The following is a 71,102-nucleotide window of genomic DNA, read 5'->3' on the forward strand; positions in this document are numbered from 1 at the left end:
ATAACAATTTAACGAAGGAGAAACTTCGCCATGAATACTATGAGTAGAAACCAAGGACATACTTGTCCATATGCTACAGCGGAGCGTGTATCTCTCCCATAAAGTGAATGCTAGGATCCATTTTATTCAAACAAAACAAAAAACAAACCGACGCTCCAAGAAAAAGCACATAAGATGTGATGGAATAAAAATATAGTTTCAGGGGAGGAACCTGATAATGTTGTCGATGAAGAAGGGGATGCCTTAGGCATCCCCAAGCTTAGACGCTTGAGTCTTCTTGATATATGCAGGGGTGAACCACCGGGTGCATCCCCAAGCTTAGAGCTTTCACTCTCCTTGATCATGTTGCATCATACTCCTCTCTTGATCCTTGAAAACTTCCTCCACACCAAACTCGAAACAACTCATTAGAGGGTTAGTGCACATTATAAATTGACATATTCAGAGGTGACACAATCATTCTTAACACTTCTGGACATTGCATAATGCTACTGGACATTAGTGGATCAAAGAAATTCATCCAACATAGCGAAAGAGGCAATGCGAAATAAAAGGCAGAATCTGTCAAAACAGAACAGTTCGTATTGACGAATTTTAAATGGCACCAGACTTGCTCAAATGAAAATGCTCAAATTGAATGAAAGTTGCGTACATATCTGAGGATCATGCACGTAAATTGGCTTAATTTTCTGAGTTACCTACAGGGAGGTGGACCCAGATTCGTGACAGCAAAGAAATCTGGAACTGTGCAGTAATCCAAATCTAGTACTTACTTTTCTATCAACGGCTTAACTTGGCACAACAAAACACAAAACTAAGATAAGGAGAGGTTGCTACAGTAGTAAACAACTTCCAAGACACAAAATAAAAACAAAGTACTGTAGGTAAAAACATGGGTTGTCTCCCATAAGCGCTTTTCTTTAACGCCTTTCAGCTAGGCGCAGAAAGTGTGTATCAAGTATTATCGAAGGGTGATGCATTCTCAGCGGGGTGTGGAGTTTTCTCAACTAGGCATAGTATATTGGATACATAAGTTTCAGCATCTCCCTTTTCATTAGTCTTAGGCGTGCTACTCTCATCAAACAAATTTTCAGGAACTAGCCAAGCATAGTTATTTTCTAATGCATCATTCATAGCCAGGAGCTTACATGGTATTGGTGCTTTTATCTCCCCTCCATCATCAATATTATTAGTGTATCTTATTCTATCCATATCCATCCTTTCAAGGAGACTAACAAAATTAGTAGGAGAACCAAGCATATTAAATTTAGCAAACACCTTTCTAGCTTCTCTTGCTAGACCACCAAATTCTCTAAGAAGGGTTTCTAATACAAAATCTTTCTTTTCCCCCTCTTCCATATCACCAAGTGTGAAAAACATGTGTTGGATTATAGGATTAAGATTAACAAATTTAGTTTCCAACAAAGCGAACTAAATGCGCAGCAGCAATTTCATAAGTAGGCGCAAGGTCTACCAAGTGTCTATCTTCAAAATTTTCAATAGTACTAACATGATTGAAAAATTCTTCTATATTATTTCTCCCAACTATAGACCCACGTCCTACCGGTATATCTTTTGTGGTAAAATTAAAAGGAAACATGATGAAATAAGTAAAGTAAATGCAAGTAAACTAATTTTTTTGTGTTTTTGATATAGCAAACAAGATAGCAAGTAAAGTAAAACTAGCAACTAATTTTTTTGTATTTTGATTTAGTGCAGCAAACAAAGTAGTAAATAAAACTAAGCAAGACAAAAACAAAGTAAAGAGATTGAGAAGTGGAGACTCCCCTTGCAGCGTGTCTTGATCTCCCGGCAACGGCGCCGTAAAAATATGCTTGATGGCGTGTAACTCACACGTTCGTTGGGAACCCCAAGAGGAAGGTATGATGCGCACAGCAGCAAGTTTTCCCTCAGAAAGAAACCAAGGTTTATCGAACCAGGAGGAGCCAAGAAGCACGTTGAAGGTTGATGGCGGCGGGATGTAGTGCGGCGCAACACCAGAGATTCCGGCGCCAACGTGGAACCTGCACAACACAACCAAAGTACTTTGCCCCAACGAAACAGTGAGGTTGTCAATCTCACCGGCTTGCTGTAACAAAGGATTAACCGTATTGTGTGGAAGATGATTGTTTGCTGAAAAACAGTAGAACAAGATTGCAAGAGATTGTATTTCAAGAAAGAGAATTGGACCGGGGTCCACAGTTCACTAGAGGTGTCTCTCCCATAAGACGAACAGCATGTTGGGTGAACAAATTACAGTTGGGCAATTGACAAATAAAGAGAGCATGACCATGCACATACATATCATGATGAGTATAGTGAGATTTAATTGGGCATTACGACAAAGTACATAGACCGTCATCCAACTGCATCTATGCCTAAAAAGTCCACCTTCAGGTTATCATCCGAACCCCCTCCAGTATTAAGTTGCTAACAACAGACAATTGCATTAAGTATTGCGCGTAATGTAACTAGTGACTACATCCTTGAACATAGCACTAATGTTTTATCCCTAGTGGCAACAGCACATCCATAACCTTAGTGGTTCTTGTCACTCCTCCAGATTCACAGAGGCATGAACCCACTATCGAGCATAAATACTCCCTCTTGGAGTTACTAGCATCAACTTGGCCAGAACATCTACTAATAACGGAGAGCATGCAAGATCATAAACAACACATAAGCATAGCTTTGATAATCAACATAACAAGTATTCTCTATTCATCGGATCCCAACAAACGCAACATATAGAATTACAGATAGATGATCTTGATCATGTTAGGCAGCTCACAAGATCCGACAATGATAGCACAATGGGGAGAAGACAACCATCTAGCTACTGCTATGGACCCATAGTCCAGGGGTAGACTACTCACACATCACACCGGAGGCGACCATGGCGGCGTAGAGTCCTCCGGGAGATGATTCCCCTCTCCGGCAGGGTGCCGGAGGCGATCTCCTGGATCCCCCGAGATGGGATCGGCGGCGGCGGCGTCTCTGGAAGGTTTTCCGTATCGTGGTTCTCGATGCGGGGGTTTTGTCACGGAGACTTTTTATAGGCGAAAGGGCAGGTCAAGAGGCGGCACGGGGGCCCCACACCACAGGGCCGCGCGGCCAAGGGGGGGGGCCGCGCCGCCCTATAGTGTGGCCCCTCCGTGGCCCCTCTTCGTCTCTCCTTCGGACTTCTGGAAGCTTCGTGAGAAAATAGGCCCCTGGGCTTTGATTTCGTCCAATTCCGAGAATATTTCCTTACTAGGATTTCTGAAACCAAAAACAGCAGAACAAAGAATCGGCACTTCCGCAAGATCTTGTTAATAGGTTAGTTCCAGAAAATGCACGAATATGACATAAAGTGTGCATAAAACATGTAGATAACATCAATAATGTGGCATGGAACATAAGAAATTATCGATACGTCGGAGACGTATCACCGGCAGGTCGCCGTGGCAAGTCTGCTCCACCCCCGCTCCCATCCACGGGAGAACCGCCCCACAGCTTCTCGACATCACGCTCGCCGGCGGCAAGGCGGATTTCTGGAGATATATGAGCGGGTGGAAGGACGAACAGAGGATTTTGGGTTGCACTAGGATATTCCCACTACATGGTTGCACTATAAACATGGTAAATAGACACGACTAGACGCTCTCAAGGCGATCTAGGGTTTCTGACCTCGGCACGGAATTTTTTTCCGACGAGGGTTCGTTTCTCAGCCTCGTACGACTGAAGCGCCCCTGCATCCCACGGTGGCCGCCACAGCTTGGTTTCCTCTCACTCCCGACGGTAGCAAGGTTTCCCAGGGCGGCTAGGGTTCTGGCCAGGAAGATCTTTTCCGTCCAAGGAAAGATGGGCAGTACAGCGAAATCAAACAATCAGGCTAGCGGATCTGGAGGAAAGAAAGAAGAAGCGATTGGGGATATGCTGACCCGGTTAGGTATTGAAGATGATGAGCTGGATGATCTGATTTTTGAAGAGGAGGAGTCTGCTCCAAAGCAGGGGATCAAGTGGATGGCTCTAGCGAGGATACACACAACGAACAACTTCAGTCCTATAACTTTTGAACAACATATGCTAAACGCATGGTCCCCAGCTCAGAGGATAGAATTCAACCATCTTGAAGGGAATCTGTTCACGGTGCAGTGTTTTTGTCTGGGGGATTGGTTGAAGGTAACTGAAGGCGGGCCGTGGCTGTTTCGCCAGAATATTGTCTGTATAGAGGAATATGATGGTCTGGTAGATCCTGATACTATTGATCTCCATTGTTTTGATACATGGCTTCAAATTCATAAATTGCCGGTTGGATACCGTAATGTTGCTCTGATCAAGAACCTCACAGAAAAGAAAGTTGGGAAGGTGATCAAGATTGAAACAGATGTGCAAGGGATGAGCAATTTTGTTCGTGTCAAAATAAGATTGGATGTGAGGAACGTTCTGGCCAGATTTGTTTCCATTGTGCGAGAAGGTCAACGTGAATTCTATAAAATACAATATGAGAAGGTTCCTCGATTTTGTGGGGCATGTGGTCTGTTTGGCCATAGCCACTTGGAATGTGGCACTGGAGAGCATGATGAGGACAATCTTAAGTGGGGGGATTTTCTGAAAGCTGATTGGGAGACCTGGTACGGGCGTAGTTTCTCCAACTCTCGTGGAGGAGGACGTGGTGGTGGCCGCCCGGGCAGGTTTGGAGGAGGGTTTGCAGCCAGGGGAGGGCGTGACCCAGGGGGACGTGGTCAAGCTCTGGTTCCTTGGCGACACAATGCTTTGGGAGCCACGGCTGCTAATCCGGAGGCTGATTTGGAGGATACGGCTTCTAGCCCGGGTAAAGTGAAGGATATGGATCTAGATAAAAAGGATTTGAATAACCCAGCTGCTAAGAGATCACTTGAGATGGGAGAATTACATGATACTGAAAAGGGTATTCTGCCTGATATTGATATTCCAAGTGGTACTGCGATGTTGGTTAAGGACGGAAATAACGATGTTGATCTTCCAAAGGGAGAGGTAGAGAAGGACAGATCGAAACGCACAAAGAAGGATGGAGCTAACTCCCCTTCACTAGGATCGGCGGAGTCCCGTGAGGGCTCTGTCCGGTCGCAATGAGGATATTAGGCCTGAACTGTCAAGGTCTTGGCAACGACCCGACAGTTCGTACGCTTGTGGACCTTCACAAGCGATGTTGCCCGGATGTGATGTTTTTGTCGGAGACACATCTGGATGTTTACCCAGCTGAATGTTTAAGGAAAAGATTGAAGATGGATTCTAAAATCTGTAATCCGAGTGATGGCAGGAGTGGTGGTTTACTAATGCTGTATAAGAAAGATATAAAAGTGGAGTTGATCTTCTCGGCACCCATGTATATAGATGTGAAGATTATCGAGAGAGATGATAAAGTCTGGAGGTTAACTGGCATCTATGGGGAGTCTCGTTGGGAGCACAAATACAAAACTTGGGATAAGATTAGGGAACTCAAAAATAACTCTCAGCTTCCCTGGGTCATTTTAGGAGATTTCAACGGACTTTTGTATTCTCATGAGAAGGAGGGAGGTAACCCCAGACCGCAGAGGTGTATGCAGGCTTTTAGAGATTGTCTGGTGGATTGTTCTCTTGAAGATATGGGGTTTTCGGGTGACAGTTTTACTTGGAAGAGAGGGAAAATTCGTGAACGGTTGGACAGAGTTGTATCAAATGGAAGCTGGACTGCCATGCACCCTGGAGCAGTTGTGCAGCATCTAGGATATATTAAATCTGATCATAGACCAATTCTTCTTGACACTGATTTTCAGAATGTGCAGGTTCATCCTAAATCGGGACCCCAACGGTTTGAGGCAAAGTGGTTGATGGAAAGTGAGTTTAGAGAGGAAGTGAGACGCGCATGGGACACAGCAGCGTCGGTAGATGACGGTGTGATGGGCCGACTGGGCCGTATGCATTCGGCCTTGCATGCATGGGATAGCCAAATTCTCAGGAAGCCGAAAAGACGGCTACGCAAAGCTCAGCGCGAATTGGAAAAAGCTATGAATGGCCCATTATCAGATGAGAATGAAGCAAAAGCTAAGGAAATGGCTAATATTATTGAGCTCCTTTTAGAACAGGATGAAGTATATTGGGCGCAGCGAATCGAGGTCAAATTGGTTGCATCAGGGGGATCGAAATACCACTTTTTTCCATAATTATGCTTCGGCCAGACGCAAAAAGAACTTCATCTCCAGGCTGAAAAACGAAAACAATGAATGGGTTGATGGTACTGACTCTCTTAAGCCCCTTATTCTTGATTATTTCTCCAATTTGTTTTCTTCTGAGATTAATCATATAGACCCGGATATGATGGAGAAGGTTTTGCCGAGAGTGGATGCAGATATGAATGAGGTTCTGTTGGCTCCTTTTGTTGAAGATGATGTGAAGAAAGCAATTTTTAGTATCGGAGACCTGAAAGCTCCTGGACCGGATGGACTTCATGCTGTCTTTTATAAAAAATTCTGGGATATTTGTGGTACTGAAATAACAACGGAAGTCCTACAGGCGCTGAATTCTGGAGTCATCCCGGAGGGATGGAATGATACTACAGTGGTTCTTATCCCAAAGATTGACGATCCAGAAAATATCTCCCAATTCCGTCCTATCAGTTTATGTAACGTTATTTACAAAATTATTTCGAAGATCCTTGCTCATAACTACTATATTAAAGGGCAACACACTTCTTTTTTCTCATAATTTTGAGCCTATTTCTGAATTACTGTGCTGTTGACACGTAAGTGCTTAGATAGTTTGATTACCCAAGGGATTTTTCTGTGTGTACTTTGGTGCTCCGTAGGATTTTTTTTGGAAGGCTGAGATAGGCTACATACTTTGGTGGTCTGCAGTTTTTCCCCTCCATGTGTGCCCGTAGCTTTGCATAGTAGTCAAAGCGGTGCCACGCCGCTTAATGGCGCGTCGGCTCCCGAGCTGGCCAATCAATTTGCCCACCATCTCTCTCACTTGCTCTTTTTTCGGTCGGCAACTCGCCATGGTGCTCTCCGCCATCTACCTCGACCCGGACAACCACCTCATGGCAGCCCGTCTTGACCACCTCGTGGCGCTTCTTGGGCGACGATGTAGAGGAACGGCGCCGCTGTCGAGGTCGGCCGAAATTTGGACGGGGCAAGCTGCTTTTGGGATGGGCATGGGCTGGGGCGGATGCGTCCAGCGGCGGCTGCCGCGGAAGTCAGCAGGTCGCACGTCGCCTCTTCTTTCCAAAACGAGGGCCTCCTCTCTCAGCTGGCCGTCTCCCCCTTCCCTGTATAAGTTGCTCCCTGCCGTCGTTGTCGCCATGGCGGTACCATCAAATCATCAAGATGTGCCGCTAGGGCCAGAGCCCAATTCTCTCCCTCTCTGCTGTCGTGCTGCCGTCTGCGCAGCTATCACCTTGCTGCGCCCTCCTCTCTCTCTCCCGAGACGGCTGATGGCGTGGATAAAGATCTCTCGAGGTGGCTGGCGGCGTGGTTGAGGAATGAGGGCCCGGCGCCCTCCTCTTCTTATTGACCTATGCGGCCATCCTCTCTCAAGTGGAGGACGTGTGGGTGGTCGCCGGCAGAGCGGACGGACTGGAGTGGGGGTGGCGTACAAGCCTCCTCCTCTCACCGGCATGGGCGCCCTCCCCCTGGCTGTTGTGGGAGCTCCTGCCTCAGTTCCTCCCTGTCAGCTCAGGACCGGAAGCGGGAAGGAGGTAGGTGCCGATGGGAATTCTCTGATGAAAGTGCTCTACTCGTGATTTTGGTGCCTACAAGTGTTTGTTGGTATGTCTACAAGAACTCAATCAGTGTATTTTCAGATTTCTCACTTGGTCTGTGTGGGCTAAAGCAATTTATCCAAGAATTTTCTGATGATTATGTGCTCTACTCTGTGATTTTGGTGCCTACAAGTGTTTGTTGGTATGTCTACAAGAAATCAACCAGTGTATTTTCAGATTTCTCACTTGGTCTGTGTGGGCCAAAGCAATTTATCCAACTGACAATCCATATGCTTAGCATGCAGTGCATCTGGGATATCTTCTTGCTACCCTTGATATCTTCTGTACATCTCCCTGAATTTTTTTGGCTGTTGGGAGTGGTCTGATGCTCTGAATTTATCCAACAGAATTATGGCAGTTGGGAGTGGTCTGATGCTCTGAATTTTTTTTCGTTGTGAAAATCCGCAATTACATATTGGAGCTCATTGTATAGTCAACCATGGACACACTGGAATGATTCATCCGTGTCATCTTAAACTGTGATTTTTCTTGATGACAACGGTTGGCATTTTGCATTGCAGATTTAGGCCTCAAGACTGAACTGGGTGTTCAAGGTACGGTGTCTTAGATTTTTCTCCATATGTTTTTTTTTCTCACTGCACTATTTAGGTGATTTGCAACAAATGCTTGGCAATATATACAGTGGGTTTATTCCTCTAGATTTTGCTCACTGCACTATTCAGCACATACTATAGAATTGTAATGGTTAATTTCGATGATGATTGATGGTTGATATTTTCTGTTGCTTTGCCAGGAACTGAACATTCAAAATTAACGTCCATTTGCTTAAGGTACTGACATTAGTGCAGCACGGTTGACCCATAGATTCTTTCAGTTTCAAGGCGTTTCTTTGAAGGTATTACAATTTCTCCTTGCTCTTAGCTCGAGGATGAGGCCAGAAACGACAAGCTTTGCATAGTATTTTTATCATGGCCAATGTCACAGCCTTGCAACTATTTAGAACTTGGCGCTGATGCTTAGTACTCTGCTATGGATAATTTTGTGGGTCATTTAGTTCTGAATTATGTGCCACAGAGTGACCCCTCATGTGCTTAATGATTCAATTTTTCTATAATGTGAGAATTACTATCTATGAAAAAATGACGCTGTTGCACGTGACAACAATCGTATTTAATCAGCTTTGTTTTATTAGCATCAAGAAGGCTCATGATAGAAGAAATTGTATGACGGGAGGACGCTAAAGTAGATACTTTATCAGCAATAAAGTGAAATCTGTTCACCTGGTTTTATCCAATCATGTTAGGTTTCCAGATTATATCAGATTTCAAAGCTACCAACTGATAAGTGATATTTTTACTCTCTGGTATAATTTTGGTGAACTGTGATTATGAAAATGTTTGGCCTTTATGGACCTTTTCTTTATTCAGCTCCACTATATGTGAATTGAGAAGTATATTGATTCCTTCCTGCAGTTGGGGTATTGTTTTTATGCATGACATTCATGTAAAGCAATACTTAATGATCTGCCTAGATGAACTAGGAGTATTTAGTACCTTCAGTCCACTAAGGGTGTTTCCATGAACATGCAAGCATGCAACATCAACCACAAATATTTTTTGTCTGATTCAAGTGTTGATCTGATGCGTTCATGATTTTTCGCTAGCAAATAGTTTTCAGCAATGTTACTGATGTATAATGGCATGATCTTCACCAAGTGTATGTCAAAATGACAATGAGGGTGTGTTATCTTAAACAGTAGTGCATCTCCCTGAACATAGATTCATGTTGGCAGTAGCCATAATTCTGTTTCCTCTTCCATTAACCCTCTGTACTTTCTTATCAATTTGCTTCCGTGTTGATTCTGCAGTGTATTCATTTGGTCCTTTTGTCTGAATTATGAACTATGCCATATGCAAGTAAATTATTAGTGTTTGAGGAATCATGAAAAGATTCTATGCTGGACGGTTTCCATTTGATACATATGCTACAAACCAGTGGACGTTGGACTGGACATATTTTGGCTGCCTTCAATATTGATATGATTTTACGGACTAGATCTTAGAAATGCTACAGCTCATGGAGTAGCAGTTCTTGGTCTCCCTATCAAAGACACTGTAAAAGAGGTGAGTGTTTTTTTATATGTTCATATGATCGTCAATATGATGAGCTTGCAGACATCTTTATAAAGAAACTTTTGATCCTATGCATCGTACTTTATCAATAATCACTTGTACTATGTGTCATAACTCATAACCGATTCTACTTTTATACAAGAAAGAATTTTGTTTTCTGCTTCTGAAATTTTTGTATCTAAATTGATTCGGATAAGCAATCCATATATTTGATGAATTCCCCAATATTTGTATTTCCATCTTTAATCTGTATTTTCGGTACTGTTGTACTATTCAGCAAGAATTTAGCCCTTTCTTCGAATCCAAGATTAAATTGTACAGCAAAATATCTCTCTGGGGTGTTATTTTAATGCACTAGCTATATATTTTGTTGTGCATTTAAATTTGCTTCTGAATCCAAATGTGCTATGCATTTTGGTATTAATGGATGAATATGTTAGTTTTGTTGGAATCTTCAATGATTTTTAGCCATTGCCGGTTATTAAGCTGCAGTGGTTGACAGATGGATATTTTAGTTGCACAATCCACCCATTTAGTGATTAATTCTCTATTATCACAGAAAAGCGCAAATGCATGGCAAGCTCCCAGTCATGCTCTTCTATATATCATGTACCATGTATCTGAAATGGTCAATTAGGGTCAAGATTTAGATGGTACCAAAGTCTTTCTGGGCTTATACCTTGGCTCCTTTCTTTTTGTTGATTCTGTATTTGAGGATATGTTCATGCTTTCTGAATGGAATTAGATCTAGATTATTCAATTGGTCATGTTTGATATCGGAGTGAAGAGAGCTGGTATCAGCTTATGCATCTTTAATATTATGTCGGGTCAACTACATATTAGGCCGCCATAGTTTGAAGTTCTTTCATTTTCTGTTTCAGCGAGATAGCATCTAATTCATGTTCTAACAACTACATACCGACATTGAACATTAGTTGTTCTCAGAGGAAGTTCTTTTTAATGCTTTATCTTCACAGGGTAACTATATACACTCAACTGCATATGCGTTGTTCTTTTCGGCTAAGATATACTAGAGAGTTCATCAACTAATCTTTCCATGTCAAGACATGTGTTATTCTAGAGATAATGCATTTATAAGCAGAAGATAGACCTTTTCATAGTTAAGGACGTACGGGATTGTATCTTGCACTAAAATTCAGTTTATAAGATTCTCTAGACAGTTGATGAAGCATGTTTAATTCGTATGTGGTGTCGGAAACTAATGCTTGTTGAAAAATAGTTATTCTAGACTTAACATGAGATGGGAATGTATCTTCAATAGTTTTGCATGTTAAGATCCAGGTGAGAGAGCATCTGGAGGAGACACAGCATCTCTTTGTACCATTCATTTCAGCTCTACATGCTATAGGATATTGCTATGGGTAATGAAGTTTTAAGAATAGTGTAGTTTGAAAGTATGTATTATCGTTATTGATTTAACATGTATAAATCAATTTTGATTTGCTAAATGTCTTCATAGATAATAATTATAAGCAATATCAGTGTTAGACCTATATTTATTTGCCGGTTATAAAGGATTTGGTCGGATCAGTTTTAGCTCTACCATGATCAGTTGAAATAGATCATGAAAGAACCTTTCTTTTGCCTTTTTTATGCATTTTGATTACGAATTATATATTAGGTTAGCTGTACACATGTTACGTTCTTGGTTTTAGTTGCCCCCTGCTCCACTGATATGTTTAGGCTTCATATTTTTGTAGCTTTCTACAGATCGTACATACGTGCTATCAAAATATTGCTTTGCTCTGCAAGGTCTCTTCTCTTTTGTTTTTTTCTTTGAGATCAGATGTACGTGTCACCTGTTATATTGACGTACTACATTATTCATAGCAAACGACCTATTAGGATTTTTTTGGGCTAAACTGAAATTGATCTAGGGTGAAAAGAGATAGTTCAAACAAGGAGTACACACCTCATGTTGATTTATGATGCCCATTATCTACATGCAATAGCTGAACTAGAGATACAATCATGCCAGAGTTATATTTCTGCATGAGCAAGAACTCTACGCGCCCTGATTTGATGCACACATATATCTAGATGGTGCTTAAAATTATGTGGGTAAGTTAGTAGAGAAGACATGCTCTCCAAAAATACTTCTATTTCTGCTGGTGGGCTTAAAAGAAATACATGGGGTACACTAGATGTTCTTTCGTTCATACAGTATATGGTTTGTTTCTACATTTTTTAGTGAAATGCTTAGTGTACACGCTTCGTCACTGCATAATCGTCTTATATTTTTCTATTGTGATTCCCTATTTCTTTATAAATAAAATTTAGGTTGAATTTGTATGTAGAGGAAGTGTTTTTGTTGATACACTGAATCTAGGACCTGTGTCTTACCATGAGAAGTGTGACAAATTTTCCTCACCTCTTTTTATATTGTCAAATATTTTCATCTCTACATGATAGTTTTTTTTCATAGAATGACTCCTAAACTAGCAGACTATCCATATGAGTTCATTGGAATACCATATGAACGAAGCATGTTTCTATGAAGCACATTTAATTATGTGAGTTTTCTTTCCTACTTACAAAGTTATGCAAAAGTTTTGTCCAACATATTGCTAAGACCTTAGTCATATAGGATACTTGGTTCTAATTTTCCTTCACCTGAGTTAGCTTTGTACTCAGATATTAATGCCATTTTGTAATAACAGATTGGAAAAGCTATGCGTGAATCCTAAACATACGGAACCAAACTATAATTTAATCTACTCTGATGTTGATGAATGGAATTATATTTTGGGTGGTAACTATTCTTTTAGAAAACATTATAAGTATATTACTTCAGAAATACTGACCCAACCCTTTTATATGGATGTGGAAGTCTAATTTATGGCATAAACTTAACGTATTTGCATGGTTATTATTCTCTGATAGATTAAACACCAGAAACATGCTTAAAAGGAGGCACTGTAACTTCGAAAATAATTTTTCATGCCCATTGTGCAATTCTGGTGAAGAGGAAACACTGGAACGCCTATTCTTCATTGCTCCTTTGCTACTTAGTGCTGTAACATACTGCATATAAACTGATTTGAGGCTATTACTGAATCTTCAGGTCAACTGATTTGAGGCTATTACTGAATCAAATAATTCTTTTGTTCGAAAATTTTATAATTGCAGCCTGTGGTATCTAGAAAGAAAGGAGTAATTATATCTTAAAGGGTGTAAGGCCTACCGGGGCTGTTTGGGAGCTAGAGTGGCAGCTGATCTGCACCTTACATACAAAGTTTCTCAAGGCTCCACTTTTTTACACTTTCTGTTGTCGGTAGCATATAAACTTTGTAATCCTGGGATTCCAGAGGGTGTTATACCCAACGATGTAAATATCTTTCTCCACTAATATATATACATATACACACTACAGTAGGAGCCTCTCCCGCTGTTTCACTGTAAAAAAAAAACTACTCTTCCTTTTCTACTGCTTTGCTATACCATCAGTTTTAACCTCCTCTTTTATTTAGTCTGGCCGTCTGGCACCACGAAAGGATTCAGAGTTAGCACATCCTAGCATCTTATTCTCTTTTCACACCGTTCCATATTTTCATTGGAAGCAGGCTGCGATGATCTCAAAGTTTCATGATGGTCTAGCAGTGTTGAATGACTGAACATTTATTATTTGCAAGAGATATGGAGATCCAGCTGCTATGGTGAAATAATGTCTCGGTAGAGAGTCCAGTATGTATCTGAAATTTCAAAACTGATCTTTTATGTTGCATTTTGGGGGAAAGTATATGACGATAATATCAACCAAAATTAATGTAAAGTACCCATGTATTATTGATCCTATCGATGGAAGGTACTGCAATGCTGTTCACCATCAAGTAATATAGTTCAATGTATGATGGTGTGCTCTTCAGATAAACTAATGTATGCATAGCACATATTGAATATAATCATCTCCCTCTGGGTATAATTTTTTTTTGAAGCTCTCTGGGTATAATATTTTGGTTTTCCGCTGCTCTTAGTTCAAAGAAGAAGTTCATAACTGGTCTATGTTGGGAGCTCCCGTGACGAACAAAGAGAGCCCTCGACAGTGGAAGGAGCATACATTTCATCCATCAATTCCCTAGACAAATACATGGACAGCGCCCGGTGATAGCGCCAGAAGCGAAAAGGACTGCACTCCCCGCCCCCCCTAGGGTATTAGTCTATTATGTCTTATGTTGTGGTTCCTGCGCACTTGTCTTGCTCTCGAGAATCGGCGGTTCAATATGTTCCGTTCCTGTCATAAGATCTCCAAACATTCTCAGTATCATGGTCTTACCATGCTCTTACCATGCTTAAGCATACTTGTGCGTACCATATTCTCTTATCCCACCGTGGATTCCCCTCATAGTACACGACTAGCCTACCTATTTTAGTTGATCCAGTTCATTATATATTACAGTTCTTTTGCGACATACATGGTACAATCTAAATGGTGTATTCATGTTACTAATATTTCACATACTTTTTCATCACACTGGAGCGGCGTGCCGCCGCGCCGATTATTTGCTAGTAGGCTTAAAGGAATTCTTCCGGAGGTAATCTCGCCAACCCAGAGTGCATTTGTTCCTGGTCGTTTGATAACTGATAATGTGCTGGTGGCCTATGAGTGTGTTCATGCTATTAAAAATAAGAGAAGTGGTTCCAATGGTACTTGTGCAGTAAAACTGGATATGCACAAGGCGTATGACCGTGTAGAGTGGGTTTTTTTGGAAAATATGATGAGAAGAATGGGGTTCGCTGAGAGATGGATTGGACTGATGATGGCTTGTGTGTCCTCTGTGAGATACCAAGTCAGGTTTAATTCGGAGGAAACGGAGATGTTTGTCCCTACCAGGGGGCTAAGACAAGGGGATCCACTATCTCCTTATTTGTTCCTGTTATGTGCGGAAGGATTATCTAGTCTCTTATTGCATGAAGAAGAAGTTGGTGGCATCGATGGGGTAAGGGTGTGCAGGAATGCACCATCAGTCTCACATTTACTTTTTGCTGATGATTCTCTTATTCTTATGAAGGCAGATATGAATAATGCAACTTCCCTGCAATATGTTCTTGATACCTACTGTGCTAATTCTGGACAATTGGTGAGTGTGGCCAAGTCAAGTATTTTTTTCTCTCCGAATACCAATGTGTTGGTTAGGGCAGAGATGTGTGTTGCTCTACATATTGATACTGAGGCGATTTCTGATAAGTATTTGGGGCTACCAGCTCTTGTTGGTGCTGATAAAAGTGATTGTTTCCTCCACCTAGTGGAGAGGATTATAGAACGTATTAATGGATGGAAAGAAAAATTGCTGTCTATGGGTGGAAAGGAAATTTTGTTGAAATCAGTGGCCCAAGCTATTTCAGTTTATGCTATGTCTGTCTTTGAAATTCCGAAAGGTGTCTGCAAACGAATGATGGATGCTATCTCTAGTTTCTGGTGGGGAGATGATGAAAATAGTAATCATATGCACTGGTTTGCCTGGTGGAAACTTTGTTATCCAAAGAAGGAGGGCGGCATGGGCTTTAGAGACTTTCACTCCTTTAATCTTGCAATGCTCGCCAAACAAATTTGGAGGCTGATCTCATACCCAGAATCACTATGTGCAAGGGTACTGAGAGCAAAGTATTTCCCAGATGGAGATATTCTGAAAGCAGGACCAAAGGCAGGGGCTTCTTATACTTGGCGCAGTATTCTTGCGGCCTTGCCAACTTTCAAAAGAGGATACATATGGCGTGTTGGGACTGGTGAGGCAATTAACATCTGGAATGATCCGTGGATCCCCTCGAGCCCGGATAGGAAAATTGTCTCTCCTAGAGCTGGAGCAGTCTACACAAAGGTGAGTGAGCTTATTTCCCCGGTTACTGGTAGATGGGATGAACAATTGCTAGGGGAGCTTTTTAATGAAGTTGATGCTGGACGAATCGCTCGAATTCCTTTAAATGTACATGGTTTCGATGATTTTATTGCTTGGAATGCAAACTCCCATGGACGTTTTACGGTGCAATCAGCCTATTACTTACAATGGAAGCACCAATTTGGGCCTAGAGCACATCAGCTTGCTCTACCGGGCTCTTCCTCTTTAAACCCGGTATGGAAAAACATTTGGAGTTTGAAGCTACCAAGTAAAATTAAAATTTTTGTTTGGAGGAGTTTACATGGCATCATTCCTCTGAAGAGTATTTTAACAAACCGTCATGTTGGGACTAGTGGTGAGTGCCCGATATGTCACTTGGAGGCTGAAGATGTGCGGCATCTCCTTTTCAAATGTCCGGCGTCAATCCAGATTTGGGAGGCGTTGGAGTTACATAATGTTATTCAAGATTCTATGTCTGTGGACAGAGATGGCTCGGAAATTTTGGAGCATCTCATGTGTAGAACAGAAAATGAATTTGAAGGATTTACAGAGATTCAACTGAAGGAGGTTGTGGCGACGACATGTTGGTATTTGTGGTGGCTACGTCGGCGGAGAACTCATGATGAGCCGACTCCACCACCAAATAGATGCAAGTTCTCCATCCTTTCTATAGTGACAAACTCTGGTAATGTATATGGGAAAAAGAAGTTCACAAATGTTAAGTGGGTCAGACCTGAGGTTCGACATGTGAAGCTTAATGTTGATGCCTCCTTCCATGAAGATGCTAAAGCCGGATCAATGGGTGCTATTCTTCGGGATTATAGGGGAGAATGCATTGCAGCATCATCCTCTTATATCGAAAATGTGAATTCGGCAACAATGGCTGAGGCTTATGCTATGAAGGAGGGTCTTGACCTGGCTTGTCGTATGGGGTGCAATAATATTATTGCGGAATCGGATTCCCTGGAAGTGATCGTAGCTATGAATGATTCTGAGACTTGGTGGTGTGAGGCGGCTGCTGTGTTTGCAGAATGTGTGGACAAAGTGACTACTATCGGCGCTGTTTCTTTTATGCATATTGGGAGGGAAGCCAATCAAGTTGCTCATGAACTAGCTAGGGACTCTTATTCTTCTAAATTATCTTGTACTTGGGTCGATGAGCCCCCTAGATTTATTATAGAGAAACTCCTAAACGATGTAATCATGTGATTTGGCGGCAGCAGGTTCCAGACGCACTCTTTTCCTTCCAGGGTACCGAAGGGGGCTGGAAGGTTTTTAATGAGGCGGCCTGCTGTTTGCGTAATATAGTGCTTTAAAGTTTCAAAAAAAAAAAACAGAGGATTTGGGTTTGACCTGAGGCCGATGAAAGGGGAAACCACTCATACGTATCGTTTTTTGGAGGCTTGTGCGATCTGACGGCCACGAGGTGGGGGCACCGCCTAAGACTACCGCGTGCCCAGGCACTAATTAGAAATTGGGATATATATAGACCCAAACAACCATTTTTAGTAACCGAAATACTTAGAACCGCTAGATATTCCCTCACGGCATAGCAGAAGGACTATGTGTAGCCCAGGATCCAAACAAAATGGATACATATCCTGTTCAAAAAAAAAAGATGGATACATATGTCCATGTAGGCCTCGGCTTACCAACGTACGTAAACCTGCCCCCACGGCTAGACGGCTAGTACTAGCTTCAAGGATACGTTCACACGTCGTAGCAGGACCGACCGGGGCCGCCTATAATATATTCTTGCCCAAAAAGTAATTGCTCAATTGGCAATTGCAGGTGAAAGCTACGCTTACCGGAACTAGCTTGAATGGTGACGGCGACCAATTGCAGCGAGCTTCTTGTACTTAGCTCAGCGGAACTAGCTTGAATGGTGATCAGTGATCACATCGTACTTCCTTCGAAAGCAAGGGTTCGAAATGACACGAAATTGATAAATTTGCACCTTTCCATTCTAATAAACCATACACAATCCGTATGCCCAACACTATAAAACTGTTGCGCTTATGCAGTATACTATTACTAGTATTGAGTTGCACGAAGCCAAGAGCTTCGAACTGATGGAGAATAAACATTACACTTATACTTGTACGTCGGCAGTTAAGAAGTCGTTTGGTATCCATCATTTGGGTCTGGAATCCTGGAATTCATTTTGGAATTCCATAGGTGCGCTGTTTGGTTGCCACATAATTGGACCGTCATTTTATTTAGGAGATCCAGTAAAATGACGTCATGAGTAAACACAATTCCAAGCTGAGACCTGTCATTTACGTTTCTCTATGAAAACCATTTACAAATTCAATATTGAATTCTGCTGTCATTTGCAATTCCTATGGCAACCAAACAAGTATCCATTTATGGAATTACAATGTAAATAAAATGAATACATGTATTCATTTCAAAATGTTACAAACGAAATGAAAGCCTGGCTTCCAAACGACTTCTAAGTGTTATTGTGTTAACCTCATGCGTGTGATACTTGTGTGCTTAAACGTAAACCGAAATTGATTGTATGCATTTCTTATTTGGACATGGGTATTCCTGAACCCGATATTACTTAGTATGGTATTAAGTTACATAGTGTACTGATCTCTAAGTTGCACGAAGGTCGGGAGGGAGAGTTTCCTTCAGACCGTTCATTCAAAACTTGTCATTTTTAGCTAAGCTACATATTTTTGCATTTGGGCATGTAATGTATGTAACATATATACATCCTCTATGTACAAAATTTTTATTTAGAATTTTTAGAGGCATGGAAATACATATTTAATTTGGACCTTTATCAGGTACTCCTAAACCTGAGTGTCGGCGTGTATTTATAATTGGATGCCGATGATTTTGTCCTTGTATGCAGTTCAACGGTTCATACATGGTTATATAGCTTTCCGAAAAATACAAGACAAACACATGCTACTAATTCTTTCTAAACGAGACAAGGACAATTGCAATTGCACATGCAAAATAAAAATATTATGTCTTGATGATACCAACAACCTCGAGGATCAGGACTATTAGACTCCCTCAAAGTGCACAAAGAATTAGAATAACAGAGAAGACTAAGGCATAACCTTGCGGTGGAGAGAGGCTGATGTCTTTTCACCCATGTGAGTTTGAGTTCTCTTGCTTGCAATTTCTATTAAATGATGTTGCACCATTTTTCTTAATTAAATGCCACTAGTTCCTCCCCTCGTTGGTCTTGTTCTTTCTTTTTTGAATTAGGACAAAGGAAGAGTGGAGGAGGCGTGAAGAAAGGTTCTGTGACAAGGCGCGGATGAGCCGGAGTGAGTCCAAGCCTTGTGGCCTTCATATTTTCTGATGGGGAACATTCAACGTATGTGAAGGTGATATAATTCCAAAATCGATGCAAGTATATCAAGAATAAGGGGAAGAAATACGATTGAGGTGCGCCGTCCAAATTATGGTCATGAAGTAGGGAATCATGCGGAATTTCTATACAATCCTACAATCAAAAGATGTTTTTATTTCATTTCGACAAAACAAAAGTAAAGGCAGAACCTAAAAATAGCGAGGATCGAGCATCAACGACACGCTTTCCAAAGAAAAAGAAAAAGAAAATTCTAGGCTTTATCCATCAAGTTTAGATCAGGATGCATGTTCCCGTCATCGGGTACATGGTTCATACTTTGCCCCTCCATCCTTGGAGCTTTACCCACCACCATGGATGAAACGTGTGGCCTGGCTGCCGTGCTGTATGGCTGGAACTCGCTCTTCACGTCATTTTTCTTTACCAGAGATTCTCACCAAAATGTCAACTTTATTCCAAACATAACCATTATATTTTTATTGGAGAAGTACTTGTCAACTCGCACTGTGGAGAATCACGTGACATCTTCAAAGCGGAACCATGATACGAAAGCTAGCTTTGGGTCCTTTTCTATGGTTTGTTCCTAGCGGGCCGTGAGTGACCTTGTGGTGCCAATCTAGCCATGAATATTAGCCACTTGTTAACAAGGATGAATCATTCAGCACACCCCTTTACTCCTTGGTAGAGCCCCTTTGCCAATAATTATTCCCCGAGTCGTCGTGGTCGTCCTTGATGAAAATGAAGGCGCCCTCTAAGGCTACTCTCAGTTTTCTTTCTTTCTTTTTTGTGCGGGGAAAGCTATTCTCCTCCCTAGTGGATGTTAAGTATTTTTCATGCATAGTCTAATCAAATAAGCACCGAGAAATTCTGTTAGTTCCATAGAAACTTTTTTCTACCCCCCCCCCCCCCCCCCCCCACCCCCATCGTAAAATAAGCTGGTTATATTTGTCTATATATGGTTATATGTAGACATATTTTTAGTGTGAGATACATCCGTATCTAGAAAACATTGAGCAGTTTTTGTAGCGAGGGAGTATAAATAAGTTGCTCAAATTTGTCTAAATACTGTTGTATCTAGATATATTTTTAGTATGTAGATGCATCCGTGACTAGAACATTTTTTTTAGAAATGGAGGGAATATAAATAAAATATTTTTGGAGAGTTTAGATTAATTTGTATTTGGAGAGCATTTTGATTTTTTTCCTTCAGAAAAGCTGGTCGGATTCTACTCGAATCTATTCCCAAATCACCATGGATAAGCTCACACGCGATTGGACCAGCTCATTTGACACCCGGGCCCGCCTGCAGATACCGTTTCTTTACCCTCGCTGACACCCTGGGCCCACTGAAGATCCCCTTCCTCGTTTATAAGGCGCGCCCGCACAAACAAACGCCCATCGCCTTGGCCACACAACGCAAGGCTTCCTCCTCTCCTGATGCCGCCTTAATTAGCCTCCTCGCGCTCCAATCCTCCATTCTGCACGGCGGTTCTCGGCGCGCGGCGGCGGCGGGCGGACGATGGCGTCGGAGCCGGTGGCGCGCGCGGTGGCGGAGGAGGTGGGGCGGTGGGGGAGCATGAAGCAGACCGGGGTGAGCCTGCGGTACATGATGGAGTTCGGGTCCGTCCCCACGGACCGCAACCTGCTGCTCTCCGCGCAGTTCCTGCACAAGGAGCTCCCCATCCGCATCGCCCGGCGCGCGCTCGAGCTCGACTCCCTCCCCTTCGGCCTCTCCGCCAAGCCCGCCATCCTCAAGGTCTCCGTCGCCGGTTAATTTTGATTTCATATTCATATGCTCGGTTGGAATTGCGGATGGTCGCTGTCCTAATTAGTGTCACCACTTGTTTTATCCTTCTACCCGCCTAGAGGATTTTGACATGTTTCGTTCTGCTAGCTAGTACCTTTGCTGATTTTTTTCGCTCAGCTTTCTTGGGGATAATCTCGGTCATTTTTATATCTTATTATGTTTTGCCGGAATCATATTGAAATAGACTAGCGGGCGAAGGATTTGGTTTTTTACTTTTGTCGGGAGCCGGGAAATGGAAATATGGAATATGAAGAAGATACTTGTCAGTGTTTCTCGAACACACCCCTGTTTCAGTATTTAACATGTTTATTCTCTACTGATTAAAAGTGATACTACTATACCTTGGTGCTCTCGAGTCTCGAGGGGCCACATGTTGTATTGTTCACTCTTATTCTTCTTTTTCCCCACTTTGATTTATATTCAGCGTGTAAACTTACTGTATGATAAGGAGGAATGTTTGGAGATTCCTGGTTGCCAACTTGTTTACACTTTTCTACAGGAGTTGGGGTGGGATTAGCTCACTTTTGTTCTTAGAGTATGCTTAAAGGTTTTGTTGCGCTGTCTCCTTGATCTTATCACGATCTATGCTAGAGTTTGGGAGGGAGAGAGAGGGCTGCGAGGGCGCGAGAAGGCCGGCCGGGGGCCTTTTGCCCACGGCCGGGCAAGAGGGAAGGGATTTCCTTCTTAATTCTTGCTTCCTTAGATTGATACGTCTCCTCTCCTTATATAGAGAGGTTTACTTGACCCCTAAGAAAGCGACCCTTATCTCTAATTAACCCTAAGACTAATGAGCTATAGCGCCAGCCCAAGCCCATTACGTACTCTAACAAGTCTCGAGGGGCCACCTGTTGTATTGTTCACTCTTATTCTTCTTTTTCCCACTTTGATTTATATTCAGCGTGTAAACTTACTGTATGATAAGGAGGAATGTTTGGAGATTCCTGGTTGCCAACTTGTTTACACTTTTCTACAGGAGTTGGGGTGGGATTAACTCACTTTTGTTCTTAGAGTATGCTTAAAGGTTTTGTTGCGCTGTCTCCTTGATCTTATCACGATCTATACTAGAAGAATCTGAACCCATGGAAGAGTATATAGTTTACTGAATAAATCTCAGAGCTGAAACTATTCTTGGATACCACAGCTGGGCTTCTAAATTCCTGCAGATTTTGAGCTTATTTTTGGGAGACTAATGGTTGGTCTGTTCACTATTAATTGTGAAGGTGAGGGACTGGTATATGGACTCCTTCCGCGACATCCGATATTTTCCAGAGGTGAAGAACCGGGACGACGAGCTTGCTTTCACGCAGATGATTAAGATGATTAAAGTGCGGCACAATAACGTGGTTCCGACAATGGCTTTGGGAGTGCAGCAGCTGAAAAACGAGCAGTTCAGCTCAAGGAAGCTTCCCCCAGGATTCGATGAGATCCACGAGTTCCTTGATCGGTTTTACATGTCAAGGATTGGTATTCGCATGCTGATAGGTTTGTGAGCTTGGTACTACTCTTCTCTCTGGAGCTATATTTTTTTATATTGATGTACTAAAAGATAGCTTTTGCTGTCTCAATTCTTGTCATTCTATCCTCAATCTTGCTTGACATTTCGAACAAATTATTGGTTATCTGGCCTTTTCTAACATCTAGTTCAGTAGCACACCTAATTTTTTTTCGTAGCATTATATGCGGTTACTTGATTTCCTTGTGCTCAAGTGCTACTTCAACTAAATGCACTACTCCAATGATATTATTGAAAATGAAAAACGGTAAAAACTGTTTACTTGATGTGTAAGTTCTGAATCAAATGATCGATAAAAAATTCAAATGTTAATTGTTCGATGGTTGTTCTGAGTTACACCAACTTCCTTAATTTCAGGGCAGCACGTGGCTTTGCATGATCCTGAGCCAGAGCCTGGCGTCATAGGCCTCATTAATACAAAATTGTCCCCCATACAGGTAGCTCAAATTGCTAGTGAGGATGCACGTTCCATTTGTTTGAGGGAATACGGGTCAGCACCGGACATCAATATTTATGGAGATCCTAATTTTACATTTCCGTAAGTTTCAGAATCAAACTCTGCCAGTTACCTTGGTTTGTCCTTGATTAAATCACGCGTTAGCATCATCTCCTCTATGCTGTTATCTTGTTGTTCAGACTGGCGTATGCTTGTGTTGTCATGAAGCAGTTTTTTCATAATCTTTATTTTGGAACTGGCCCCCCTTATTACTGCACTGCTAACTAACTAACTGCTTGTACTTTACAATGTGCAGATACGTCGCATCACATCTTCATCTCATGCTGTTTGAGCTGGTGAAAAATTCCCTTCGTGCTGTACAGGAAAAATACATGAATTCTGATAAAGATGTCCCTCCTGTCAGAATTATAGTTGCTGATGGAACAGAGGATGTTACTATTAAGGTATGAGCTCTGGGACATCACCTAGCATCAGTTTGGTAAAATCCTAGGCTAAAGGGTATAAAACCAGATACTGAAACGCTATACTTTGCACTTATGTGCAATGGCTGATGAAACTTCCATGGATACCCTATATGAATTAGCATCTTATGTTACTATTTGGTGGCATGAATGCAATAGTAAATTACTCAAATTCTATTTGAATAGTGGGATTACAACCTGGCTGACAAAGTTATTGATTAATGCGGACGACTGAATGCAAGTCTAAAGAAAAACACCATCTGATGCATGTCTAAATGAAATCTCTTATTTGAAAAATATCTAAAGCCAAACTACCATTTCAGTGCATGTCTATTGTCCATATCTAGTGATTTTTGGCAGGTGCAAATTGTCTGGTACACTTCTTTCAAGTTCAGTGCCAAACTAGGACATTTTAATTAGCTCAGGGAACAATAGTTAGTTAAAATGTTACTCTATGGTGGTATTGAATGAAGCATCAGACACTATTTGTTCATGGGCATGTCTGCTCTCCGGTGACATATCGTTACTGCCACTGAACAGGGGTCCAGTATTAAACTACTAGACATCAAACTTCTAAGTGATATATGTTTTTCTTATGCTAGTAGTTATAACCTGCTGAGGGGCAACATTAAAAAATATGAGACCCATTCCTATCAAAATAGATCAAATATTCAACATGAAGAACCATCCCCAACTGGTGTTTGAGCTTCAGTGCTTTGGTAATGCAGGTGAGTGATGAAGGTGGTGGAATACGAAGAAGCGGTCTCCCTAGAATTTTCACATATCTTTACAGCACCGCTAAGAATCTACCTGATATAGAGGGCCCTAGTGAAGGCGTAACTATGGCTGGATATGGTTTTGGACTTCCTGTTAGTCGCCTTTATGCACGATATTTTGGTGGCGACTTACAAATAATATCCATGGAAGGATACGGTATGCTCATGTTTCACTTTATTTGCTGTTTCTTTCAGCATGAACCTTGAACTATTATCAATGTTTAACTGAAGTTTCACATATATCTTTCTGCTTCAATCATCACCAAGCGGTACAGGCGCACTTTTATGTGGCTGACCATTCTTGACTTTTATGCTACGTAGGCACTGATGCTTACCTCCACTTGTCACGGTTGGGAGACTCGGAGGAGCCCTTGCCCTAGTGACCTCTCTGATCTGATACAACATCTGTAATTAGGTTGCTGCTTATTGTAATTTGCGCTGGTTTGCAAATATTGCTTCAAGGGCCAGCCATCCATAGCTGTTAACCTTGTTATCTTCTAGCTACAATGCTTTCATAATTTCAGTTTTTTTTTTGTGCCTCTGTTGCATAGTTTGGCACTGTTTCTCATGAGCACAATTTTCTGCAGTACATAGTTTCAGAGTCGCAGGGTAACCACAGATGCTATCCTACCCAACAAAACATATTTGCTTTGTAATTAGCAATATTAGGACTAGAAGTTGTATGTTGTATGCTTTCACGCAGCTCTTCATGTCATTAGAGCATCTCTAGTATAGCCCAAAAAAACGCGAACTAAAAACGTCGAAGTTCAGCTGAAAACGTGAGTTCTGTTAAATTTCGTAGTGGCGCAGAATAGAAACCGTAAAATGGAATTGAAAAGAGGAATTCGAAATGGCGCGGGTAAATTTAGGCGATGATCATAGTTCTAGATGACATAGATGCTCCGGTTGAGCATCAATACTTACAGTTCGAGAAATTGAAGCTAATAGATAGTTACACCGGTAAGCGCGCGACCTAGCTAGAAGCAAAATGCAGCATAATGACCTATGGCGCGCGGCGGTGCCGGTGGTGGCGGAGAAGGTCGGCGGCGTGGAAGATCTTCACGCGTCGTCCTTGTCAAGCTCGACTATTTTGAGCTTGACGCGGGCCTCCCGGCGGGCCGCCTCGTACTCCCTGACCTGGCGGACGGCGTCGGCCTCCTCCCGGCGAAAGCGCGCCCTCGCCTCCGCCTCGCTGACGGCCTTCGTCTGCGCCATGACGGCCTCCTCCTCGTCGCTATCGTGGACGTAGTCCCCGGCGGAGAAGGTCGACGACCGCGCGGGGACGAGGTCATCCTCCTTGCTGCTCTCCGCCACGGGCAGCCGCGGTGCGCGGCTAGACTGGCCGGAGGAGGAGCCCTCGCCGGCGTTGCCGTAGCGCGCGAGCTTCCCTGGGGGCGTGAGCCCCCAGTTCGTCCACCGGCGAGCGCTTCGCTTCCGCGCGCCCTCGCTCTTGTTCCACTTGCGCTGCTCCGCGTCGGTGCGGAAGATAGGCGGACGCGGCGGCGAGTCACCGCCGCCCAATCCCGCGGCACGACCGTCGGAGCCTCCACGGGACGCCATCGCGTGGCGGCGGGCTTCGGATCGGTGGCTGGGGCTAGGTGGATTGCTTGTCGGAGCTGGCGGCGGCGGAGGGAGAGGAACGGCGAAAGGGAGTAGGGTTTGCGAACCGAACTCCCCTCCGCGAACCCTTTTAATACGGGGCGCGCAGGGAGTTTCTCGGGACCTTGAACTTCTTTTACGGACCGACCCATGTTTCGGGCTCTGTTCTGCGCGCGATTCGGCCCGAACCCGTAAATCCGCCGGAAAAGTTCAGTTCCGGCGGGATTTACGGGCTCTGTTAGAGATGCTCTTATGTGTCTTTACTCTTTTCATTCGATGTACTACCAAGCCTCCTCCTCCTCTAGGGAGCTGCCGATGAGGGGGGGACCCTAGATCCCTAGCCAACCAGCCCCCACCCTCCTGCCTCCTCCCATCTCGATGTCACCATGAGGCACAAACATGCCATCGCATGGTGGCGGCGATGTAGGCCGAGCACCGCAGTGAGACGGCTTACTTGTGCGAAGCAGCGGTGAGACGGCTTACTTGTGTGAAGCAGCGCGTGAGGTAGCTATTGCGTGGAGGACAACAACCCTCCATTATTTATACGGCGGAGGTTCGTACCCATGGCGGTGGCGTGCCTACTAGTGGGGATTGGTCGTCTTCCTTGGCCTCGTTGTTGGTGCCTTCACTTGTGGTGGATGCCATGGGACAAGTACCGGTTTCGCGCAAAGTAGAGTCTCTAGGGGAAACCCTAGATCTGGTCTCTCGAACCAGATGATGGCGGCATGCATCGCCGTTTCTCTCCCTCGAGGCATCGTTTTCAATGACGGCGAGTCTCCACGGCGTGGCGCAACGGATTCTCGGTGTCAGACGTTACATGATGGACTCACACTCGCGTGGGGGGAGGGGGGTGGGTGGGAGGGGGAGGGGGTTGCCGGCACGACGTGGATGTTAACCATGAAGATTTGTCAGTGGTTCGACAACGATGATGGGTTTTTTTGGCAATGTGCATAAGGTGCTCGTTAAGAACATACTAAACTTTGAGAATGTAGATCCGATGTTGGTACTTTGGTGGCTGATATCAAGGTTTGGTGCGGCACTTCTCTCGCCATCTTTCTGCCACGTGAAGAGAAATCATAATGAGGCGGCGCATACTTACCTAACTCAAGTTTGTTAGCTGATTCTACTTGTATTTTCCATTTTGTTGTCCGGCGAACTTTTTGTATTGTGAGTTAATCAATAAATCGCCTATTTTTTACGTCTTTCCCCAAAAAAGAATCAATAAAGCGTCTATTCTCTCAAAATAAGAAATTTAAGCTTTTACTAGGACAAAACCCGTGCGATGCTACGGCCACCTAAAGTATAATAAGTAATATTTAACTATTTTACCACACATAGTTTATTGAATAACACAAAATCATATATTTAATATAAAAGACATCAGAATTCAAGATTATTATAATAAGAAAATAATAATGGCTGATACTGCTGTTTATAAAGCTATATATTAAGGAACGTGTGATACACTATTTGATTATGGTCCTTGATGAGTACTTTTTGTCAAGGACCTGTAGGCAAAGACAAATCTGGGGCTGGCTAGCCAGTTGATGGATTGCTAAAACGGATGGTTTACAAAGAGTACGATCTGCTTCGATCAGTAAAACGTCGCTAGGAGAAGCAATCCCTTATTAAGTTTACAACTTTTAGGGATTTGCTAGTTCTCTTAGAAACTAATTTCATGCTAAATCAAATCTTACATCATTTGATTTACATCGTGATTCGTGATAGTTATAAGTTGCAACATGAGTTGCAACTAAAATTTGATGATATGATATAACTGAGAAAGAAGTTAGTTCTAAGAAATAGTCACTCTCCAACTTTTATGATCTCTTCCGTTTATTTGGATGGTTTTGCCCTCCCACCAAATCGCATAATACTGCACCTGCCATTACCGGTTCGTTTTTTTATTTTTTTCCTCCCCTTTCCTCCCGGCCCCTATCCCACCCTTCCCGAGCCCGGCCAGCTGCTCAATCCCCTATGGCTGCGCCCTCTCTCCCAGATTGCTTAGCGCCAGCGTCGGCTGGCCACGATTCGATTTCTTCCAAGCGAATCTTAAGGAGCTCAAGAACCAGCAGGCCGATCCCCTCCGCCTCTACCTGCGCCAAAATTTTTACCTCGTAGATCGGGAAGGTGGCCGGCCGCCCGCGGATGCCCGCCTCTAGAGCCATGTCTCGGCGATGTTGCCTCAGAGAAAGCGCATCAGGCGCAACATCTAGCCACGACGGAACGCCCCAAGGAGCCAGCGATCTTGGAGGCCTCACACCACTTCTGACGGGGTTACCGTCACCGGAACCTGGACCGCCCGTACCCCGTCCGGGCGAATTCTCATCTAAACCAAGTAGAGGCCGCACCTCCTGTGGGGCGAGCTCGCCATCACCTGAACCACATGGAGGCCGCACCTCCTGCCAACGGGTTCTCTCTAGAACTATGCGGTGTCTTGACCAGCGTAGTCCCGCGTGTTTCGATGAACAAGAAGCAGCCCAGACCGCTCTGTCATGCGTCTGATTCGTGTATTGCAATCTTTCTGGTTTTCTTCATAGCCGCTCACCAGGTATACCACCTCTAATCACTCCTCATCTCAATTAATTGAGTCCTAAACCAATTGGTATAATATATGTTATGTGGTCACTCTAGGTTTCTACGGAATAATCGCTAATTGGTATTCTTAGTATGTGTGAATTCATTCATCCTTTATCCAGTGAACAGGATGTGGTCAATTGGAGAGGGAGAACCAACCTGGACCGCCCGTACCCCGTCCGGGCGAATTCTCATCTAAACCAAGTAGAGGCCGCACCTCCTGTGGGGCGAGCTCGCCATCACCTGAACCACATGGAGGCCGCACCTCCTGCCAACGGGTTCTCTCTAGAACTATGCGGTGTCTTGACCAGCGTAGTCCCGCGTGTTTCGATGAACAAGAAGCAGCCCAGACCGCTCTGTCATGCGTCTGATTCGTGTATTGCAATCTTTCTGGTTTTCTTCATAGCCGCTCACCAGGTATACCACCTCTAATCACTCCTCATCTCAATTAATTGAGTCCTAAACCAATTGGTATAATATTTGTTATGTGGTCACTCTAGGTTTCTACGGAATAATCGCTAATTGGTATTCTTAGTATGTGTGAATTCATTCATCCTTTATCCAGTGAACAGGATGTGGTCAATTGGAGAGGGAGAACCAGAGGCTGTGCCTGATGGCTTTGAGCACTGCAGCTCCAAAATAAGTCAAGAAATCTGAAGCGGCTCTAGCATTTACACACACCTACAGAGAGCTTGGGATTATTAGTTCTTACTAGATTTCAACTTAACCATTGTTATGGATGGTGAAACAATCAAGAGTTGACAGAGAGGGAGTATTGAACTGCATACCAGAGACGATGTGCTACTTTGAAGCTGCAGCAGCTAGAACTCGAGATGCTAAATTGGAGATTTTTCTCCAATGATTAAAGCCTCGTGGTGGAAGACTGAGCTATTGAGGGCAATGAGTTGACAGACTTTTTATTTACTCAATGCGGTGGAAGATTGGATCAGGGATATATTTACATTTTCGAAAAACAATTTTGCTTTGTCTGTTCTTAATTATACATGTTTCCATGAGGTGATAGACTTTTTCATAGTTCAACCAACTACTCATTTTGTCTAAATTTTCAATTTCAGATTGGTGTTTGCTCGGTAGTTCGAATCCACAATTTGTTTGCCTCCACGCCTACTACTATCCATCAAGGTAAGATATATTTGCCAACTGTACTATACGATGCATAGTCCGATGGTATCCGTTTCTAGCCAGCCATGTAGAGTCCGAGAAGCCAGATAGAAATTATACGAAAACAGTGTTAATTGTTGTGATTAGCTCTAGCGTAAAAGCGCATTAACACATGGGTTACCCAAAGTTATGGTAATGATAATATATCAATTATGCTAATGACAATATATTTGCAACAATTCAATGTAGGTTTAGCTATTATAAATATAAAAAACCAGGTACAAAGTTCATCATATTAATACAAATCAAATATGAGCTATACAAGTAGACAAATAAATTCTTAGGATTGACTATCTTCTTAATGGATAGGAGAAATTGTGACCACCATCGCCGATGGTAAGAAAGAGAAGAAGTGTCAACACGGATGGTTTGGAGTAGCGCTTGAGTATATTTCTCCCGGTGCAACGCACTGGCACTTTTGCTATAGCTATTTTCATATTATTTTTCACCTTTGCAATATCTCAAACTGAATATGCAGAATCCCCGGTTGTTGAGCTGGTACTGATTTTTCGAATATGTTCATCGCTCATTTCCTGAAACCGGACCCCCACCGACAAGTCGAGTTTGCGTCGATCGATATGCACCCCAGGAGAGGCTGCTAGCCCTCGGTAACCAGCACCGCTGCCATCCAGCTCACAACCCGGCTGCCGCCACAAGGAGATTGACATCAGGTTAAGCCTCGTGCTTTTGTCAGGCGAGACATCAGGTGGAACCGCCACAGCCGAAGTTGCACGATCTAACGTTGTAGCCGACGACGAGCTTCCGCCTTGCGTTGTAGGCAAGGATGCCGAGGTAGTGCCTGCCGCGGACGACCACCATCCCGTGCGTAGGACCCTTCTTTTCCGCCGCTGTCACCATGATCTTGAGCTAGTCCTAATTGGTTTGGCTCAGCTGATCGGTCGTTATATGTCGCAAATCACAATGCCAAGACAGATCACCTAGGCAATGAAAATTCTAGCTTTTCTCTGTCCGCACGGAAGCCCTATGCGACGTGATGTGCTCCTTCTTGGATTGTTGAGCGGTCCAGGGTCCTGTGGCTTTTATTCATGGGAAGGATTTCGCGATGGATTTGGTTTGAATACATTCCCGATCGGGCGTACGTACTGCAGATGTGCGTGTTTAGGCCAGCGTCCAGATCGATCGGATCGGACCAGCGTCCAAAATAGATCAGATCGTATGTGGAAATCGACTGCATTCGCATGCGATCGGTAAACATTTGCTCCCAAATGCCAAATTCAGATAATGTGTATTTCCTTAGCTACCTAAATTCAAATACAGTTTCAATAAAAATAGCTTAAATCATAACGAACATTAGCAAGAATCGTTTGAGATATGGATACAGTAGAAGATGTTAAAATAAAACACCACCGAGATGCATAAACATCAGCAAGATCAAATAGCTTGTGCCATAACTGAAAAACAGAGATAAAAAGAAAGGAGGTGACCTGGGTACTGAGCTGCTCTACCATCAATTAATCAGCCTATCGCATCAAATTTTCAATGCTTCAACCGGGGTCCTCAATCCAACTCTCAATCCATTGTACTCCTGAGTATATCAACCGGATTATATCAAATAAAACTCGCTTTTAGGCTGAGCTGCAGGAAACAACATCTCCTGTTGGCGATTCCCCAATTCCTCTCTGTCTCCATGCTCTCTCCGAAAAAAGGCAAGCAGCAGCTCTCCCTGATTTCCCTGTCTCCCGGTTCACTCAGTCACTCTAGTCACAGATTCCATGTTCATCTTCTCCCGCCCGCCCCTCCTCCTCAATCAGCAGTGATCAGGGAAGGCAGCCAGAGAGGTCAGCGCGGTTGACGCTATGCATAGGTATTCTTCTCGCGAGCACCCACCCGAGGTTGGCCGGATCGAGCGGTGCCACCCCTGTCAAGCTCGAGTCCATCAGCAGGAGGTCCGCCTTTCACCTTCCCTCCTCAAGAAGCAGCACCGGCCGATCTGCCCCAACCTCCTCCTCACACTCGATTTTAGGAAGCTCGACCAGGTCGTCAGGATGCTCGATGTGGCCTCGCGAATCTAGGGATTCTTGGAGCAAATCACGCCCAGATGGGACGGATCTGGCGTTCTTGTCGCTGGGAAGCTCGGTCAGATCATCAGGCTGCTTGATGTAGCCTCGCGGATCTAGAGATTCTTGGTGAAAATCGTGCGCAGACGGGACTGGACCTATATGGGGAGGATTTTCGTGAGGAGGGGGTAAGAAATCTCAATCCAATCCGGCCCAACCAGGGGCACACGCGACGTCGCGAGCAACCTCGTTTCCACACGGCTTGTTTCACGCGCACCTTGTATCGACATAGCAGTAAAAACGAAACCAACCGGTATGGTGGTAATTTGACGTATTATGTACTTTTGTGGGAGGGCAAAACGGTCCTAAAAATAGTTGGACGAAAAATCTGGCAGAAACCTTAGCTCCTTTATTATTAGGTATAGATAATACGTTTAATTAAATAGTTTCCGTGCCAAAACACCACCTCAGAGTGATTTCCATCTCCAAAACTATCTGACGTGTTATCTAACTTGCAGCCTATTTGGCCGGTTCTTCTCTCCCTTTCCCCTCTCTACAGTACAGAGAGGCGAAACCGGAGCGACCTCTCTTCTCCACCTTCACCGCCGGCGAGATCTCGGGTTCCTCTCCCCTCCGCCGTCGCCGCCGGCGGGAGGGTAGGGAACCCGTGGATCTTCGATTCCGGCATGTAGATAGGCGTGAGATAGGTGTGCGTGCCACCGGCGTGTCTGCGGCGACGAATAAAGTATCTCGCGGCCGTGTTCCGAGATCTGGCGGGCGGTTGAAGATCCCGGCGGCGATGTCGGGGCAGCTACGGCGTCGTTGCGGCGGGTTTTTGTTCTCTCCGATCTATTGCTGCTTCGCGGCGGATTGTCTCCGATCCGCTTGGAAATCGGGTGAGAAGGCTTCGGAGATGGTCGGCGGCGTGCGCCGGCTGGCCCGGATGGCTGCTGCTCGGGAGCGGGAAGCGTGGTTTGTTGGTTGTGGCCTCGGTGTTCTCCCTCGACGCCGTCGACGGGCAGCCGACGGCCGCTTCCGAGGAGTAACGGGGTTGTCCCCCGGCCGACGAACTCCATAGGAGAAGGTGCGGCTGCTTGCAGCTGCCTACTTTTGAGGTCCACAAAGGAGCAGATCTCCGATGGTATCTCCTCAGAGCTGGGGTCGTGGTTTGCCCATCTTTTTCTTCTCCGGCAATGGCGACGACGGCGCTGGAGATTGCGATTGGGCGATGTTTGGTTGTGCTCAAGGACCTCGAGGGCTCTTTTTGTATTTTCTTTATTTCTAGGGGTCCTTTTGCACTTTCCTGGTTCTGCTGTTGTCTGGATTGTTCCAGAGTTGGGCCACGTATGCTGTAATCTCCAGTTACTATGCTAATGGAATTATGTGGTTTTCTCAAAAAAAATCTGACGTGTTGTCTTGTCAACAGGCATATCGTCGTTGCCTTGCGAATCCACGCCAAGTCCGCCGGCCGCCGCAAATCACAAACGCCCCGAAGACTCACGCACCTCTCCGCCGACGAAATCCTTCGGCGGCGCAGCGGCGGCCGGCGATGGGGGAGTTCGCGGCGGCCAAGACGTCGGTGTGGTGGGACATCGAGAATTGCTGCGTCCCACGCAGCTGCGACCCGCAGCTCATCGTCCAGAACATGAGCTCCGCCCTCGCCGCCGCCGGCTACAGGGGCCCCATCTCCGTCTCCGCCTACGGGGACACCAACGGCATCTCCCAGCCCGTCCTGCACGCCCTCTCCAGCACCGGCGTCTCGCTCAACCACGTCCCCGCCGGTACGGAACCCCCCATCCTCACCGAAAACTCTGCTCTGGTCCCCAATCTTATCGATTCGTCAGCGGTCTACCTCTCGCCTGTGAGAACTGGATGGCGCTGTTTCGGTTGCCTCTTGGATTGCGGAGCTATTTGGTTCAGACATATGCTTCCGTGTGATTATGATTGATGGATCTGGCCTAATTTGGGTCGATAATAGTGGAAATTTAGGGTCTAGGAGTTCCCTGCTTTAGGGTGTACTTCGTCTAATGGATTTTTTAGTGAATGAGTGAGCTTAATGGCTTTGCGCAATAATGTTATTACATTCACACATGAGTGGTTCCAACACGCGGATTGGACCTGCCTCATGTAACACATCACAAATCGGCTCAAGCTCACCTAAGTGAGTTAAACAATGCCAAATCCCGGGTTACTCACCCATGGGAGCGACACACCTTAACCTTCAGAAGAAGAAACATTAACGCGTTCACCTTCTTTGTAACACACCAGCTCAATGAACAATCGGCTGTAGAGGACGTAAGCCCATGCACCGCACGGGCACAGTCAGACTCAATGAGTTCTTAATATTGGTTTTCTTTCTATTTTCCTTGGGGTTTATCCAGGCATACAAATAAGTGAGGGTTGATTGCAAGCATGTGTGAATCACAAATACTCTTATGACGAGTAACTGATTTCTTCGTTTCATTATAACAAGTAGCTAGTGAGATTTTGTGATTAGTTATCATCTCCCTTTGTCACGTACTCACGTCAATAGTTGTATAAGATCTTTTCCGGTTCGAAGAATGACCCAGCTTACCACTATAATGCAGGCGTTAAAGATGCAAGTGATAAGAAAATCTTGGTTGATATGCTGTTCTGGGCTCTTGACAATCCTCCACCAGCAAATTATCTGCTCATCTCCGGTGACCGGGACTTCTCTAATGCCATTCATAAGCTTAAAATGAGGCGATACAATATTTTATTGGCAAATCCTCCAAATGTGTCTCAGACCCTTATTGCTGCAGCAAAGAGTGTTTGGCTCTGGAAAAGCCTTGTCGCTGGAGAACCACCATTAGCACAGTCACCATACATAAGCAGCACATCAAGTGGCAATAAGGTTGATTTGGATAAGTCAAAGAACATAGTGTTAAGTTCATCAGACGTGACTCAAGATACCAACCATGAGGTGCAGAATATTTTGTGCGATCCTCAAAGCGATGCCAATGGCAAGGCAGATAAGAAATCTGAAGTTGAGCAACCTCGAGAAATGAAGACAGACAAACTGTCTAAAGCAGCAAGGAGAAAGCAGCTGAAGAGGAGTAACCCTGGGGGAAGCGAGCTTACTAAGCAAACTGTTTTCAAGAAGTCCAAGAAGTCCAAGAAGGCCAAGAGAGCTAAAAGAAAGCGCTTGATCTGCTTTAGGTGTGGTGACAGACACTGCGCTGTAGAGTGCACCTTTAGCGGTGACTGTCAGTGGTGTGGAAAACCTGGCCACAAGGACCTATTGTGCAGAGAGAACCCACACAGAATTGTGAGGCGGATTCCACATTACCGACCAAGCCAAGGGCAGGGGATGATCTGCTTCAAGTGCGGTGTCGTTGGACACTGTGGTGCTAAGTGCACCTATATCGGTTCCTGCCACCATTGTGGCCATTTAGGCCACATGGAGAGTGTGTGTAGACAGAACCCTGATAGCATCATTAAGTGGGAGCAAGTACAAGTACATGCAGATGGCAATGCTAAGTCCTTTCAGGAGTCGGTCCACATGACTGTTCATGCTTCTTAGTTGCACCAAACTTGGGCACCGTCCCTGGGGTGCTTCTTGCAGGTGACTCCTGCTGTACCAACTCCATTCCCGACTTCTGCGGCTCCTGCACTGCCACATACAGGTGTTGCAGCTTCTTCTTCCCCAACTCAATCTGGAGTCTGTGCCATGCTGACTTCTGTGTCGTTGGGTAAACCAGACGTGGTGCCATGATCGACATCTTCAGCCCTTTGTATTGCTTCGTCTCTTCTAGCTTACCGACCAATCCTGGTACAGTATCATCAAGTGGGTACTTCTCAGCTACTTCCTGATTGGACACAGCCCCCACATATCGGCGTTGCTGTTTCTTCTACCCCAGCTCAGTATTGAGTCTGTGCCACCCAACTGATGTGTCATGTGGTAAACCAGACGCAGTGCATTAACTGACATCTTCATCTCTTCGTCCTCCTGCGGCTGTTCTAGCTTACAGATCAGTCCTGGGTGGTCAGTATCATCAAGTGGGTACTACACCGCGTGGGAGCCACACACCCTGTAACACCGCTGTTCCCTGCTCGCCGCGGGGATGCCGCAGCACCTCGCCACCACATGAGGGAAGGACCTCGCTGCCGCCGTCACCCTCTGGGCTTTGCCCAGCGGTGAGCTCCGGCGGCGGTGAGGGGATGGAGAGGACAGGCGAGCGCCGCCGGAATTTACGTGGGACAGTTTCGTGTGGCTCACCCTCTTTTCCGTGGGGTAGTAGTGATCACAGGCTCGAGTGCCGTATATGTTTTGCACTTAATATTGAATTCGTTATGTGGAATGTTTGCTCTCACATTGTGTTTAGGATCTGCATACTTTCAATTGTCTCATCTGTGTCCATATAAGCATGTTTATGGGAGGTTTTGCCAATTTTTTTAGTGGAATATTGTTGTTTTGAGCTGGAGTGTGTGATAGCATCTCTGCTTGTGCATAGCCGGTATTACATCATTGCCGAGTATTTTCACTCGCATCGATCTCCTAATTCCTATTTATGCTCAGTTTATTCTCTTGCTACATCCTGTTCCTCAACATGTACTTACTGTTACTAAAATTAGATGTGATGTGAAAGTTCTCATGCCAATCCTTCTATGTGATAAATGATTTCTTATACTCCCTCTGTTCCTTGATATAAGGTGTATAGTTTTTCCGAAAAAAGCTCCAAAATATAAGGTGTATTGCGTAGAACTACTCATTTGGACATTTTTTACGGATTTGATTGCATTTTCTTAGCTCATTCAAACTCCTCTATTTTCTCAAAGCAATAATTCAGGGGTAATCTTGCCCAAAACTCATGAAATTTTGCCCTCAATGTGCGTTTCTTAATTTCCGTGCCAAAAACTATACACCCTATATCTAGGAACGGAGGGAGTAGTATGTTAGGTTTTCTCTACTGAGATCATGATGGTTGTGTGCATTCCTTGATGCAGAGGCCGGGAGGTTGTCCCTTTATGGAAAATAAACATGAGGTCACGTTTTCATTAAATACATCAATCCTAGGTGGTGTTTATGTATTTCAGCTTAAATGCTTTGCTAATACAGCTCAGGGATGAATACCATCCCTATAATTTTGCGTTTATCTCTGCAAAGAATCCACCTGATATTGATGGCCCTCTAGTGAAGGCGTAACTGGCTGGATATGGTTACGTACTTCTAGCCTTTGGCCTTTTTACTAGATATTTTGGTTGCCCGCATGCAAATCATATCTGTTGAAGGATATTGTGCGCTAATTATTTGTGTAGGCTGTACAGTTATGGTATCGTTGAGTTTTTGGCCTGGCTTTACGTTATGGTTTTGGTATCTTTCGCTGTAGCTCAGAATTTTAGTTTTCTTCTCAGGTTGTTTTGGTTGTAGAAGACTTATGTTGTTTTGATGCCTTCTTAGTACAAGATGATGTTCACTTGGGTTTGATTTTAAAATGTTTCACTTCATTTCCTGATATTCAGTTGACGCGAACCCTGAACAATTTATGCATGTTGACCTGAAGTTTCAAGTTATTTGCACTTTTCACTATCATATCTAATATACTAAGAGGGAACAACTTCTATTTTGTCGGAATTTTGAGGCCTACTCTGAATAAACGTGGTATTGACACGTAGCATGTTTCAAGGGTTTAGTTTCTGCTGGTTTTCTCTGCGTGCAGTTTAGGTTCTCTCTAATATTTTTTTGGTGCAGTTCTGATTGCACGCTTCCTTGCGCCTTTTGATGTGTCGGTGTCGCTGGTGTGACTGTAGTCGCGTGCTGTTTCTTCACGTGTTGGTTAAGCAAGTCAAAGCGGTGCTGCATGCGTGTCCCACCACGAGCATCTCCATTGTTTTTTTTTTGGCATCGTAGCGCACAGACTCATCCTCCTCCCGAGTCCCTATGGATTCGAGTTGGGTGGCTTCCGTAGATTTCCAAGGATAATATCTCCTCAAATCCACCGTCTTCGCTAAAGTGGCTGTCAAAAAAATTATCCTCGGTAAAGGGAGGGGAGGGTTCGTGCTCCTGTCTACAGGAGGTCTTTGCTGGTGGCCGGCTGCTGACCGCCACGGCCACGGGCCGATGCGCTGCGATCCCGTGACAGGAGGAGCAGCGCCTGGGCGTCGCCTAGCATCGGAGGGAGGCAGGCCGTCGGAGGGAGGCAGGCTGGGGAGTGCCACCGTCTGCGTGTCGGAGGGTTTCACGGGGCCGGCCGTTGGCCTCCATGGCCATGGACCAATGGTTTAGCTCCATCTTCACAGACCTCCTGCCCCGAGCGGCGCGCACCCCCACCTTTTTCAGTCTGAATTCTCCCCTCCGCGAGGCGGTGGTGGACTGAGTCGGCTCCTCCCAGATGCCGGGGACGGCAGGGCAGCAGTCGTGCTGCCTGCTCACTTTGCTTCTCCACATATCTGCTTTTATTTTCTCCTCCAATCTCCTGTGTGGAGACTGTAGATCATGCCCTGATTCACGTCCTCTCTTCATCTTCTTTGTCTTGCATCTTCATCAATATTTTCTTCGCGTGGTCGTCTTGAGGGTAAGCCCTTCTGCGTGTATTCTGTTTGTTTACATTCAGCTTATTTTGTTGTCGTTTTTCTTTGTGTCATAGAAGATTGCTCTTCTGAATGCAGGTTCATGTGCTTTGGTTCCTAAGGGGTCAGTGTGTTGTTGGCCCCCGGTGAACTGTCTCCTTCAGGTTGGCATCCTCCGCTGTCGAGCCGGACAGGCCCTGGAGCCGGAGTGTTCTAGGATGGTTAGGCCTCCTGTTGTTGACTTGTTGGACGAGAAAGGCGGGGCAGATCCCCTGCTCCGGGGCGGGCTGCTTTTTTCCGCTCCACCTTCGCTCTTACTTGAGGCAAGGTGATTTTTTTCTTCACGGCATGTACATCTGGTTGGGGATTCATGATGCTTTGTTCAGATCCTAGATAAAGTGGTTTGAGAGAATTTACCCTACGAAGATGGCACATGAGGAGCAGCTTTGTTCATAGATGAACATTACTGGTCATGTATATATTCAACATTGATAACAATTGTTAGCTTGCTGCATTCGCTGTTAGCCTTAGAACATATTTATGTCTAACCGGCAGAGCCTTCTGAAATATGACAGGCTTTATGGCTTATGGACTTCAGGATAAACACATGAAAAGCTCAGACATGATTCTGCAGGTATACTGTTTTTAAAATTTTAATAGCTACTGTCATATTTGTACTCCTAAAATTAATTCTTGAGCAATGTATTTTCAGGCTGCAAATTGTGTCCGTGGGCATTCAGTAAGCTCGCCAAGTTATTCAGAACTCAATTCTTAGATGTTAGTTGTGTCGTCCTTCTCTGGTATGGCAACCACCTACATAGCAGTTTACTGTTTATATATCAGCAATATGAACACAGTCAAATTTAGTAAGCATAAGTTGCTAACAAGCTAATGGTCATACAGTGGGTTTGAACTCTATTTACGCCCATGAGCAGAATCGACATCAGGGATCTCCATACGTCCATATGCTCTTCATCAGCCAGAGCCCTTTCAATTGCCAATTGCCATGGTCTGCTGAATTGATTAATTTGTTGAAAGGTAAGGTTCTTCAGATGAAACGTTCCCAAATGTAATTTCATTATGTCTTCTTCTCACAATATTTTAGGTGAACTTGCAAAATATTATTCAGCATGATTGTAAGAAATTTATATGTTGGAAAGCTGTTCGTGAAAAGAAGATGTTCAAATAACTGTTGGAAAATTTGAATTGCAGGTTTATAAAAAAACTAGAGATTAATCATAACAAATACTTTTAAATCCAAGAGTACCTAGGAAGTGTAATTATGCCATATGATATATCACAATTTTTTTATAATTTTGTTTAGCCGGAATATTAGCGAATCAGAATTGCCGGTAGTGGAGTAGTATGAATTAACAGTATAGTAGCGACCAGGTTTCCTGATACGCTTACTGAATTGCATGTTGAGTAATTTTAGGTCAACCAATGTTTATTATTGTTATCGACCTTCTTGCTAGCCTTTTATTGGCTCTTAATATTGGTGCTGTAAGGCAACCTCCTTGCACGTCAAAGTTCATTGTTGCTGATGCCAAGTGGGTCAGACGTAGTAAGGGTGGTTTTTGTTTGTTATAATGTGGTAATACATCCGAGCAGGCGAGCGGCCATGTATAACTCCGAACTTCTATATCCAAGTGATTTCCTTTTTTTTTTCACCTTCAAAATGGTGGTGTTGTTCTAGATGTAGTAAAAAATATTGTTGGAACACTTTTGCTCACTTCTTACAGATTGATGCCATTTTGAAAGACACCATGTGTATGTAGAAAATGCAACTCTCTGTTCTTCTTTTATTGTAACTAGCTAGCTAGATCAATAAACTATATCGCTGTTCTTCTTTACTGATAATTAATTAGATCAGTAAATTATATTCACATATATCTCCCAAATTAACACTGCATGCTTATCTTATCTTCAAAAAGTGTTAACGATAAAGTAAGAAGGATAGATACAAAAGGAGAGAATGAAGATAGATATGTCAGAACCTTTTGTTGTTGTTCTTGGATCCAGATCCGTTTCTTTTCTTGATGGCTTTTTTCTTATGAATTGCAGATCCAGTTCTTAACTTACCTTTTATTCCATGTCGCCTCCTCCCGCCAGCTAGAGAAATCCACCATATATGGAGAGTATGGAGCACATGAAGCTATGGAGAAAACAAATGCTACTGCAATTTCTTGGGCTAGCTTGCCTCCTGAAAACTGAATTGCTTTGAGATTTGATTGAAAGATTTGCCTTTCCCGATGGTCTTTGGTTGGTTATTCAGTACTCTTGGATTTTATATTGATGTTGCCGCAACAAAAACATTAGATTTCTATAGTGAAATGCGACATACTCACAGTCCAGCTGAGAAATTGATATTTATTTTGTATCTGTGAATACACGTATTGTAGCTATTTGATTTTGAGTAGTTCGGTTAGATGGAACAGTGGGTTTTCATTGTTGTAGTAGATATTTGAGTTTGAGTATGCAGTCCCGCTGATGGGCAAGCAGACTGTTGCTGCGCCAGCTACACTATATTGTTCCATCAGCAGCCAAGCACCGTGTTCCTCTCCATTAGCGCCTCTCCATTAAGAGGTGAGGTACTTATTTTTAGATCAGAGAATGGGAATATTTTGAGCTACTAAAAAATAACAAATTTGTGGCTGTGTATAGGGGATGGAAATTAAGCTTTTTGTTAGAAATTTGTCTTTTTAGTATAGTTTAAAATATAATATATTTTCATCCGAAATTTACACCGGACCTTTGAAATGTTTATATGTATGTGCACATTTATTTTCAGATTTTCTTAGAATTGCAGAAATATGTTTTTAAAAAATCAGGAGCACTGGTGTTTATGTGCCAAATACACTTTTTGCACTGGTCATGGCCTTTTAAGTTTATTATCACTGTCTTTCGACATGGCAGCAGCGCTGGTGACGTTGAGCCTGTTTTGGGAGCTGAACACGAATGAGATGTTGGGGCGAGGAACATCCAAGTTCAAGGTGGATTTTCCACAACGGCCAAAAAAGCTCAGCCAAACGTGTCAAAAAAATGTCCATCTCACCAGACATGAGGCCACACACAGGCACACAGCATACAACGAGCCATCGATCACCCAACACTCAATACCAACCTTCCATCGCAATCATCTACAGACCAGTAATAATCTATGTGTCACACAAAAATAAACCAACAAATTCGCCACGCATTAATATAACATGAAGAAACATAATTCAAAAAAAAAAGACACATAGTCATTTAGCACTACACCAGAAATCACTATCACTCAACCACACATGGCGGGGCGGCATGCCGCGCCCTTCCTTGCTAGTAGTGTAGTAGTAGCGGTCAGAGGTTATAGGCTACAAAAGTGCACATCTTCGACTAATCGTTCTCGCTTTGTTTCGTCATGTAGACACCCACTACAAACATCTTCGTCGATGGGGGAGAAGCAACACGATGTCACTTGGCGGTCTTGAGGATGCATAGTCCGTGGAATTGGCTGTATCAGGCCCATTTCGAAAGGTACACTTGAAACCAAATCACGGACACAAAACAAAATTTGCACCACTAAACCTTCCTATTGGAGCGAGGAAACCTACGCTGGATCTTGTTGGTGGAGTCAAGGTTTTGCAGGCCCGGATCTTCCGGTGTTCCACTCCTGAACTTTTGGAGATTAATAGCTTTCTCGGTGAAGTTCCGGTGCTATGGTGTAGCCATTCATTGGGTCGCCACCATGTGCTAGCTCTCAACATAGCCCCAAAACTTGGCCCGAAAGACTTGTCATGTCAGTGAAGAGGCCGGAGCACGATTATGGTGACCAACATCGTTATCCGTGCCATGAATGAGCTGATGAGAAGAAGAAAACTTGAAAGACATATTGCGAACAAAATAATAAAAAGCTACAAAAACATCCCGAGATAGAGGCTCTCAGAGCATCAGGTGATGTTCCAGTTCATTAGATAGGTTAGATACACTCAAAATTGAATCCAGGGATGCTTAGAAACCTAAAGTTTGACACTCCTAATCATCTACAGAAACTTGGATACTTCAACACTAAAGTTAGACACTTTGACCCTGAACTTCTACACTAGAATAGATGAACATTGACACTCGACCTGAACATCTAGAGATCACCCTAGTCCTCATCATCGGAGTTGTTGAAATTGTTCCAAAAAAATTCAAGTCCAACTTGGAGGAGGAGCCTAACGAGGCGTCGATGGTGGAGGGGCCAAACCCTTACGCCGCAGCCTCAACCTTCTTCTTTGCAGCGTCTCTCGCTGCAAAGTACTCGAGCTCCAGCTGCACGAGCTTCAGGTGGTCACGGCGAAGCTTCTCCCTCCATTGCCGCCTCGTCGGACACGTGAGACCTAATATGCAGAACTGCGTGGCGGTTCTCCCTCACCTCCCCGAAACTATACACCACGTCACCACCTAAGATGATACATCACGTGATACATAAACATCACATCGCATATTAGAAAGACATTTTTGTACGTGCCTATGTGACGTAAAAGTTAGTTTTTATACACCACAAAACCTATAATAGGTCACCTGTTAGAGCTGGGATCCAGAAGTTTGGAATGCAACTAGGGTTTGGTGTCAATTTTTAAAATTGTTCTACGATATTTTTTAGGAAAATAGAAAATATTTAATACGAAAACTAAATTAAATGGTTGTTATTATTACTTTATGGCCAAATAGGGCCTTTAGAGCATCTCCACCGGTGGCCCCGATAGCATTTTGGGGGCCGGCGAAAATGGGCTCGCACCGGCGCGCCCCAAAAAGCGTCGGCGTTTTTTCGAGCCCAATAGAAGTGCCGGCAACTCCGTGCCGGCCCCTTCGCGAAGGGCGCGAATTGGGCGCGCCGGCGCCTCGTGGCACGTCGTTTTCGCGGGTGGGGGCACCTTGTCAGCGAGAGGACGCGGCGGTTCGTGTTGGAAACGATGCGGAAAGGTTGGTCGTCGGCGCTAATGGTCTCCCTCGCGGAAACCAAGGCGGCGACGAGGACGGCGACTGGCCACACGGCATCCACCCGCCTCCTCCACAACGCCTACGCCGACGTAAATGCGGGTAGTTGGCACCCCTATTAGTACGTATGACGTCCACCGCCGCGGCGCTATCCTCTCATCTCCACCACCGTAGCCTCGTTATCCTCTCTCGTCTCCACCACCGCCTCCGCGCCATCCTCTCCTCTTCACCACAAAAATGCAGCGCCGGCTCCGCACGACGTACTCCATGTTTGGCCACAACGGCGGCGCGCCGACTGGCGACTGCGGCGCCTCAACCACCACCGCAGCCCGACGCCGACTACAGCTCCGACGACGCAGTCGACCCACAGTTCGAGGTGTGGGACGAGGCGTACGTCGCAGACGCAAATATGAGGCGGAGGAGGAGGCGGCGCAGTGGGGTGAGCAATCGCAGGCCCCCACCGACCCGGAGCAGGCGGCGATCCTGGCGTCCTTGAATGCGCAACGCTTTCGGAGGCTGAAAGAAGAGGAGCTGGAGTTCTTCAATGATGCGACCTTTGAGCACACGCCATCGAGATCTCGCGCCAGCGAGCGGCCACAGAGGAGGCGGGATGCCTCCTCATGGCGGCGGAGCGACAAAAGCTCATGAAGCTGAACGCTCATCGCCACGTCGAGGCGTTCGCCCGCGAGCAAGCGAGGCTCACCCAGAACGAGGCGTCTCGGCGATGGCTGACATCGCCGAGGGGACAGCGCCGCCGGCAAGTTCCTGCGACGCCGGCCGCCATGCTCCACCGCCAGATGCACGATGCAAGGACGAAGAGGTGGGCACGGACGCCATGCGGCAAAGGGGAAGAACGACGACGAGGCAGGCCCGTCACGCGCTCCGACCGATTGCCAGTATATTAGGTTTAAGTTTAAGTTTTATTTAGGTTTAAATTCAAGTAACTTTTGTATAAATTTCATATGAGTTTCCTCTCGTATAAATTTAGGTTTCAAAATATCATTCGAAATTTAAATTTTTATTAGGATACTGTATGACGGATGCTAGTGGGGAACAACATCTCCAAATAGAGGGCGTCCCTAAGGGCATGTACAATGAGAAGATGTCATCCTTTCCTTAGAGCCGCCACGTAGGATATTTGCTGAGTTGGAGGAGAGAGAATAGAGAAAAAGAAGGTTGCCTTCCCTTAGCTAAGAGCATCTCCAACAGACGCGCTAAAACGCGGCGCGGTAAACCTCCGTTTCGCCGCGCGGTAAACAGATAGCGCGCTGGGCCGGTTTTTCCCCCCGCCGGACGCGCCAATATGCAGCGCGTGCACGGGCGGTAAAAATGGTCCTCCGCCGGGCGCGGCAAAACACAGCGCGCGGGCGCGAAAACAGTTTTCTACACTACTATGCATCTCACAAGATCAAATACTCACACATAAATCATGAAACAAATGATGTACCATAATTTAAATGGAAACAAAGTGCAACACACATCACATAGTTCAAGAACGACACACAAAATGACGTAGTTCAACAATGACACACGACATATGGTTCAAATGGACAAAATGGAACACACAATTTTCATATCACAAATGCATATCACACTTCCGCATTTTTCAAATCAACACCTTCTTCTTCTTCCTCATCTTCTTGGGTTGAAGGAGGAATAATAGCATTCATGGAAGACACGAAGTCTCCCGGTGGTGCTCCCATACTCCCATACACACCACTCACCGAGCCTTCCATAGTCCCTCCAAACACTCCTCCATAGGTTCGTCCTCCCATGCCGGCCATGCCTCCATAGCCTCCCATGCCGGCCATGCCTCCCATGGCGGGCATGGGCATGCTTCCCATGCCGGCCATGCCTCCCATTCCTCCTCCAAACGTCGGCATGCCTCCTCCAAACATGCCGGTCGTGGATGTGTTCATGTTGGCCATCAACAATCTCTTCTTGGCCAACACTTCGTCGCGAGCAAGGTTGATGTACTCCTTGTGTCTCTCATCCATTTGGGAAGTATCCATGAAGAAAAGTGATGACCCACAAGTATAGGGGATCGCAACAGTCTTCGCGGGAAGTAAAACCCAATTTATTGATTCGACACAAGGGGAGACAAAGAATACTTGAAAGCCTTAATAGCGGAGTTGTCAATTCAGCTGCACCTGGAAACAGACTTGCTCGCAAGAGTTTATCAGTAGTAACAGTTTTATAGCAGTAGCAGTAGCAGTAGTGAAATAACAGCAGAAGAGTAACAAAGATAGCAGTAGTGATTTTAGTAAACAGCAGGATTAAAATACTGTAGGCACATGGATGGATGACGGGCGTTGCATGGATGAGAGAAACTCATGTAACAATCAAAGCAGTGCATTTGCAGATAATGATAAAACGGTGTCCAAGTACAAAGCAATCCATAGGCATGTGTTCCGTATATAGTCGTACGTGCTCGCAATGAGAAACTTGCACAACATCTTTTGTCCTACCAGCCGGTGGCAGCCGGGCCTCTAGGGAATCTACTAGATATTAAGGTACTCCTTTTAATAAAGTACCGGAGCAAATCATTAACACTCCGTGAACACATGTGATCCTCACATCACCGCCTTCCCCTCCGGTTGTCCCGATTTCTGTCACTTCGGGGCCTCGGGTTCCGGACAGCGACATGTGTATACAACTTGCAGGTAAGATCATAAAATAATGCATATCATGATGAAACAATAACATGTTCAGATCTGAGATCATGGCACTCGGGCCCTAGTGACAAGCATTAAGCATGACAAGTTGCAACAATATCATCAAAGTACCAATTACGGACACTAGGCACTATGCCCTAACAATCTTATGCTATTACATGACCAATCTCATCCAATCCCTACCATCCCCTTCAGCCTACAGCGGGGGAATTACTCACACATGGATGGGGGAAACATTGCTGGTCGATGGAGAGGCGTCGGTGGTGATGATGGCAATGATCTCCTCCAATTCCCCGTCCCGGCGGAGTGCCAGAACGGAGTTTCTGGTCCCGAGACGGAGTTTCGCGACGGTGGCGGCGTACTGGATGGTTTTTGGCGACTTCGACTTCTCGTCTCGCGTTTTTAGATCGAAACCCTTAAGTAGTCCAGAGGAGGGCGTCAGAGGCCAGCCGAGGAGGCCACACAGTAGGGCGGCGCGCCCCCCTCCTGGGCCGCGCCGGCCTAGTGTGTGGGGGCCTCGGGCCTCCACCTGGCTTGCCCTTCTGGCTCCGTAATTCTTCTGGAAAAATAAGACCTTCGACATAAATTCCGGGGATTTTCCTGAAAGTTGGATTTCTGCACAAAAACGAGACACCAGAGCAATTCTGCTGAAAACAGCGTTAGCCCGTGTTAGTTGTATCCAAAACACACAAATTAGAGGCAAAACAATAGCAAAAGTGTTCGGGAAAGTAGATACGTTTTGGACGTATCAACTCCCCCCAAGCTTAGCTTATTGCTTGTCCTCAAGCAATTCAGTTAACAACTGAGTGCGATAAAAGAACTTTCACGAACACATTTGTTCATATGATGTAAATATTCTCATGTCATGGGAAAGTGCTTAGGCAATTCATAATAAGATACATGCAAATAAGATCATCCAATAGCTATGTCAATCATGGAAAGGTACCAACAGATTAATAATAAGCATCATGAATCATGTCTATCAGCAGGATTGCAATGTTCATAAAAGAGTATGATAAAGTGGTATCTCGCTTGCCCGTATTTGATCAGCAAAACATAAATGCCCAGGCACCTCTGAGGTTCATAGAAAGACTAGAAATAGAGATTTTCAAAGATAAAAGCATCAAAGTTATACCACAGTCAATCATATTTTGGGACAAGCATATTATACTAAGAATGACAGTTGTGCTCTCAAGAAAGTGCTCAAAGAAAGGATGGTGACACAACATGAAAGTAAAAGATTGACCCTTCGCAGAGGGAAGCAGGGATTAACATGCGCTAGAGCTTTTCATTTTTTAAACAGGAGTAAAATTATTTTGAGAGGTATTTTGTTGTTGTCAACGAATGGTAATGGGTACACCAACTACTTCGCCAACCAGACTTTCAAGAGCGGCTCCCATGAAGGACGTTATTTCTACCAGCAAGGTAGATCATCCCTCTTCTCTTTTGTTTACACGCGTATTTTAGTTTTATTATGGGTGACACTCCCCCCAACCTTTGCTTACACAAGCCATGGCTAACCGAATCCTCGGGTGCCTTCCATCAATCTCATACCATGGAGGAGTGTCTAGTTGCAAAATTAAGTTGCTTACTGATGAATCAGAGCAAAACATGTGAAGAGAATTATTAATGAAGTTATTAGTTGGGGCTGGGCACCCCGTTGCCAGCTCTTATTATGAAAGTCCGTCGAAAGTAAATGACAAGGTTGAAGGATAAACACCACATACTTCCTCATGAGCTATAAAACATTAACACAAATTGAGAAGCATTTTGAAGGTTTAAAGGTAACGCATGAGAATTTACTTGGAATGGTTTGAAATGCCATGCATAGGTATTTATGGTGGACACTTTGGAACAACTTGGTTTTCAGGTGTTTGGAAGCACGAGCAGCATTCCCGCTCAGTACAAGTGAAGGCTAGCAATAGACTAGGGAGCGACAAATCAAGAGAGCAGTAACTGTCATAATCATGCTTGTGGCAAAATAAATTAACGGAAACATAAAAGTGATACAAGAACTCTGAAGCAAGGTAAATCATCGAGGCTTAATTGACTTTTGTTCAGTCATATGCATGCGCGAGCATGTGCCAAGTCAATTCAAATGAATTATTCAGAGGAGGATACCACAATGTCATACCTATTTATGAATAAAACAATGCAAGCAAACATCCATGACATGCTACTCATATTAATAAGTTGGAGCTAAACATGAGAGATCATGAACTACTAGGCTTTCTTAAATGACATATACCTCACATGAACCAACTAAGCATGCTCACATGGATGAGTATATGTACAAAAATGAAAACAAATAGAGTTCATACCAGCCTCTCACCACAGTCAAATTGTCGCCTTTCACTTGTGTAGTTTGGATAATATGAAATGAAAACCACGCTCCAGCCACCCAAGACCATTGAACTCATAATGAACTTTACAAAACTAAAGAAGAACAGCAAATATTTTTGGTGTTTTCAAATTGTAAACAAGAACAAAGGGAAACAAGCAAACAAAGCAAAATCTTTTTGGATTTTCTTATAGCAAACCAATGATAGCAAATAAAGCAAAATAAAAGCAAGAAACCAAAATAAACAAATGGTGAAGAGAAACAACATAAATATTTTTGGTCTTTTTGTGTTTTAGGAAAGAAACAAAGCAAAAACAAGAAAATGAAAACTAGAAGAGTCACATCAACATAAAGCAACAGGAATTCGTCAAACTTGACAGCAGTACAGTAATCGATTTTTAAGAAATTCTTCCGCTGCTCAGCTCGAAAAGTGTTCAACTAATGAAAGTTAGATAACAACATGGGGAACACGCACAAAAATTGGCTTCGCAAAATAATGTTCTGGCTATTTTTGAGAATTTTTTCAGTAACAGTCCAGAATCTGTTTTCAGGCAGCACTTCCCCAAATATCATCTCCCTCTTATTAGAAAACCACTTAAAGAAACAAAACAAGTATATACAAGTATCCAGCAACCATAATATGCAAAGAATGAGTGATGCCGGTATACCTCCCCCCAAGATTAGGCTTTTGGCCTAAGTGGAGTTCAACCCCAGCGAGGGTCACCCTTTTATTCGAAACCTGATAGCTACCCTCTAGATATAGACCCCTTCTTACACCCTCCTGTACCCCCTGTATTCCTTTCTGAACTTCCCTGTGTAACAGATGTAACTACTGGGTCCTTTGACCCCTGTGTTAATATATTAAAACAGTAGGAGCCTTTCCTACTGTTAAAGGTTTCAAAAAAAAAGGGTCAGCATTCCACACCGGTGGATCATACATGGCGTAGTCATAGTGAGGTCCTGGTGCAGAGGAAAAGGGTGAAGGCTCCACATGCCCAAAATGTTGATGCGAAGAACTTGCTGCATCGGATGACGAGTTGAGGTGTTCCTCGACCTCCTCCGTGTTGTCTCTTGCATGATGGCTTCCTCCCTCTATGTATGCATTCAATACACCTTCCGTGACTGACCAATCCTTCCTGGAATCAAGGTTAAATAGAACAGGTGCAGGCAATCCTACTAATTTTTCAGTTTTCTTAGTTGTTCTCCAAGTTTTCTTGTAAAATGTTATCTTGTAGGATAGGTTTCCCAAATTAGATGAATCAGAAACAAATTCATGTTTAATCATGGATACTATGTCAAGTTTCTCTATGGGAAGCTGAACATCAAGATGATGAGGTTCTACACAATGCATAGCTAATAAACGAGAGGCGATGAGACCTCCGCAAATTCCGCCCTTCTCACGGTTAGTAGCAAGTCTATAGGCTATCAAAGCACCCAAATTGTAGGTCTTATTACCTTGCAATGCAGCAGCTAGAAAAGCTAAATCATGGATAGATAATTTACTTGCATTCTTTCTAGCAAGAACACACTTAGTAATGAAATAAGCAAAATAGCGAATAGCCGGGAGTTGAATGCTACTGATTTTACCACCATCCTCTGATAAACTTCTTCCATGACAAATCATCTCGAAGAGGTTCAAGAGCTCTTGTGGCGATCCCCTCATCTTCTTGCATGATCCCCATTGCGGCACTCTAATTGCTGCACAAAAATCATCGAATGGCAAGTTGACAGTTTTATTATAAATTTTGTACCGAACCATGGGGTTGGATTGCGACCAATTGAACTTAAAATCCTGTACAACAGACATAGTCAATTTTGCATATTGGCATGGTTCTCCGTCAACAAAATCATTCAACCCTGCACGAGAAATTAGATTCTGAACATCTCCCAAGATTCCTGCACTTCTCATGAAGTCTGTGCACGGGTAGTAAGAGGGGTATACTCCCTCTTCGCGGTTAACTCTCATGACTTGTTGCACCTCCAATTCTTGTTGGTTTAGTTGATGCCTATTCCACTCCATTTTCTGAAATTTTTCAACAACAATATAAAATTTGATTTGGTGACATATAATTGAAGGAAACTACTATAGGAACTTGCTAGAGTACTAATCATGCATCAAAACTAGTTTCTATAACTTAGAACAAGCATGCAAGCTCACTAAACATGTTACCTACAGCAGCAAAATATTCAAGATATACTCAACCAAACAAAATTCTACTTGGATAATCGGAGGAGTCACATACCGGAGAGTAAATGTGTCAAATTTCAGACAGAAATCTGGGCTGAGCAAAGAGATCGAGAAATCTTGAGCTCTTGAGCAGAAACGCGAGTGAGAGGAAACTGGTGCGAGTTTTTTCGGGAGAGAGAAGAGAGTGGGAGGAAGAGATGAATAAGTGAGGCAATGAGGGGCCCACACGCCAGGGTGGCGCGCCCCCCTTCCAGGCCGCGCCGGCCTGTGGGGTGCCACCCTGGGGTGCCCCACTGGTCATCCCCAGGTGCTCCCAGGTGCGTTTTCGAAAAATAAGACCAACAGTATAATTTTTGTGAATTTTTGAAAATTTTGAAAAATGCACATTTCTGGGTATTAAGTTTATTATTACTAGATAGAAAAAGATTTTGAAATCTCTAATTAACTAAGAAACTTTGCAAAATAAAAGTGCTACGGCAAGTAGAACAAGTGGAGGAAGAAAGAAATGTTGTTTACCTCCTCTATGCATATAAAAAGTATTTGTTAACAAGGTTGATCAAGTCTTTCCACCAGATAAATTTTACATAGCATAAGAAGAAATAAACCTCAAATCAATCATGTTACCTTGAATTGTATTGATATGGATCCAATCATAAGATTTTGATATCCTTCTTTAGGCTCATATATAGGCACTGTTGTAAAAATCATCCGAGATGCCGATTTATCGGCCGATTTATCGTGAATCGGGTGGTAACCGATAAGATTTTGGCATATCGGCCAGTTTATCGCTCCAGCGATATTTTGGCCGATTTTTTGTATGAGAGACGATATTTCGCCCGATTTTCACTCTCACGGCTGATATTTCGGCTGATTTCAGAGAAATTTCAATGACATTTGGTATGGTAGTCGATATTTTCATCCTATGGTTTTGCAGAATTGTGCATTACCTCAAATTTTCCATTATTACAAGGTAATACTTATGTGCAATGCTTAAATATTATTTTTTGCATAGCATATTATAGAAAATTTAGTGTTGAAAATTAGGATTTACCAAAAAATAAACCGATAAATGGTTGACCGATAAAATCGATTAATCGGCTGATAAGTGATTAATCTTCATTTTAAGGCCGACCGATAAGTTAAGATTAACGATTTCTTGAACATTGTATATAGGACAATCAATAGTTCCAACTTTGATAGTTCTCACATTAGAAATAGTATTAACTCCACATACTTTATCAATCCTCTTGGGGAAATAGACGGTATGCTCCTTGTCATCAACATTGAAAGTAACCTTTCCTTTATTGCAATCAATAACAGCCCCTGCGGTGTTAAGAAAAGGTCTCCCGAGAATAATAGACATATTATCATCTTCAGGCATTTCCAGCACAACAAAATCAGTTAATATCAAGCAGTTATTAGTAACTTGAACAGGAACATCCTCACATATACCAACAGGAATAGCAGTAGATTTATCAGCCATTTGCAAAGATATATCAATTGGTATCAACTTATCTAAATAAAGTCTCTTATAAAGAGAAAAAGGCATAACACTAACACCGGCTCCCAAATCACATAGAGCAGTTCTAACATAATTATTCTTAATAGAACAAGGAATAATTGGTATACCTGGGTCGCCCAACTTCTTTGGAACTTTGCCATTGAAAGAGTAATTAGCAAGCATAGTGGAAATCTCCTCATTAGGAATTTTCCTTTTGTTAGTGACAATATCTTTCATATACTTTGAATAAGGAGGCAATTTAATAGCATCAGTCAAAGGGATTTGCAAGAATGAAGGTTTCATCCAATCACAAAATTTATTATAGTGTTCTTCTTCCTTTGATTTTAGTTTCTTAGCAGGAAAAGGCATTTGCTTTTGTACCCAAGGTTCCCTTTCATTACCATGTTTCTTAGTAATAAAATCTTCTTTAGTATACTTTTTATTTTTAGCATGCTTTTCAGGTTCATCTTCAACCTCTTCTTTATCAGAAGCATCTTTCTTATCATTATCATTTTCATTACCACTTTCAGTTTCAGCATCAGAAATAGAAATACTATTAGGATCATTAACAGGTTTAGAGGATTCTACAACATTTTTATGTTTCTTTTTCTTAGAAGGAGCACTAGGTTCAATTCGTTGAGAATCTTGTTCAACTCTTTTGGGATGCCCTTCAGGATATAGAGGATCCTGAGTAGAAACACCGCCTCTAGTTGTTACTTCATAAGCATGTTTTTCTTTAGAATTATTTTTTAACAAGTCATTTTGCACTTTAGTGAGTTGATCAATTTGAGTTTGCACCATTTGAAAATGTTTAACAAGCATCTTAACATCATTGGAGGTTCTCTCCACAATATCATGCAAATTGCTAATAGCTTGAGAATTTTCCATTAGATGATTCTCTACTCTCATATTAAAATTTTCTTGCTTAACAATATAATTATCAAACTCATCTAAGCATTGATCAGGAGGTTTTGAATACGGAATATCTTCCCTAGTAAAGCGTTGAAGAGAGTTTACCTCAATCATGGATGAAGGGGGAATTATCTCACATAAATCTTCTATGGGAGGTAGATTCTTCACATCTTCGGATTTAATACCTTTCTCCTTAAGAGATTTCTTGGCTTCCCTCATATCTTCATCATTTAATTTAATCAAACCCCTCTTCTTCAATATTGGTGTCGGAGTTGGTTCTGGTGTAGTCCAATCATCATGATTCCGGCCTATTTTTGCCAATAATTCTTCAGCTTCGTCTGGAGTTCTTTTCCTGAAAACACAACCAGCACAACTATCCAAATATGCTCTAGACTCAATGGTTAGTCCACTATAAAATATATCAAGTAAATCATTCTTTTCCAAATCATGTCCAGGTCGAGCTCTGATAAGAGAGCAAAATCTTGCCCATGCTTCAGGCAATTTCTCTCCATCTTCCTGATCAAAGCTATAAATTTTCTGCAAAGCAGCATGTTGAGCACTAGCAGGAAAGTATTTCCGAAAGAAAACATTAAGCAAATCACCTAGACTTTTAATAGAACCAGGAGGCAAATTATTATACCAAGTTTTAGCATCATCCTTTAATGAGAAAGGGAAAATTTTAGCAACAAAATAAGTACGCATCTTGACATCATCAGAAAACAAGCTACTCATAGAAGAAAGTTCATTCATATGTTCTACAGCACTTTCTTTTTCAGTGCCACAAAAGGATGCTTTCTCTACAATAGCTATATGAGATAGATCAAGAGAAAAATCATAATCTTTATCCTTAATGTTTATAGGAGATGTGGCAAATTTAGGATCAGGAGATAGCTTATATCTAACAGTATGTTGTGCGAGAAACTTTTTAATTTTTCTTGCATCAGTAATAGCATTGCATTTAGCAATAAAATCATCATTAAGCTCCACATAATCCTCATCAGGATCATCACTAGAATAATCAACAGACTCAGGTGAATTAACAGGTGTAGCAGCATTAGGAGTTTCAGTATTTTCAATTTGTCTAGACCTAGCAATTGTAGCATCTAGAAAAGATCCCAATGAACCACTATCATCAAGCACAACAGAAACATTATCAATATTATGAGAGTTTTCAGATTCAGCAGAAGTACCAGCAAGTGAAGCTTGTGGTGGTGAAACAAGTTGACTTATCACAGATGGTGAATCAAGAGTAGCAGAGGTACTCAGAGTTGTACCTTTTCTTGTAGTGGATGGTAATATGGCGACTTTAGGATCGCGAGATTTACCCATGATGGAGAATTTGCAGCGAACAATATCAATCCAAGTGAACTTCCAAATAAAGCTATGCTCCCCGGCAACGGCGCCAGAAAATAGTCTTGATGACCCACAAGTATAGGGGATCGCAACAGTCTTCGCGGGAAGTAAAACCCAATTTATTGATTAGACACAAGGGGAGACAAAGAATACTTGAAAGCCTTAACAGCGGAGTTGTCAATTCAGCTGCACCTGGAAACAGACTTGCTTGCAAGAGTTTATCAAGAGGTGCAGCTTTATAGCGAGCTTGAGCGATAGTGAAATAACAGCAGCAGAGTAACAAAGACAGCAGTAGTGATTTTAGTAAACAACAGGATTAAAATACTGTAGGCACAGGGATGGATGACGGGCGTTGCATGGATGAGAGAAACTCATGTAATAATCAAAGTAGGGCATTTGCAGATAATGATAAAACGGTGTCCAAGTACAAAGCAATCCATAGGCATGTGTTCCGTATATAGTCGTACGTGCTCGCAATGAGAAACTTGCACAACATCTTTTGTCCTACCAGCCGGTGGCAGCTGGGCCTCTAGGGAATCTACTAGATATTAAGGTACTCCTTTTAATAAAGTACCGGAGCAAAGCATTAACACTCCGTGAACACATGTGATCCTCACATCACTGCCTTCCCCTCCGGTTGTTCGGATTTCTGTCACTTCGGGGCCTCGGGTTCCGGACAGCGACATGTGTATATAACTTGCAGGTAAGATCATAAAAACAATGCATATCATGATGAAACAATAACATGTTCAGATCTGAGATCATGGCACTCGGGCCCTAGTGACAAGCATTAAGCATGACAAGTTGCAACAATATCATCAAAGTACCAATTACGGACACTAGGCACTATGCCCTAACAATCTTATGCTATTACGTGACCAATCTCATCCAATCCCTACCATCCCCTTCAGCCTACAGTGGGGGAATTACTCACACATGGATGGGGGAAACATTGCTGGTCGATGGAGAGGCGTCGGTGGTGATGATGGCGATGATCTCCTCCAATTCCCCGTCCCGGCGGAGTGCCAGAACGGAGTTTCTGGTCCCGAGACGGAGTTTCGCGATGGTGGCGGCGTACTGGATGGTTTCTGGCGACTTCGACTTCTCGTCTCGCGTTTTTAGATCGAAACCCTTAAGTAGTCCAGAGGAGGGCGTCAGAGGCCAACCGAGGAGGCCACACAGTAGGGTGGCGCGCCCCCCTCCTGGGCCGCGCCGGCCTAGTGTGTGGGGGCCTCGGGCCTCCACCTGGCTTGCCCTTCTGGCTCCGTAATTCTTCTGGAAAAATAAGACTTTCGACATAAATTCTGGGGATTTTCCTGAAAGTTGGATTTCTGCACAAAAACGAGACACCAGAGCAATTCTGCTGAAAACAGCGTTAGTCCGTGTTAGTTGTATCCAAAACACACAAATTAGAGGCAAAACAATAGCAAAAGTGTTCGGGAAAGTTGGTACATTTTGGACGTATCAAAAAGCTTCCTCTACTCCTACGCTAGGCGTAGATGCTCCTCGGTGGCTTGCCTCTTCTCCTCCAAAGCCAACTTCATCTCGTTGTTGGCGGCAATCCTCTCCTCCAAAGCGGCTCTCCGAGCTTCAATAGCATCCATAGCCTCTTTCTCCAAGTTTCTTGCCATCTTCCTATCTTCATTTGCTTGCAACCGTGTATTTGCAATCCTTTCCATAGTGTAAGGGTATATTTCCCCTATGTGTGGTTTTGGTAATTAGTGACAACCCCTATGGACGAATGTTTCATTGAGTTTATATGAAGGAATATTCCATAGGTTCTACTTGTAGTCCATGTGTTGGATTCAAGTGTGGATTCCATGAAGATAAAGATATACCTTGTGTATTGGCATCAAGATCATCGATCAAGATAGTATGATATAGCATGAGAAGATACAAGGTTGACCAATACAAAGAGTGAAGAATAGATTCAAGTTTGGTCAACACATGAAGCATGAAGAATGTGCCACGTGAAGTCACGTGGTATGGTAAGCCTTGTCAATTATGCTTCATGAACTAACCCATCATATATGTGCCCTTGTGTCGTCTATGTGGGTTAGGTATCTTTCCATGGGCATGCATCAAAAGTGAGATCTCATATAGCCCATGAGAGGATGACGTCAAGTGGCGATCGTCATCAAGGTTGAGTTGGGCAAGTTCAAGATTGAGCATCTCAAGAGGATCATACGCTTGAAGCTTGCTGTCCATTTTGGTAATAATGGACATGTGAAGATGTGCATCAATGGAACTTTCCCATCATGGTGTATGGGGGAGCATTTGTGAGTCTTCACGAAGCAATAATGATCAAGTGAGGCATTTCGGCTTGAGTGGAGCTTGAAGAGCTATCATTGAGATCAAGCGGGATGCACAAGGAAAAGGTATGGCCTTGTTAGGTTTTCCTTTTACCGGTCTCAAGGTGGTTGTTGGGAGACCTGGTTATAGGATACATAGCCGCACTATCAAGAGGGGCTTTCGGTTGGGTAACTTGATCACATCGTCTTAGGGAGCTCAACCCTTTGCATGCTTTGCATTCCATAAATCTTATTGCTTCTTGGTGTTTCTCTGTGTGAGGTTCTTGAGCTTGTTGCTAGCTTTACAACAAGCCCAAGTTCATCGAAAACGGAATCCATATGCATCTTCTATTGCGTTTTCAAGCTTGGAGGTTTTACTAGTGTCTCTTTTATAGATAGGTCAAACATTCATCTTATGGTTTTTACTCCGTGGGTGGACAATGATGTTTCTATGCATAAAGTTGTAGGGCTTGTTGTTCTCATTCCAACAAGCCCAAGATCATCGAAATCGGAGTCCGGACGCAAAAGTTATCATGGTTTTTGTAAACCATGTTTTCATGTTTGGCCCGGTGGCGCCGGCTGTCTCACCGGTTCGTCCGACACAGACCGGCTCCCACACCGGTGCCAACCGGATGGTTTCCAGGGGGCTTTCAGGGGCGCCCGGTCCCTGGCCTGGTCTAACCGGATTTCCCGCTAGGCGGCCCGGTCCCTGGCCCGATCGACCTGCTCTCACGCCAGGCTGCACGAAAAATTTCCAGATCTGCCCCAAACGGTCATATTTCGTTTGGCTATAAAAGGGGCTTCTTCCCCAACAGTTTTCTAGGGTTCTTGAGCACGTTTTTGACCACCATTGTTGAACCTCTTGAGTTTGCTTCCTCTCCCTTCCCTCCCATGGTTCTTGCTCATTCTTGAGGGATCTAAGAGAGGAGATCTAGATCTACAACTTCCACCAATCCATTTCTCCTCTAAGTGAGGGGAACTCTTGGGATCTAGATCTTGGAGTCATTTGTTGATTTCCTCCATTGTTCTTCCTCTCCAATCTCATCCTAGCATTTGTTGCTTGGGTGGGATTTGAGTGTGAAGGATTTGAACACCTCTAGTGTTCTTGCTTTGCATCATTGCATAGTGTTGAGCTCTCCACCACGATTAGTTCGAGTGAGAGACCATGAGCTTGTTACTCTTGGAGGGAGACCTCCTAGTTGGCTTGGCAGTTGGTGCTCCGGTGATCTCTTCAAGGAAGATTGTGAAGAGGCCCGGACTTCTCCTTCGTGGATTGATGGCGTGTACAGCACACGTCCGTTGGGAACCCCAAGAGGAAGGTGTGATACGTACAGCGGCAAGTTTTCCCTCAGTATGAAACCAAGGTTTATCGAACCAGTAGGAGCCAAGAAGCATGTTGAAGGTTGATGGCGGCGAGATGTAGTGCGGCGCAACACCAGGGATTCCGGCGCCAACGTGGAACCTGCACAACACAAACCAAGTACTTTGCCCCAACGAAACAGCGAGGTTGTCAATCTCACCGGCTTGCTGTAACAAAGGATTAGATGTATAGTGTGGAAGATGATTGTTTGCGTAAAACAAGAGAAACGATTGGCAAGAGATTGTATTTCAGTATAGAGAATTGGACCGGGGTCCACAGTTCACTAGAGGTGTCTCTCCCATAAGATAAACAGCATGTTGGGTGAACAAATTACAGTTGGGCAATTGACAAATAAAGAGGGCATGACCATGCACATACATATTATGATGAGTATAGTGAGATTTAATTGGGCATTACGACAAAGTACATAGACCGCTATCCAGCATGCATCTATGCCTAAAAAGTCCACCTTCAGGTTATCATCCGAACCCCCTCCAGTATTAAGTTGCTAACAACAGACAATTGCATTAAGTATTGCGCGTAATGTAATCAGTAACTACATCCTCGAACATAGCACCAATGTTTTATCCCTAGTGGCAACAGCACATCCATAATCTTAGAGGTTCTTGTCACTCCTCCAGATTCACGGAGACATGAACCCACTATCGAGCATAAATACTCCCTCTTGGAGTTACTAGCATCAACTTGGCCAGAGCATCTACTAATAACGGAGAGCATGCAAGATCATAAACAACACATAGACATGAATTGATAATCAACATAACATAGTATTCTCTATTCATCGGATCCCAACAAACGCAACATATAGAATTACAGATAGATGATCTTGATCATGTTCGGCAGCTCACAAGACCCGACAATTAAGCACAATGGGGAGAAGACAACCATCTAGCTACTGCTATGGACCCATAGTCCAGGGTAGACTACTCACACATCACTCCGGAGGTGACCATGGCGGCGTAGAGTCCTCAGGAGATGATTCCCCTCTCCGGCAGGGTGCGGAGCGATCTCTGAATCCCCGAGATGGGATTGGCGGCGGCGTCTCAGTAAGGTTTTCCGTATCGTGGCTCTCGGTACTGGGGGTTTCGCGACGAAGGCTATTTGTAGGCGGAAGGGCAGGTCAGGGGGCCACACGAGGGGCCCACACTATAGGTCGGCACGGCCAGGGCTTGGGCCGCGCCGCCCTATAGTCTGGCCACCTCGTGGCCCCACTTCGTCTCCTCGTCGGTCTTCTGGAAGCTTCGTGGCAAAATAGGACCCTGGGCGTTGATTTCGTCCAATTCCGAGAATATTTCTTTACTAGGATTTCTGAAACCGAAAACAGCAGAAACAAGAATCGGCACTTCGGCATCTTGTTAATAGGTTAGTTCCAGAAAATGCACGAATATGACATAAAGTGTGCATAAAACATGTAGATAACATCAATAATGTGGCATGGAACATAAGAAATTATCGATACGTCGGAGACGTATCAGCATCCCCAAGCTTAGTTCTGCTCGTCAGAAGCGGTAAACGATAAACAAAGATAATTTACGGAGTGACATGCCATCATAACCATGATCATACTATTTGTAAAGCATATGTAGTGAATGCAGCGATCAAAACAATGTATATGACATGAGTAAACAAGTGAATCATATAGCAAAGACTTTTCATGAATAGTACTTCAAGACAAGCATCAATAAGTCTTGCATAAGAGTTAACTCATAAAGCAATAATTCATAGTAGAAGCATTGAAGCAACACAAAGGAAGATTAAGTTTCAGCGGTTGCTTTCAACTTGTAACATGTATATCTCATGGATATTGTCAACATAGAGTAATATAATAAGTGCAATAAGCAAGTATGTAGGAATCAATGCACAGTTCACACAAGTGTTTGCTTCTTGAGGTGGAGAGAGATAGGTGAACTGACTCAACATAAAAGTAAAAGAATGGTCCTTCAAAGAGGAAAGCATCGATTGCTATATTTGTGCTAGAGCTTTGATTTTGAAAACAAGAAACAATTTTGTCAACGGTAGTAATAAAGCATATGTATCAGGTAAATTATATCTTACAAGTTGCAAGCCTCATGCATAGTATACTAATAGTGCCCGCACCTTGTCCTAATTAGCTTGGACTACCGGGATCATCGCAATGCACATGTTTTAACCAAGTGTCACAAAGGGGTACCTCTATGCCGCTTTGTACAAAGGTCTAAGGAGAAAGCTCGCATCGGATTTCTCGCTATTGATTATTCTCAACTTAGACATCCATACCGGGACAACATAGACAACAGATAATGGACTCCTCTTTTATGCATAAGCATGTAACAACAATTAATTTTCTCATTTGAGATTGAGGATATATGTCCAAAACTGAAACTTCCACCATGGATCATGGCTTTAGTTAGCGGCCCAATGTTCTTCTCTAACAATATGCATGCTCTAACCATAAGGTGGTAGATCGCCCTTACTTCAGACAAGACGAACATGCATAGCAACTCACATGATATTCAACAAAGAGTAGTTGATGGCGTCCCCAGTGAACATGGTTATCGCACAACAAGCAACTTAATAAGAGGTAAAGTGCATAAGTACATATTCAATACCACAATAGTTTTTAAGCTATTTGTCCCATGAGCTATATATTGTAAAGGTGGAGAATGGAAATTTAAAGGTAGCACTCAAGCAATTTACTTTGGAATGGCGGAGAAATACCATGTAGTAGGTAGGTATGGTGGACACAAATGGCATAGTGGTTGGCTCAAGTATTTGGATGCATGAGAAGTATTCCCTCTCGATACAAGGTTTAGGCTAGCAAGGCTATTTGAAACAAACACAAGGATGAAGCGGTGCAGCAAAACTCACATAAAAGACACATTGTAAACATTATAAGACTCTACACCGTCTTCCTTGTTGTTCAAACTCAATACTAGAAATTATCTAGACCTTAGAGAAACCAAATATGCAAACCAAATTTTAGCATGCTCTATGTATTTCTTCATTAATGGGTGCAAAGCATATGATGCAAGAGCTTAAATATGAGCACAACAATTGCCAAGTATCACATTATCCAAGACATTATAGCAACTACTACATGTATCATTTTCCAATTCCAACCATATAACAATTTAACGAAGAAGAAACTTCGCCATGAATATTATGAGTAGAGCCTAAGGACATACTTGTCCATATGCTACAGCGGAGTGTGTCTCTCTCCCACAAAGTGAATGCTAGGATCCATTTTATTCAAACAAAACAAAAACAAAAACAAACCGATGCTCCAAGAAAAGCACATAAGATGTGATGGAATAAAAATATAGTTTCAGGGGAGGAACCTGATAATGTTGTCGATGAAGAAGGGGATGCCTTGGGCATCCCCAAGCTTAGACGCTTGAGTCTTCTTGATATATGCAGGGGTGAACCGCCGGGGCATCCCCAAGCTTAGAGCTTTCACTCTCCTTGATCATATTGTATCATCTCCCTCTCTTGATCCTTGAAAAATTCCTCCACACCAAACTTAGAACAACTCATTAGAGGGTTAGTGCACAATCAAAATATACATGTTCAGAGGTGACATGATCATTCTTAACACTTCTGGACATTGCACAAAGCTACTGAAAGTCAATGGAATCGAAAAATCCATCGAACATAACAAAACAGGCAATGCGAAATAAAAGGCAGAATCTATCAAAACAGAATAGTTCGTATTGACGAATTTTATCGAGGCACCAGACTTGCTCAAATGAAAATGCTCAAATTGAATGAAAGTTGCGTACATATCTGAGGATCACTCACGTAAATTGGCATAATTTTCTGAGTTGCCTACAGAGAATTTTGCCCAGATTCGTGACAGCAAAGAAATCTGTTTCTGCGCAGTAATCCAAATCTAGTATGAACTTTACTATCAACGACTTTACTTGGCACAACAAAACATTAAACTAAGATAAGGAGAGGTTGCTACAGTAGTAAACAACTTCCAAGACACAAAATAAAAACCAAGTACTGTAGTAAAAACCATGGGTTGTCTCCCATAAGCGCTTTTCTTTAACGCCTTTCAGCTAGGCGCAGAAAGTGTGTATCAAGTGTTATCAAGAGACGAAGTGTCAACATCATAATTTGTTCTAATAATAGAATCAAAAGGTAACTTCATTCTCTTTCTAGGGAAGTGTTCCATACCTTTTTGAGAGGAAATTGATATTTAATATTACCTTCCTTCATATCAATGATAGCACCAACAGTTCGAAGAAAAGGTCTTCCCAATATGATGGGACAAGATGCATTGCATTCAATATCCAAGACAACAAAATCAACGGGGACAAGGTTATTGTTAACGGTAATGCGAACATTATCAACTTTCCCCAAAGGTTTCTTTGTAGAATGATCAGCAAGATTAACATCCAAATAACAATTTTTCAGCGGTGGCAAGTCAAGCATATTATAAATTTTCTTAGGCATAACGGAAATACTTGCACCAAGATCACATAAAGCATTACAATCAAAATCTTTAATCTTCATCTTAATGATGGGCTCCCAACCATCCTCTAGCTTTCTAGGAATAGAGGCTTCGCGCTCTAGTTTCTCTTCTCTAGCTTTTATGAGAGCATTTGTAATATGTTGCGTGAAAGCCAAATTTATAGCACTAGCATTAGGACTTTTAGCAAGTTTTTGCAAGAACTTTATAACTTCAGAGATGTGGCAATCATAAAAATTCAAACCATTATAATCTAAAGCAATGGGATCATCATCCCCAATGTTGGAAAAAATTTCAGCAGTTTTATCACAGCATAGTTTAGCTTTAGCGATTTCAGCGGTTTCTCGCGCTTTGCATTAGAAGTGGAAACATTGCTAACACCAATTCTTTTATTATTATTAGTAGGAGGTGCAGCAACTTGTGTAGCATTAGCATTACTAGTGGTGGTTATAGTCCAAACTTTAGCTATATTATCTTCTTTTTCATTTTCTTCTCTTTCCCACCTAGCACGCAATTCAGCCATCAATCTTATATTCTCATTAATTCTAACTTGGATGGCATTTGCTGTAGTAACAATTTTACTATGATGATTTTCATTAGGCATAACTTTTGATTTCAAAAGATCAACATCAGCAGCAAGACTATCGACTTTAGAAGCAAGTATATCAATTTTCCCAAGCTTTTCTTCAACAGATTTGTTAAAAGCAGTTTGTGTACTAATAAATTCTTTAAGCATGGCTTCAAGTCCAGGGGATGTGTTCCTATTATTGTTGTAAGAATTCCCATAAGAATTACCATAGCCATTGCCATTATTATAAGGATATGGCCTATAGTTGTTACTAGAATTGTTCCGGTAAGCATTGTTGTTGAAATTATTATTTTTAATGAAGTTTACATCAACATGTTCTTCTTGTGCAACCAATGAAGCTAACGGAACATTATTAGGATCAACATTAGTCCTATCATTCACAAGCATAGACATAATAGCATCAATCTTATCACTCAAGGAAGAGGTTTCTTCGACAGAATTTACCTTCTTACCTTGTGGAGCTCTTTCCGTGTGCCATTCAGAGTAATTGATCATCATATTATCGAGAAGCATTATTGCTTCACCAAGAGTGATGGACATAAAGGTACCTCCAGCAGCTGAATCCAATAGGTTCCGCGAAGAAAAATTCAGTCCTGCATAAAAGGTTTGGATGATCATCCAAGTAGTCAGTCCATGGGTTGGGCAATTTTTAACCAAAGATTTCATTCTTTCCCATGCTTGTGCAACATGCTCAGTATCTAATTGTTTAAAATTCATTATGCTACTCCTCAAAGATATAATTTTAGCAGGGGGATAATATCTACCAATAAAAGCATCCTTGCATTTAGTCCATGAATCAATACTATTCTTAGGCAGAGATAGCAACCAATCTTTAGCTCTTCCTCTTAATGAGAAAGGGAACAATTTTAATTTTATAATGTCACCATCTACATCTTTATATTTTTGCATTTCACATAGTTCAACAAAATTATTGAGATGGGCAGCAGCATCATCGGAACTAACACCAGAAAATTGCTCTCGCATAACAAAATTCAGTAAAGCAGGTTTAATTTCAAAGAATTCTGCTGTAGTAGCAGGTGGAGCAAGAGGTGTGCATAAGAAATCATTATTATTTGTGGTTGTGAAGTCACACAACTTAGTATTTTCAGGAGTACCCATTTTAGCAACAGTAAATAAAGCAAACTAGATAAAGTAAATGCAGGTAACTAATTTTTTTGTGTTTTTGATATAGCAAAAAGATAGCAAATAAAGTAAAACTAGCAACTAATTTTTTTGTATTTTGATTTAGTGCAGCAAACAAAGTAGTAAATAAAACTAAGCAAGAAAAAAACAAAGTAAAGAGATTGGGATGTGGAGACTCCCCTTGCAGCGTGTCTTGATCTCCCCGGCAACGGTGCCAGAAAAATTGCTTGATGGCGTGTACAGCACACGTCCGTTGGGAACCCCAAGAGGAAGGTGTGATGCGTACAGCGGCAAGTTTTCCCTCAGTATGAAACCAAGGTTTATCGAACCAGTAGGAGCCAAGAAGCACGTTGAAGGTTGATGGCGGCGAGATGTAGTGCGGCGCAACACCAGGGATTCCGGCGCCAACGTGGAACCTGCACAACACAAACCAAGTACTTTGCCCCAACGAAACAGCGAGGTTGTCAATCTCACCGGCTTGCTGTAACAAAGGATTAGATGTATAGTGTGGAAGATGATTGTTTGCGAAAAGTAGAAACGATTGCGGTAGATTGTATTTCAGTATAGAGAATTGGACCGGGGTCCACAGTTCACTAGAGGTGTCTCTCCCATAAGATAAACAGCATGTTGGGTGAACAAATTACAGTTGGGCAATTGATAAATAAAGAGGGCATGACCATGCACATACATATTATGATGAGTATAGTGAGATTTAATTGGGCATTACGACAAAGTACATAGACCGCTATCCAGCATGCATCTATGCCTAAAAAGTCCACCTTCAGGTTATCATCCGAACCCCCTCCAGTATTAAGTTGCTAACAACAGACAATTGCATTAAGTATTGCGCGTAATGTAATCAGTAACTACATCCTCGAACATAGCACCAATGTTTTATCCCTAGTGGCAATAGCACATCCATAATCTTAGAGGTTCTTGTCACTCCTCCAGATTCACGGAGACATGAACCCACTATCGAGCATAAATACTCCCTCTTGGAGTTACTAGCATCAACTTGGCCAGAGCATCTACTAATAACGGAGAGCATGCAAGATTATAAACAACACATAGACATGAATTGATAATCAACATAACATAGTATTCTCTATTCATCGGATCCCAACAAACGCAACATATAGAATTACAGATAAATGATCTTGATCATGTTCGGCAGCTCACAAGACCCGACAATTAAGCACAATGGGGAGAAGACAACCATCTAGCTACTGCTATGGACCCATAGTCCAGGGGTAGACTACTCACACATCACTCCGGAGGCGACCATGGCGGCGTAGAGTCCTCCGGGAGATGATTCCCCTCTCCGGCAGGGTGCCGGAGGCGATCTCCTGAATCCCCCGAGATGGGATTGGCGGCGGCGGCGTCTCAGTAAGGTTTTCCGTATCATGGCTCTCGGTACTGGGGGTTCGCGACGAAGGCTATTTGTAGGCGGAAGGGCAGGTCGGGGGCCACACGAGGGGCCCACACTATAGGTCGGCGCGGTCAGGGCTTGGGCCGCGCCGCCCTATAGTCTGGCCACCTCGTGGCCCCACTTCGTCTCCTCTTCGGTCTTCTGGAAGCTTCGTGGCAAAATAGGACCCTGGGCGTTGATTTCGTCCAATTCCGAGAATATTTCTTTACTAGGATTTCTGAAACCGAAAACAGCAGAAAACAGCAACTGGCACTTCGGCATCTTGTTAATAGGTTAGTTCCAGAAAATGCACGAATATGACATAAAGTGTGCATAAAACATGTAGATAACATCAATAATGTGGCATGGAACATAAGAAATTATCTATACGTCGGAGACATATCATGGATCTTGTGAAGTGGTTGTGGAGCTTGCCATCTCCGGAGTGGAGGAAAAGCTAACCATAAGGAAAGGGCCATTATCCTTCGTGGGTGTGGCTCGGAGAATAGGGTGAGCCTTCGTGGCATTGGGGAATCCTTTGTGGGACCTCCACTCCTCCAAACGTGACGTACCTTCTTGCAAAGGAAGGGAACACGGGAATACATCCTCGTCTCCGCGTGCCTCGGTTATTTCTATACCCGAGCTCTCTTTTCTTGTGATAGCCATCGTGCTTGAAGTACATATATCTTGCTATCACTTGTGCTACATATATCTTGTGCCTATCTTGCTTAGCTCTAGTTGTTATTGTTACACTTAGTTGAGCTTAGCATATTTAGGGTTTGTGCTTGTAATCTAAACGTTAGTTTAATTCCGCATTCTTACAAGACAAATCCGTAAGAGTTTTTTAATTGCCTATTCACCCCCCTCTAGGCGACATCTCGATCTTTCACATAGCCATTGCAATGTCATCATCTCCGACCTTCTTTCCCTTCATATCTTTGGCGGTCTTCCTACCATGCACATTCCTCCGCCCATTGTTGACCGAGTGAGGACTGGAGCTTCTCTTCTTGCCTTCATCACTTGAATCATCATCATCGATGATTGTTGCATCACCGGTAACATTGGCCGCCATAGTTGCCGCATCCAACTTGCCGCGGGTCTTCCACTTTTCTTCATTCCCTAGAACTTCATAGCAATGATGCAAGGTGAATGGCTTGCCAAGAATCTTGTTGCCTTTCTTGTTCTTCTTTCCCACATCCATAAACAATCCTTGAGCCATAGAGTTCTACACATATGCGGAAAAGAAAATAGATGAACTATATGAACTAGAACCGGATTCTTCACATATGAGCCATATGGTCAACATAGTAGTAGAATGGCTTACCCTATCATTCTCATTTGTGCCACTTGGATTAAGAACATCGACGTTGGCTTGCACGCCCGCCCATTTTTGGCAATCGGTGTTGATGCCGGACCAACGGGACCGAAGTGAGCGCATGGTTCGCTCGTTCCCACTTGTGTTGTGTGTGTTGAAGTACTCCGTCATCCTCATCCAATATGTTTCTCTTGTTTGATCGGTACCGGTTGTTGGATCCATTCCAATTGTCAACCACGTCTTGCAAAGCAACCTTGTCCTCCGCTATAGTGTAGTTGGCCGACCGACCGGGATGGCGAGGTTCAATCAACCCTTCTCCTTCCTCATCTACATCCTCATATTCCTCCTCTCCATCGGCGGCTTCATCATGCATGAACGAAGATCCAACATTCATCGTCTCCATGAATGTGTCATCATCGACTCTACATTGCAATGAAATTCATTATTATCCAGCTACTATGCATCTAAACTACAATTTGGATGAAAAGTAGTGTTTTTTACCTCTCGGGCATTTCATCATGCACCGTATGTGCGCCCGCGCGGCTGCCGGCTGACTTGTCGGAGGAGGAGGAGGCGTCTGGTTTGTCGGAGGAGGAGGCGGCTGCGGCCGGCGGGAGACGGGCGCCTTTGCTTTCTTCGGCGGCGCGACGGAGGCGGCACCGATGGATGGCCGTTTGGTCGACAGCGCCTTCCCCCTCCTCGGCGCGGCCCGCGCGTTGCCGGCGCCCTGCGCGGCTACCATCTGCGCGGCGGCTGCGCTGCGTGGCAGCGCCCACTGACGGGACAAAGAGCGCGCGCGCAGCTGCCGTTGTGTTGGCGTCGTCGGCGCCGCTGCTAGGGTTTGGCGCATTGGGCGGCGGCGCGGCGGCGCCGACGGAGGGTCGGACGGAGTAGGGAGGAGTCAGTGGGTTGCCGGAGGGACCGTCCATCGTCGGGATTGCGCCGGCGACCGCGCAGAGACGACGAATTGGGCGCTCGGGCGGCGACGCAGAAGGGGAAGTTTCAGCGTGGGGTTTTTTCGCACGTGGACGAGCGATGCCGCCCGTTGTAGCCGGCGCACAAACTATGCCGCTCGCGATAGCGCAAACCCGCTCGCGCCCTAAAAATTTTACCTGCTGAAGGCCCGATTTCCCCCCCGCGCGCTGCAAACCGGCAGTTTTTATGCCGCACGGGCGTTTTAGCGCGCCTGTTGGAGATGCTCTAAGGGATGATGTAATAACCCAGAACATAGGAACAACGAAGGGTAGATTTAGAAATGGGATGTGCATTTCATCGCAAAACGGGGGAAATTTTCGCGCCTTATTGCAACTAAACCTAAGAGGGATCGAGGTTCTCTCTCATTTTGCACTTTGGGTTAGGCAATGTGAGTTGGGGAAATTTCGACATGATCTCTTTTGTATCTTGTTGATTTGGGGAATGATTTCATTTGACAAGATATAACACATTAAACAATAAGCAATAAGCACTATGAATATTGAATTCACAATTCAAATACAACATATGAATTCAAATGACTTTGAATTTCAAATTGAATATTAAATACAATATTTAATCAAGAATATAAACATTACATAAATCAAAAGCTCATAAGAAAACTTGAGCTTTATTGATAATCAACACAGATTACATTGTCTTTACAATATTCTTGATACAAGAATTGATGAATAATAAACAGAAATGAAAAAGGAAAATTACAATATTGTCCTAAACTAAAACCTAGACTAAATGCCTTGAAGAATATCTTCATGGTCATATTCAACTTCAAAACCTGCAAAATAGAATCACAAGTGCTAGCCAGAATGTTAAGTGTTAGAAATTCAGTTTGGACAGAGTGAAAGTATAGCAGAATTCAGTTTGGACAGAGGCACACTGTCACTGCACACTTGTGCTTGTCCAAAGCCTGGACAGCACAAGATAGGATCAAGCAGACCAAAACTGAGCACCACCAGAGGGCTCAAGTTTCAGCATATGAGAGCACACAGCTCATGTGTGCTGTGCAAGCCACAACAAGGCCATGCATAGGCTTAGTCACAAAGCAAGCCAGGCTTGTGTGTCATGGCAAGAGTAGAAGTAGGGCTCATATAAAAGGAACACAAACCCTAGAACAGTAACCAGTCGACCAGATAAGGAATTCACCAGGTAAGGGTGAAGCTAGAGCAACACAGTTCATCCAGTTCTTGCTCAAGAACAGAACCAACACACACAACCATTCAGCCACCAGAAATCATGGTGACCTGAGAAAATCAACCAAGACCTGGAGGTGAAGGGCTGTGACACAAACCACAAGTCTGCATCAACACAAAATCTCACTCTAGGAGCTGGAACAAGGTATACCAAGTTCCTGGAGAAGATCCAATGGATCTAATCCATAAATCATGCATGACATAGTCATGGGATTGAGCAGATGCTCAAAGGGGTAAATCATCACTTGGTTTTCACCAAGGATCACTGCTAGTCTAAAAGCCACTAAAATAGAAATCACCCAGATACAGATCTTGTGCACAGAAGCTAGCAATCATGCACAGATGCACACACTAGCAAGATCTTATGCACAGATAGCACCAGTAGATGAATTGCAATGAATAGCAGCTAATAAAGACTATACAGAAAATCCTAAGTATATAACCATCAGTAAAACCCTAGATTTCTTCACAGGCAAGCATATTGGCATTCATAGTTAGTATGATCCCCAAATATGCAAGCAAAGATGAGTAGCCAACAAAATCCAGCCAATCATGTGAGCAACCAATCAGTAGCAAGGCTACTGAGGTCACATCACACTTAGCACCATTCAAAGTAAAGCCAAATACAAAGCATCATTATCCATAAATGGATTCAGATTCATTTGCTTGTTAATTAATCATGAACAACAAATTCATACACAAGCAAGTAATTTTAATCATCACTGCATAAGCAGTTCATCATCAATTAATTCATTCAAGCATGAATACATAACAAATCCATGCTATTTATTAACAGTAGCACACTGTGAGGCAACACAGCACAAGTCACTGCATCATAGTCACTGGATCAAGTCCAGTGAGCTAGGAAAAGCAACAGCACATACATACAGTAGCATAGTCATGCTTGAGCATCAGCATCAACAAGGAAATGATTCACTTAGCCACAGAATTAATCAACAACCCAGCACTGACATTTAATTGATCAAATGGATCAATTGAATCAAGTCAAGCCACACACAGATAAGCTAGCCAACAAGAAATGGTTGATCCAATGGATCATTGGATGACACAGGACATGCATCACTGACATTCACAAGTGTCACAGATGCATAGCAGTACACCTAGACAAGCAAGTGTAAATTGCCAGTAAGCATAGCAAGCTCATAAACAAGTACATCATGGCATAGCAAGCCCATAAGCATGAACAACATGGCATAGCAAGCTTATAAGCAAGTACAGCATAGCCTAGCAAGATCAGAGCATGATAGGAGCAATAGGCAATCAACACATGGCATGAACAGCAAGCAAGGCAACACTGGCCAGTACCAGAGATTGGTAAATTGGCCATGGCTTGCAGAAAATGAAGCACAGGCATCTTAGGCAGCAATAGCAAGGCTCTGTATGATCACATGATCATCAGAGAGCAGTAGAGCAAGAGGAAGAAGAAGCACAGTAGCTTGGGAGGCGCACATGCATGGAGAGGAGAAGGAGAAGGAGCAGAACACTTACATGCGCCTGGTGGCAGAGGCTATGGCATGGCGAGGCAGTGCTCGCGCGGCCATAGCAGCTGCAAAACCCAGGGTAGTCGCCGGCGTTACGCCGACGAACACGAGCACCACCACAGCAGCACGACACGGAGACGACGGCCCAGGTACTGCGAGCAGCACCCACGCCAGGTCGGTCTCAGGCGCGCGCACGTCGACGGCGAGGACGAGAGCTCGTCGGAGACCACCAATCGCCCGAGGCGATTCTCCAGTAGATCCAGAGAGGAGGCGATTCGCCAGGAGGGGAGGCAATCGTAGAAACCACGCGGACAGATCGATAGATCGTCTCGCGGCGGTCCAGATTAGGTAGGTGGCGAAGGTAGGGAAGCAAGGAGATGGCCGGAGCACGACTGTGGCCATGGCGGCGACGTCATCGCCACGGGTATCGCCAGAGATTAGGGTTAGGGCGAGCGAGTGAGAGAGACGCGTGAGTGAGTGAGGTGGGCCGCTTCGGCGCCACCGACCCGCTATGGGGCATGCCTTAGTGGGCTGTTCCATGGGCTTTAGTTATTGGGCTGGCCCAATAGGGGCCAGGGGCTATTTTAGTCTTTTCACAATTTAGAAAAAGGCTAGAATTTCACCAATTTTTTAGTAAATAAAATACAACTCTAAAAATCCATTAAAAATTGGATTAGTGAATGAAAAATTATTCTTAACTAGAATAAAATATGAAATAGAATTTAAGAAACAAATTCAAATTTATGAATTTGATGAATTTAAAATAATAACTTTGAATTTCAAACTATTATTTCCTTATATTTAAAAATCAAGGAAAAATCTCAAATAAGTTCAAATACTTATTTTCAAACATTTCAAAATGAAATTCTATTATTCCAAGTCATTTCTATTGAGAAAGGTATTTTTCAAAGAAAAATACTCTATTCCCTTTTTATTC

The 71,102-nt window shown here is 43.6% G+C and overlaps 2 protein-coding genes and 1 long non-coding RNA gene across 3 annotated transcripts; all 3 read left to right on the plus strand.

Moving 5' to 3' along the window:
• The first annotated feature begins 20,429 nt into the window (after window positions 1–20,429).
• LOC127331961 (pyruvate dehydrogenase (acetyl-transferring) kinase, mitochondrial) lies at window positions 20,430–24,602 on the plus strand. Its single transcript, XM_051358193.2, has 6 exons — window positions 20,430–20,803; window positions 22,075–22,336; window positions 22,725–22,905; window positions 23,120–23,267; window positions 24,014–24,218; window positions 24,383–24,602. The coding sequence occupies exons 1-6, from the start codon at window positions 20,567–20,569 to the stop codon at window positions 24,439–24,441; spliced, it is 1,092 nt and encodes a 363-aa protein (XP_051214153.1). The 5' UTR covers window positions 20,430–20,566; the 3' UTR covers window positions 24,442–24,602.
• Window positions 24,603–27,581: 2,979 nt separating this feature from the next.
• On the plus strand, window positions 27,582–37,467 carry LOC127331967 (uncharacterized). The gene is made up of 5 exons (XM_051358199.2): window positions 27,582–28,211; window positions 28,360–28,654; window positions 28,803–29,380; window positions 32,864–33,218; window positions 34,026–37,467. The coding sequence occupies exons 4-5, from the start codon at window positions 32,987–32,989 to the stop codon at window positions 34,979–34,981; spliced, it is 1,188 nt and encodes a 395-aa protein (XP_051214159.1). The 5' UTR covers window positions 27,582–28,211; window positions 28,360–28,654; window positions 28,803–29,380; window positions 32,864–32,986; the 3' UTR covers window positions 34,982–37,467.
• Window positions 37,468–38,302: 835 nt separating this feature from the next.
• On the plus strand, window positions 38,303–40,491 carry LOC127331969 (uncharacterized). Its single transcript, XR_007870126.2, has 5 exons — window positions 38,303–38,442; window positions 38,544–38,602; window positions 38,681–38,768; window positions 38,872–39,006; window positions 40,033–40,491. It is a non-coding gene; the product is annotated as an uncharacterized lncRNA (long non-coding RNA).
• Window positions 40,492–71,102: the final 30,611 nt, after the last annotated feature.

This window comes from Lolium perenne, chromosome 2 (assembly GCF_019359855.2).
Source record: "Lolium perenne isolate Kyuss_39 chromosome 2, Kyuss_2.0, whole genome shotgun sequence".
Taxonomy (NCBI): Eukaryota; Viridiplantae; Streptophyta; class Magnoliopsida; order Poales; family Poaceae; genus Lolium; species Lolium perenne.

Bases quoted from the DNA above. Each gene is read 5' to 3' on its own strand.
- LOC127331961 (XM_051358193.2), top strand. From the start codon at position 20,567: ATGGCGTCGGAGCCGGTGGCGCGCGCGGTGGCGGAGGAGGTGGGGCGG. The intron at 22,337-22,724 runs GTTTGTGAGCTT...CCTTAATTTCAG, and splicing joins TGGTATTCGCATGCTGATAG to GGCAGCACGTGGCTTTGCAT. The intron at 23,268-24,013 runs GTATGAGCTCTG...TTGGTAATGCAG, and splicing joins CAGAGGATGTTACTATTAAG to GTGAGTGATGAAGGTGGTGG.
- LOC127331967 (XM_051358199.2), top strand. From the start codon at position 32,987: ATGGGGGAGTTCGCGGCGGCCAAGACGTCGGTGTGGTGGGACATCGAG. The intron at 33,219-34,025 runs GTACGGAACCCC...ACTATAATGCAG, and splicing joins GCTCAACCACGTCCCCGCCG to GCGTTAAAGATGCAAGTGAT.